Below are 71,276 nucleotides of genomic sequence, written 5' to 3'. Positions count from 1 at the left end.
ATTAGCAATTCATTCAAATCCATCTTTTTTTCACTTTTGGTTCTATTTCATCTTCTCAATTTCATCTGCCTTTGACTCCCTGAAACAATCCAGTTTAACTTGAAGATTTTTTTTTCTTATTACAAATACAATGGCTCATTAGATTAATCTCTGCTTAAAATTCATGTCCTTCTCTCTCAACAATGAGAGACAATCACTGAAAAAAAAAAAGTAAAATAAAAGGCCTCCTCTGATGTGTATGTACTTGCAGCTGAAGATTACATTCTGAAAAATCCATTTCTTTCCCCAATAATTAAAAGATTCAGAATGGATGGATTATCCGGTCCTTCTCGTTTATAGCTTGTTGGTTTAGGTTTGAGGTTTGGGTTTGTTTGGTTTTTTTTAATCAATGGAGATTTAGAAATGCTTGCTGGAGTTCAATGTTTGTTATTCAAATTTTGCATGCCAATGTGTCTTGACAGAGCAATTGTGCTCTGAAAATGGTGACATTTCTACCCCCTGGGCAAGAAAAGGAAACTTCTGTCCAGGGTCCAAAGATCTCTAGTGACTTTAAAAGAGATTTTCATGAAGTGGAAGGCAAACACCATTAAAAGCTGTAATTTTTGCTCTTAAGAAATTTTGCATATTTAACGGGATGTCTTTGAACTTGTGCCACATAAGTAGAAAAACAAACAGCTTTTTTGAGAATTTGAGGATTATTTTACATGAGAATTTAATTTGTTTAAATGGAAATGAATATGGATGAAGATACTTGAATAGGTTCAGCGTGTTCGTCAGTCCCAATTGCCAAGCAGGGACTAATCTTGGTGATTAGTAAGGGTAGTGATAAAAATATGCTTGTACCCAATATGCCTCCTGATTGGCAGTTTATCGTTCTTACACAACCAGATGTCAAAAGCCATACGTTAATATTCAGCACAGAACAATCCTCTGGTTTACACTGTAAAATGCACGATCATCAGCACTGCTGAGCCCTGAAAGATGAGAGCACTTTCAGGCGAAAGGACCATTTGCTGCAGCGGTTGGCAGAGGAGGAGCGGGGGTTCTGGGGCTGCTCCAGGCTCTGCTGCTTCCTCCAGGCATCTTACAACAACAGGCAGGGAAGGGGAGTTGCAGTATTTTACCTAAACTGCGTTTCATACTATTTAGTCTAGGAATTATTTTCTCTTTATACAGCACCTGGCACAGTGCAGTTCCACCTTGCTACTGGAAGTGTAGTTACTAAATCAGAATAATAAAGGTGTGTTATGTGAGAAGTGCATTTAAAAAAAAAAAAAAAGACCTGCAGATATCAATGACTTAAAATGTCTTCTGTTTATATAGGATTTCAATTTGTGATCTTTCTGAGCTGGGGAAGTTTTTATTCTACTGGAATGAGGAGTTTTCAATATTGAATTAACAGTAAAAAATGGGTGCCTTTAAAGGTAGTACAAGCAATAACATGGGGCAGGGGGAAGAGGAGAGGGAAAACTACACCCTTGAACTACTTAACTTATACAGAGGCAAAGCTAAGTTCTGCCTTCAGTTAAGTCTTCCAGCCCCCAAAATCTAAGTGATGCTAGGTTTCACTGAAGGCAGTTTTAGGGTCTGTTTATTGTTGTACCATTTTCCATGCACTGAATATACTAATTATAACAGTTATTTGTAATGCTAGCCATAATGGCAAGGAAATAAGTGCCAAAGCCATCAGCAGTCACTTTGCACCTGATCAGAATGAAGGGGCAGCAATGGGCAGGTTTCTCTCCCTACAAGCCAGGCTGTGGTCATCCAGAGGACTAATGAGATCTTCAGCCACTACTGACAATTCAAAGATCAGTTGGGCTGAACCGCATTCACAGTGACTGTTCTTAAAGGTTGTTATGCTAATTTTACATCTCATTTTTTTGTACAGAGACGAAGATGAGCACAATTTTTTGCCTGCATAATTTCATCTCTAATTGCATCTACAGCCATAGCATAAGCAAGCAGCGTCTCAATTAGTCTCCATTCCAGGCTCTCTTTTGATGCAAGATGAGAGTAGAAGCCTTACACAAAAGATCACACGAGTTCTTTTCTTTAAGGAGAATACTTGGATTTCTGTGTGTCAGAAGAAGACTGAGTTTTAAACTTTTTTTGGGGTTAGTCTGGAGTATATTTAAATTGCAAGAGAAGATAGTCGGTGTTAGTCCTGCTCTTGTATGGGTGTTGTGCATATGGCAGGAGCTTCCCCTTCACACTAGGGCTTTGCAGTACTTTCTGCCTCATTCTGAAGAAAGAACTGACAATGCACTCTGGAGGAAGGAGATATTAATCCAGTTCTTATGCCATCACTCTCCCTCTTTCACTTTTCAAAGCAGCAATATAGTAAGGTCATATGTTTCTCTGTAACATTCTGCTCTGTGGCATTTTATTAAGTTCTTTTCATGAGTTGTGTAATCCCGCACTAATTAAAGAGGGCTTAATAGACCATCACATCTCCATTAGATTCACCTTGTGTTACTCTTGGAGTGTGTGTCACACTCAGGGAGGACTTAACAGGAACCACTCAATGGGGGAAAACAGGCTGAGGAGGCAAAAGATCTTGTGCACCTGTAAGAGACAGAGTGTTCAAGGACTTGGGGGTGTGTGATGTGTGATCACAATCCTTGGTACATAGATTTTGCCTGTCTCATTTTCATTGGTTTTCCCTTTTTGCTTTTAGCTTCATTGGGAGAGGACATTGGCAGAATATGTTGGCAGGCTATGGGCTGCAGAGAATGCCGTTGGAGCAAGAGGCATTGATTGCTGTGGCAGTGCTTTTAGGGTTGTGATGGTTGAGGGGAAAAACAAGGAGGCTTATAATGGGATCTGCAGGAAGTGTGCATACTCCTGCATATAATGATGGGTGCCCCTTTTTACAGTAAGATAAATAAAAGTTGCACACTGTACTATTAGGAAATGATGCACAGAGCAATGCATGGAGTTCTTTTACAGGACTTTGAACCTAGGCTGGTTTGAAGCCTGCCAGCTGGGAAATGCAGGCAGAGTTAGTATGCAAAACTTGTGCCAGACTATTGATGTGCCCTGTAGCACCTTAGCTTTAATGTACTTCTTCAGAGCTTGTTTAATATTTCACTAAAAAGCTGTGATAAGGTGAAACTTCTGTAAGAATGGAAAGACTTGCCTACTGTCTTAGGCTGGTGAGCAGAATGCGCTCTGAACTGGTCCAGTGTGTTTGTAAGTGGTCCTGTGCTGCACAAATTCTCCCAGTGTTAGTTTTGTCTGGTAGCTTTGTTAACTGCTTTTCTAATAGCGTATTATAAATCCATTAATTTATTTGGTTCTGGCCATAATATTGACTTGGTAAGTGCTGTTCCACAGCCCTGGTTTTTAAGGGTAGTAGTTAAAGAGTTGATTGAAAAGGCTAACAAAAGTGCAGTGGTTTGTTTACGGGCAGCCAAACTTTTTAAAGGATTTAGGCTAAGAAGGTTTTTTCATGAAGTAGAACCACTTGTAGTTTCTTCTTTAGTTTTATAATGGAAAAAAAAATCAGGCCAGGTTGAAACTTCATGATGCTTCCTCTGTGGTTTAAGCAAGAAATGCTGAAGCCTTCTCCTGCATGTTACAACTAGTCCCTTAAGAAAATTATTTACAGTTAGGAGAAGATCTATATGGACACAGAGATTTTTACCAGATACTTCAGCAGGGTGATCAGAGTCAATGACTTTAAAGGTCCAGAGCACTGAACCTCAGAAGAGCTTTGTCCCTGAAAGTGGCTTGCAAAGTTGCTTCAATTCTTGCTGTGAATCTGATTAGCCCCTTTTAACACCAAAACATTTCTAAGAATCTAGCTGAAAATCAAGGGACCCCTGAATTATGCTATTATTAGGTTGGAACAATTTTTTTTAACATGTAGGAATACAGCGAACCATAACTGCACACAGAGATAACTATCTCTAGAGATGTTAATTAATTTCTGCCTGCTAAAAATCACTTGACTTTGGAGTTAACAAAGACGAAACTTCCCTTTCATTTGTTACCAACACCATATATTCTGCAGCGTTAGCACTAATATAATAGATATCTTGGTTTTTTTCAGCATATACTCCAGGAGGTCACCTAATTTTTAAGCTTCTGATGATTCCAAATGTAATGATTTTGGGGGAGGAAAAAAAATATATTACTTTTGGGTCACTGAATCTTTCCAAGTAATACAGATGCTACAAGTCACAGCACTGTAAGGCCTTAGTTTGTGATTCTTTTGAAGCATCCCTTTTTATGTCTGAGTCACCCTGCTGGCAAGTACACTTGGCCAAGGGAGGATGGTGCTCTCAGGGGATATTCAGGGTCCGTTAGTTAAGCTGACTTAGAATGACTCCAGTATGGCTGAGACTTTCTACATTTATTTGAAACCCCATTCCATCTCCTGGCTTGACTCCCAGCTAAACACACAGCCTACTTCATGATCATAACAAGGCTGACCTGTGTCATTTTGGGGAGCCCAAAGGATACTATTTGTTGAATGGGAGCTTGGGAAACCCTATTACCTGGAAGGGACTCTGGTTAAGACACCATCTCCAGAGACGTGCTGGGCAGTGCTGAGCTGCCCAGGCTCCTGATTGTGTGATATAGCAGTGAGGGAAGACAAATGACTGTGCAGGGGGATGCTGAGCTTTGCGCACTTTCATAACAAGGCTTTTGCTACTGAAAACGGCATTCTGGTGTCCTGAGGGATAATACCCAGGGTAAAACTGAGAGCACACCTGGATATTGCTTGGCTTGCCTTCTGAATGGGTTGTTCTGAAAAATCAGCATAGGCTGAACAAGATGTGGTCTCACCATTTTCTTGACACCCTGATGTTTTTTTACATTAAAGCCTTATTTCTGGATCCCAGCTTCATTCCTCACAGGGTCTTTTGAGAAGCAGCTGTCACCTTGGCCTGCTTTGTGTCCTCTCCCAGTCACACAGGAGAAGCAGATGGAAGCTTTGGACTGCTTTGCTTTTTAGATACAGTATGTTAAGAAAATAATGGCTTCTGTAGCCAAGGGTGGCTTCTAGCCAGACCAGAGGCCAAAAAGTTTGCTTACACCATATGTGACCCAAGTGCTACTCTTCAAGAAATGGCCAACAGCTCAAAGTACAGGTATAGAAAGAGTTTGTTGTCTGTACTCTATGGGAAAGGTGTGGTGAGATGCTCAGGTGCAGGTAGGAGCTGTGTGTAAGAGGAAGAGTTGGCAAGGTGGCTGCTGTGCTGTGTCTTGGGTGTTTACGTCTCCCTGGTACTCTATAAGGAGCCTTGGCAAACCTGGACAGCACTTCAGCCCTTCTCTTCTTCTATGTATTTATATCCAAATATGTCAGAAACTCAAAACCTTTCCAATCTTCTTATTTGGTTTTACTGAAATTATTAGTTATTCTCATAGTCCATGTATCCTAATAGCAATTTGTACAAACAGAGGAAAAGGGAGACAATTTATCTACTGGCTTATTAGATTTTATTTCCCCAAAGTATTACTGAGGGTGATATTTTCCCAAGCATAGCTCTTCTGTGGCTCAACTGAATTACTTGTGCTAAAACAGTCCTTTCCAGAGCAGGCTGTGGAAATTAGCCCTGCGCTCCTGCAGTGTGCTGCGAATCATTACACTTGCAGCTTTAATTTAGAAGTGCAAGAACTTTTTTCAGCTGTCAAGCTCCACAAACTTGTTTCTGAGCAATTCCTGCACCTTTTGGACAGTCTGAATTGATCCCAGACTCAGAACAGCCTTGAACTCCTTTCCAGGCTCCCTTGCGAGCCTACATCCAGGATGAAAATGAGGAGAAGCGTGATAACTCCTCCCAGCTCAGTCTGTCCATTGAATGAAAATGACCTTTCCCTGTATGTCTGAGCTGAGGACGGTCACCATCAGTGTGCCTGGGCTCCCTGCTCTCCTGGCTCTTCTGCCTCTTGACTGTTGCAGGTGTGCTCACAGGAGAGCTCCCTGCTCCTCTCCCTAAATTCTTCTCCCCTAGTTAGGGAAGAATAAGGAGACAAGTAGACAAAGCATCAAATTTTAGTGCTTACTGGTGACACCGGCTTTCTCTAGCTCCTTTCCAGCATGCCTACACCAGGAAGTGCTTGAAGTTGAAGCACTTACACATTAGGTGGTGCTAAACTCTAATAAATGCAGGCGAAGCGATCGCTGGAGCTGTTACTCATCCTACTTGCAGGCACTTGGCAAGGCTCTGCACTCCTTCATGCTGCGACTACTGCCCTGCAGCACTGGTAGCCAGTTCAGAGGCTTGCCAGTTCATGGTTAATCTTGCCATCAACTAATTCTAGGTAAAAAAGTTTCCCAACTACTTCTTTTTTTTTCTAAAATTACAGCCAGCGTTACCAAAGTCACAAACCTGAATTTAATATTTCAGGACTTGTCTACTCTCAGGGCTGCTCCCAGGGAAAAGTTAAATGAAGTAGGGGATGTTTTGTCCAATCTGTCAGGACCTAACAACTCTCCCTCACCCCCTGCTTCCTAGAGAAGATGGTCCTTCTGGCTACTTCATTTACTAAATGTCACCAGTTGCAACTAGATTCAACCTTGTACTCAGGCCCTGGCCAGACAATACTTTCCCAGCCCAGGTACAGGGTTGAGGGGTCAGTCTTACATATGGCTCCTGTAATTTCCAAAGGAGTATACAATTAGGGACTTCATACACCTACTTTAGTCACTACAAGACTGAAAATGTAGATTCAGTTCCTAATTTAAAGCTTGGAACTGGTGGGAGGGTGAAACCTTATTTAATGAATATGAAGATAATTGAGTTGTTGTTTTAGGGGATCCTAGTGAAAGCTGTCACTGAACAAAATTTACAAGGGTGATTCACAAAGCTACTCTGTGTTGACAGTTTTAATAAATTTATTTAGCTATCAGAATTGATCTATGATTATCCTGGGAACAGGTACCTCTCAGGAGCTGCCTTGTACTTCAAGACACTTCTCTGCTGCTGCTTTCATTAGCATTGAATGGGGTCTGAAGGTAACACTGTCAGGTCCCTCTTTGAACCAAAACCCCATCTCTTCTTGCTTCTCCCAGACACTTGTTGAATAAATCACCATTCTATGTGCAACAGATGGGTAGAAATCTTATACTTGTCTTCCTGCATAAGCGAAGTGGAAATTCCCTCTGGCTCTGAAAGTAGCAAGAAAAAAATCCACCGGTGACATTGCTCTTTTGGGTCAAGTGGGATAATCATAGAGGATTTATTCTAGAGTCTGGGCCAGATGAGGAAGATATTGGAAGAGGTAGGAGGTGCTGTCGTGCATACCTGAGGACTACCTGTTTGAACTCCCACAGCTACGTCTCTGTTGCATTTGAGAGGCAAGATAATGGTGAACATGCAGCTGGGTACCCAGTAGAGCTGGAGACCATTCTGCGGAGCACAAGGTGGGGAAAATATCCATGGTCTCCCTTGCATACAGCTGAGCACACTTTTTTTATGCTCTGAGCACACCTGAACAAGCTGTCTCCAGGCTGCACGAAAGGCAGCGGGACACAGCGAGGGCTGGCACGGAGTATGCTGTACTTGCAGCCACCCATCAGAGTTTGCTGTTGAAACATTTAAGAATCACAGAAAGGCTCCTTTGAGTTCTACTGCATGGATGAAGCTTTGAGTTAGGAGATCAGGACCTTACAGGATAATCATGGACAGCATTAGAAATGAAGGCACATAAAATAGCTGAAGAGATGCTTTGAAACAAGCTGCCAAATAATGAATAATCACAGAGAATTTAAATGAGACCCATAGTACAGCCTTTTGTTTCTTAAGGCAAGCTACCTCTCTTGGACTTCTTTTTTTTTTCCCCTGTGAAAACAAAAAGAAGAATCAATAAGCCAGTCAATGAGACCACTGGAAACCACTTTGAAGTTTGTGATGAAAGAGAATTTCCCTTCCTGTTTGAATTGCAGATTCCTTAGCACAAAACATGGCTGGTTCACTTCCACCTCAGCAAATCAGACTGAGGTGTTTGAGCTCCCATCCCACCCCACTGCCTGAGCCTCCTGAGCACGACTCCACCGAGTTCCGTTTGCTGTGGTCTGTGCTGCAGATATTGCTTTTCAAAACAGGAGCTGAATCTATTGTTTCACTATCCCAGCTCTCATGAAATTTTGCTACAGTCATTTTAAAGGCTTTATATGTCATTTGAGGGGGGTGGAGCAGGGAGTTTTATAAGCAGTCCTAAACTTTTTAGCTTTTAGGTTTTGCTTCAAGTTTGTGTCCAGGGGTCAAGAAAGCTGTAATAGCTGCAATCATTAGTGGTAAAATAAGTTTTAAGTTGCATGAAAATTAGAACTTGACAGCCCCAAACAGTAAATGAATGATTGGTTTGGAGGAAAAAAAAAAAAAAAAACACAAACCAACTTATTTCTAAATATGAACAAGCCCGAGTGCTAGGAACCATATCAATCTGACTTTTAGCGTTTTAGCTATATAACAGGATGAAGCTGGATTTCTTTTGTCTTTCTAGCTCATACCCAGAGGACAGTATTGCTTTGATTCTGGCAGGGAGAGGATGACTGCTCATTCCTTGGCTTCTGCTTTACAGATGCACAGTTTCTCTTCAGCAATTTCAGAACTGTTCAATGGCACAGCACTAACAAAGTGTACAATTATCTAGAGGCAATTACATTTTAGTCTTATAGTGAACAGTGCTTTTCATCTTTTGCTGTCATAAGTTAGAGACCTCACCAGAGCTATGGGTGGTCTTTATTAGTGTAGAGTCATGTAATACAAGACTGCTCTTGACCAAGGTAACTCTCACCCAAATCAGCCAAAACAAGGATGGCTTCTGTGATTTGCATGTTTGCAGCGCCTAGCAGTTTACTTTCTATGTAGGCTCCTTAATACAGTCACTAATTAGTATTTTACCCCATTCAAAGATGAGACCTGAGGCATTAGGATAGCATTAGGATAGCTGGACTAGAAAATAACAGAACAGAATTTAGGTAAGCTTCCTTACCCATAAAAATTACCGTGCTAACATTGGATGGTCTAACCTTTTCTTGTGCTGCATTGCATGGTTGTTAAGCCTTCCACTGGCAAATGGCAGCCTCTCAGCCCACCAGGGCTTGTCTTTTTCTGCAGTGGTTTGTGTTGCTAATCTAGGGGAACTCAGGAGACCTGGCCTTATCCCACCTGAAAATTCCATGTACAAAATTTGAGTCCTTCAACTAATCTCCCTTTTAGAGGGGAAATGCATAATTAAAACCTTGGTGCCTCATCTTACTAACGGTAAGATGGATCCAGGATGGACAGTGTTTCAGAGAAGCCCAAGAGAAGACACCTTCACCTTCCCTCAGCCTGTCCCAAATGCACTACAAAGGATGCAGGTATGCCTCAAGTCTCAGTTGAAGACTTTTAGTGTCCCTGTCACTGCTTCATTGCTCACAGAAATACCTACTGTCCCAGTCATTTCTGAAGGAATTTTGTCCAAAAGAAGTGCTCTGGGTACTGCAAACTGCCTTAAACACTTGGGTTCCTTCTGAGTTAAGGTAAAGCAGCAGGGAGTCATAGAATCATAGAATGTCCTGAGTTGGAAGGGACCCACAAGGATCACTGAGTCCAGCTCCTGAAGTCGTCTTCAGGGGGAGGGTGGGGAAGAAAAGGTTAACTATCAAACTGCAAAACCATTCATTTTAACCAGAGACAGGGAGGCACGCTGCATTTTTTTTTTTATAGCACAGGAGAGGAAAGTGCACAGTATGTGACACTGATGCAGAGTAAATGTTTCATGAGCTGGTGTCCTAACAGGCATCTTCCTGAGAGGAAGGACCTGATGTGGTGACAGCCTGAGCGTCTGCAGGCACAGGCTACGAGACCTCTGGTAGCTAAGGTGGCTTTCTCAGAACCTAAGGTTTTCCCCCTTGGACTTCCATAGATTTTTGTCAAATAAAGGTTTGGCAGTGCATAAAGGGTGCAGTGCATCCAGCAGATGCTTCACTGACAGATGTTGGAGACAGGTGGCATTGGTGACATGTTGGGTGGCAGCTCTGAAGGCTGTGAGCCTGACTGTCCTTTACTTGTGGACATATGAATAATTGAATACCCTGTCAGATCACATTTTTCTTTTTAGTAGCGTTGTTACAAATGCCCTATGTGCTACCTGTGTCATTTGCAACCTAATTTTAACATGGTTAACAGAGTTTGCAAACATAGTAGCCTTGGAAAAACTGTGTAGGAGAAAAACCTTTGGTGTAGTCTAAGACTGCAATTATTCTACCTCTTATCCTATCTCAGATCTATGGTGGCAGGACTGGTTGGAGAAAAGTTCTTGTCACAGCTTGCAGAGAGAAGAGCCAGTGTGACAAAGGAGTGAAAAAACAGGGATAAGAAAATAGGTGATATATATCTCTGTAGGATACTTCAGCCAGGTATTTAAAAAATGTCAGGCATCAGGGTATTGTTTCAGCTTCCTCCTATCTAATACAGATGTCAGATTTTTTTTCAGAGTGACTAAGTAAATTACTCCACATTCTTCTCCCAGAAAATGACTTTGTCTGCTCCAGTTACCAGTGAACAATATGGCACCTTTTCCTTCAAGTGATTCAGAGGCCAAGGTCTTTTCATAGTCCCACCACTAGAAAGTGCTGAAAAATCTTCTCTTTGATAACAGGATAGTGATCCTCACGGCTTAAATGACATGTAAAAGTGAATGCTGTGTCTTATAATGTCACACTGTATAAACTGAAATATTAAGCTGGCCAGAGCAGTGAGGTAGCATGAAGAAATGAGGCTTGGAGCAGGGAAGGATGAGGGTTATGATGCTTACACCGCCAGTAAAGGGGATCAAGTTTTGTCATTTATTCTGTTTTCCAAGCCTGTTATGTTTGCTAGCTCTGCTAACCATGCCATTACAGGTCTTACTGTGCTCGTCTGGAGGTTGCCAGTGCTCCTGCTACTTTTGTGACCATGTTGCTCTTTTGTCTGGCCCCGGGCAGCTCCAGTGACGGCTGCAATGGAGGTATCGCTCCCCAGCCTCCTTCTGAAGAGGAGAGCTACCTTCCACCCAGAGCCACCTGCAAGCTGCCTCGGGCAGGAAGATGTCATTATGTGACTTTCCACTTGGTGTCCTCGCTTGCTTTCGGGATCAGCTGGAAAAGGGGAGGGCTCCTGTTCAGGAAGAACAGAGGCTAAAAAGCAAGAAAACTTGAATATCCGCATTTTTGACATACAGAATTAATCTGCAAAATTAAGTCCTCTCTAGGCTCTGACCTAGGGGTTGGCAGCATCTCTCCTGATGCCTGTTGGCTTTGAATGGCTTCAGGATGAGGCACAGACTTTGTAGACATTGTAATCCGTGTTCAGGGGCTTGGCTTAGCTCCTGTGGAGCATGATAAACTCTAATGTGTGGGGCCTGATACGGAGCTGAAAATCCCTGGGAATCCCCCATGATCCAAAGAGCACAGCTGTCCCATCGTGGATATGTACAAATGGTTTCACACCATCTCCGCTACTGATTTACTGGACAGACTGTATCAGTCTCACTTTGGGTCTTCATGCTGTAAAACATCAGTGTGTAATTCACACTGAAGGCAATCCCACCCCTTTGCATGTTTATTGATAACTAAATGGCCAATTGTGAAACCTCAGCTAGCTGTTTTTACTTCAGACTGAAGAAGAACCACCTGTCTGGTTTTTTTCAGCTTCCCCTTTTAAGATAACAATAGTTTATCTATCTTTAAACTTCACTTAGCTCATTAATAAAATCTTACTGCCTAGATGTCTAAAGCTGGAAAGAATAAGGTCTGTGCGCACCAGCTCCTGAATTACAATTGCTGGCACATCACATGCCATTTAATGCCATCTGGAATTGCAGAGGAATCTCTTCATGTATCCCTCTTGCCCAGTTCCTCAAAACTGAAATGGGTTTCTTTGTAATGGAAATTATTTTAATAAATGTAATCAAGTAATTTATTACTAATTTGATAAATATTGCTCGCCTTAAAGAAACCACTTCATAGCTTTTATAATTTGAAAAAAAAAAAAAAAGGAGATACAAAAGTTTTTACCAGCTTGGGCAGAGAAGGGAATGGACCAGAGCCCCATATTGTGGATCAGCCCTGGGCTTTCACATACTAATTGTCATTAGGAATCTTCCTTTTCTGTCCTTGGAACTGTGGAGTCCTGAAAGCTTTTCTTCTGTAGCTGGTGGAAGAGAAAATCCTATTTCAAAACCAAAACATTTCATGAAGAAACAAGACTGTATTTCAGATGATCCTAATTTTACCAAGTTCCATATTTTAAGCTCAAAAACTGTGGGTTTTTTTTCTCAGATCTTATACAAAGGCATCTTGTCTCCACACAAAAGCATAAATAGGAGAAAATCCAGCCCTCCCATCAGGGATTTGTTCCAATGATAAACACTGACTTTGGTTTTGAATACTTTGCATTATTTCTTTTGTGAAATGTTTCAAGCTTCAGTTTTCAGCTAGTTGTTTAAGTACTGTCGTTCTCTGCTAGGGTAAACTCCAGAGGGATAAAATTTCCTGTTAATGGGGAGTATTTGAACACACCAATTCATGAAATGGACTTTCACCCAGTAATTCCACTAACAATTTAGTAGTGTAATAAGAGATTACCTTCTTCGGTTCCCATTCCCGTTCCCTAAGCTCAATACTCATCAGTCCAAAGTCTTCTAATTATTTTCTAGGACTTCCAACCTTTGTTCAAGTGTGCATTAATTTGTACAATTGTATCTGACAACATTTTAAGTCTATTTAAATCCAGCTTAATCTGATCTTTCTCCTGTGCTATATAATTCTTGATTCCTTTTCTTTGTCCAGCCAAATCTTTGGACACAGGCCTCTAACCTGATCCTTTTTCTTATGGATTGTTAGGATCCAGTTTGTGGCTATTGAGAGCCAGTTGGCAGAGCTGCTTTTGTGTGCAAGGTCAGTACTGGAGCTGAAAAATCAGAAGCATTTGTTTCTCCAGGGTGTAGCAGCTGGAAGGCTTGGGCTGTCACTAGTGTCTTAGGTGTGAAATACCTGCTGGTTTTACCTAGGTGAATCTGTGACAGCAGAGCCTGTTATTGTACCAGCAATAGGATTGCATCAATGGGCCAATTTCCTTTGTAACCGTAAATCACATTTCATTTCTTCATAGAAGAGAAAAATCCACTGAGAGATTTGATTCTATTTGGGTGAGTTGTACTGAAGGAATATTGCTATTTTAGAAATAACCATTATTGAGTTTGATTTTATGTGGAATACAATAAAGCCTAAGTTGAATTATGCAGGGTTACTATAATTATTTTCAAAGCTCAGCATGATAAAATTTGTGACAGCTCATATGTTCACATCAGGGATCATTTCAATTTTACCCTCATGAACAGTTGTTCATTCGTTGCTGATTGCAACAATCTTTTAATCAAGAAAACAGTGTGGATATTTTACTGCAGCTGGCAACAGCGGCCGTGAGAAATGGTGAGGTTAATTTTACAACCTGAATTTGAGAACCAAATTTCTTCAAAGTAATGATACTTGCTAAATAGGAACAAGTGGTTTAAAAGCTGCTTTAAAACGAAAGATGGTGTCAAACCCAGCCTTTAAGCAATGTGTTGCAAGTGTGCTCCAATCCTAGAAGCAGCAATGGGAAGGTCTGTGTCAGAGGCAGCCTACAGAGGCAGCTTTTCCCGATTGCTCCATGTGGCAGCAATGGGCAGGAGCTCTGGTTTGCTTCACCAGCAACAAATTATAAATCACTAAGTGAATGAGCCAGCACACAATAAAACAGCTGGAAGCAAGGATCTCTCCATCCATTCTACTCACTGCTCAAATCAGCTCATGCAGTGCTTGCTTACTCTTGAGTGCCCAAACCCAGCATCTCACTGAGTACCTTAAAGGCTGGTGTTATTTGACAACACAAAGGTGGACAGACACTGCAGCTGGCTTCCCAGGCAGGTAGATGTAGGGAGGGGATAAGATAACAAGTCTTTCCTGTGTTCTCAGAGTCCGGTATCCCTTGCAGGTTACTCACCATCACAGCTATCTGGAAAGCACATTCCGTTATTTTCCCAATCTTAATGTGAAAGAGGGGAAAAAGACAGACAGGAGGATCTCTTTATATGTTGTTGTCAACTTCTGCGAGTTTTTTCCCCTGGAAAATGTTGGAGTTTAAAGTGTTAAGAGATAACCTAGTGAAAGCATGAGAATTCTTGATTAAACCAGTTTTGAGGGTTCCCCCCAAAAAAGCAGATACACACACACTTTTCCACTCAAACTGGTGCTTCTGAAGGAAAGAAACTGTACCTTTCTTACCACCAATCAGCTCCAGGACTATGAGAAGTCCTTCAGATTCTGATTACAGTCTGATGGTGTCTCCCGTCATAATTTTTAAGCAGAGTCCATCCAGATACGAACCACACAAGCAACAGCACTTGCATCACAGAGTTGCCCTGAAGGACCCACTTGGGCATCACCAGTGCCAAGTGAGTGTTTGGCTTCGGGTTCTTACACAGCTCAGCTGCCTGCTCTTACTGTGCTGGCTCTGCTGTTGACCAGTTTGGATCCACGCTTTCTGATGGGGACAATGCTCTGAGAGTAGGATGCTAGTCAAACTTCTCAGATGGCCCATCTGAGGAGACAAGAACAAAGGGAGTTTACCCCACAGACCTTGCAACTGTTTTCAGTGATCAGATTTCGAAATATGTGAATGAGATGCCCAAACTGTGAGAATCTAGCCTCAATTCACGCTACTGCAAATAGGCAGGTATGGAGCAGGGCTAAAGTCCTGCCATGCCATGGAAAAATCCGTTTTGCAATCAGGAGGTATGAATAAGTAGTCTATACTGAAATGGGATGCTTTACTTTTGTAAGAGTTTTTTTGTGTGGTTCTGTTTGTTTTAATCTAGTAAGGAGAGCAAAAGCTGCAACAAATATGTATTTTTTGAACAGTGAAATGACACTGCTAAGTTATGTACAACTTAGGAGCATTTCCATCAAGTATAACATGACATGGCCAAGATGCTTTGTCCTTTTCAGCTGTAAGTGGAGTGACTCCAGATATCAAAGGTGCAACTGAGATGTTTCTCCCTTTCTTGCCCCAGTAAACTCTTGGCTTCATTGGGAGTCTTGCATACTTTCTGAATTCAAGCTGGGGACAGTTCTCATTAATACAAAAAGAAGTAAATGAGAAATCCCTGTTCAGATATGTCATGACTACCTGTTTTCTCAGCTTACTCTCCAGACAAATTGGGTTTCAGGGGTTAGTTTTCCTGTTGTCTCTTCTGGGGACTGGAACCTATTCAAAATCATCTCTTGATATTTCTCATTAATTTCCTTACTGAGATTATTCCATAATTAAAAAAAAAAAAAAAAGTTTAGATTTGTCATACAGAATCAAGCAGCTTTGATATGCCCTACTTCACCCTACACTGTATTTTTCTACATGGGTGGAATATAAATTGACCTCTTTCGTGGTGATATTTTCCTTATCTTTTTAGCGGCATGAAAACTGTCAAGTAAATCTTCTATAGAATTTTCCTGCACAAAAATGAAACTGAAATATTTAATCCCCATGGAAAAAGCTTATCACAGATGGAGGATTTCCCCCAAAATCAGATTGAGAGCTTCCAAGAACACATCTTGGAAATGATGTTATCACATGAAAGCTGAAAAAGCAATGGGAGGAGAGGAGATTTTGGGGAGGAGGGGGAACCCAACTGCTGGTGTTCACCCAGCCTGTGGAGCCTCAACCTCCGAAGTATAATTCCTGTGGATTTAGTGTACATGTGAGCACTTCCACAGATTTTGAGCACTTCAGGCAGAAGTGCCATTGTTAGGTATTTAATCTGAAAGCAAAGAGGATTGTCTTTCTTCCTTTCAAGTCTAAATCCCTTGTTAGCTTAATTTCTTGAGAGGAACAGAATCAGATGGCTTTTTTTCCCCTCAATACAACTGAGAGTCAGGCCTTTTTCTTTCTTCACTCCAAAATACAAGTTACAAAGGAATGCTTATCTTCATATGTCACTTTTTTCTGATCACTGAAGTGCAAGCGATATGTCAGCTCCCTAACTACTTTTATTCTGCATCCGAGTCCGTACTGTTCTATGTATTTCGTTTTCAGTCTGCTGTGTCACTTTCTCCTTCCTCAGTGGTTATTTTAATTGCAACATTTTAAAACTCGACACACATCAAGACCATCTGAAGTCTTAGATTTGCCATTCCTGTTAGTGCCTACTTCTAGGCAACGATGAAATGTGTTCAGTTGCTCATGCCATTCTCCAGCGGCAGAAAAAAGGAAAATCTCTCAGGAATGGCCCAGACCACTTTCCACAACTCAGGGGTGAACTAGGACCCACATCCATGTGACCCAAGATTTATTTTTTTTCCGCAAGCAACCGAATATTTCCTGAAATGTCTTGAGTCATGACACTGGGACTTCTCTTTTCTGTGGTTCTGTGGCTTTTCTGCTGAGAAATGCTGCTCAGGCTCTCAAGTCACTCATGGTCTTTGCACAGCTGAGGAGGAATGGATAGGTCCCAGCTAGTAGCCCATTTCACAGCCTTTTATTTGTAGCCTTGTTCATCTTGATCTTAGCTGAGATCTGGGTAAAAACTGACATTACTTGACATCTGTTTTTAAATGAGCTGGCAGCTTCTTTTTTCTAAAGGGACATGGCTGATATCGGATACTGGAAATTTTGGTGACACACTCTCAACAGAAAATGGTCAGGAATTGAATTAGCATGCAGTCTGAATTACTGGAGCATGCTGAAGCATCTCTTCAGATAAAATTAACTTCTTGTCAGTACAAACAAGACCCATGTGCTCATTCAGGAGACCCTTCGAATTATTCCTTGAAACCCTGACTGTCACAGAATTCAGAAGATTATGTCCTCAGATATTAAGCCCTGTGCAAGCAACATCCTTTATCCAGGAGGGATTCAGAAGAAATCCCCACCTCAGTTGTATTTTGTGACATTGGAAGAGGATTGTTTGACTTCCTGGGGAACAGCAACCAGGGAGAATCTGATTGAATATTGTAATTACTGGTGGCCACTGTAAATACACTCCACAGATCTAGGGGGGTATACTTTCAGATGTGTGGTATAGTAATGCACTACATGTAATATATAACATGTATATTTTAAATCATATATTGCCTATTACATAATGTATATTACACAATACATAATATCACATATTATATTTATACCCTTCAAATTCATTTGTTTTTACCCTTGAAAAGGGTAATCAGGGAAAGAAATCGAAACAGCTGCTGTATAGGGCAGACATGTTCTAAACATTAGCCTGAGAATAAAAGTGATTTAGATCTAATGATTAGCCCTTGCTGAAGGAAGGGAAGGGGGAGTAAACAACTCTAATGGTGGCTTTGATCATGTGGCAGAACGGGTGCAGGTGGCAGAACTGGAACGAAAAGGAACATATTCAGACAGAGAGCAGGAGGTTTTAGTCTGGTGGCAGGAAACAGGTATTTGAGATTATGATAAAGACTCAGGATGCAGACTGGAAAGATATTGACATGATGTTAGAGACGTTGTTCAACAGTACTGAGAGAGAGACGGTTGTGAAAACTGGTAAAAGGTTTGTTGAAGAATAGATATTGATGGAGAATACACAGGGAACATTAGATCAAAATTGTCCCTTGGTCGATCCAGGGTGGGATCCTAATATCCTTATATCAAGGGACAGGCTGAATTGGTATCGACAGTGCATTTTATACAGGATTAGACTCGCTATGCCTAAAGCTATAAATATACCAAAACTTTTTGAGATTAAACGAGATTGTAAGGAATCTCCCACTGAGTTTTTAAACTGTCTTAAACAGACAGCTCAAAAAATTATCGATATAAATCCTGACTTGGAGAACAGAGAAATAAAATTCTTGACCAGGAGCTCATTATTCTGTGTTAAACACTATGCAGGGAAAATTAAGTGATGATTCTCTAACAGGCGCCACAAGAACTGTGAAACACAGCCTTTCTTCAACCCACTCCTTAGAACGTTTATATGTAGACTCTTGTATTTATTGATTTGTATACCATGTGTCTTGTGTACAATGAATGATTGAAAAAAGCTTTAATGGTGTAATGGTTGTGCAATTACATGCTGCTATGGCTATGCAATTATTAAACAAAGACGGGAGAGATGTGGCAGTATTGTGACATCAGGCCTGTGAGAAACTGCAGGAGCTGACAGTCTGATAACAATCATTGGTGGAATAATACAAGAAGCAAGGACTGTATGCTATGTGATACATCAAGGACAGAGGGATTGATACAAGATTGATACATCAAGGACAGAGGGATTGATACAAGATTGATACATCAAGGACAGAGGGACAGCTTATGATGGACAAAAAATGTGTTTATGGTAGTAACTGTGGTGGGAACACAAAATGCATTGCTTATGTAATTACTAACTTGGCTAATAAGTAAATGCTTGAGCAAGCATCATAGCGAGTATAAATGCAAACCTGAGTTTGTAATAAATGTCTCTTCACATCTTAAAGACAGTCTGTGCTTCATTAGCTACACCGCTTTATCTGTTTCCCAAATTATGTTTTAGACTGTATTTACCATTGTAAAAATAAAGCTTCCCCCCTTAATTTTTGTCACGTGTTGTAATGAGAATTAATAGAGCTATTGAAGCCTGCCCTAGCTAAACTGGAAGATAAGGGGTTTTTTTGGTGTAGGTAACGATACGCACACCTTTTTACTATAAAGTGAGTGACCGCGGTTTGTTCTTTTTAATTTCACTCTTAGAAGCTGGAGGCCCCGATCGCCTCGGGGTCCCGGCAGGGCGGCAAGAACGCGTATGATGATGCAGAGCGGGCCAATCAGATCGCACGAGAAAGCCTGGGGGGCGGAGCGCCGGGGAAACGGGGAGGGGCGATAGGCGGAGAGAATGGAAATTGAGGTGCGTAGCCAGCCAATCAGGTTGCCGAGAGAGAACAGAAGGGGCAGGTCGCATGGGCTCGAGGGCTTCCTAATGCGCATGCCCAAATTGCGCAGTCCTCAGTTCGGTCCGCCCCCGAGGTGGGCTAGTGGGGGCGGAGCGCGGGAAGGAGCACCCAATAGGAGGACAGCGCGGTGGGTGGAAAGCAGCCAATCAGAGCGCGTCGACTCAAACCACTTTTAATATCCACATCCTTGGCGAGTGTGTCCGTGGTGTCTCTGGGGGGTACTGGGAATTAACGGGACGGGGGTCAGGGCGAGGGCCGGGAGGCTGCGGAGCACTCGCTGTGGCCAGATCCCGGGGATCTGGAGGCAGCCGACTCAGGGCAGCCCTTCGTGAGGTCCTCGGAGCCGGCAGAAGAGCAGAGGGGAAGGAGGCAGGAGCCGGGAACCTCCCGCTGGGAGGTTCGCTGTGGAGGTCTGCGGGGCGCGGCGGGTGTCAGTGCCCGCGGAGCCCGGCGGGACGGTGGGAGAGGGCGAGAGGGACGGAGCGGCGAAGTAGGCAGCAGGTCAGTGCGGGTGGGGCAAGGGTGACCATGACGTTGAAACAGGGAGAATGGGATGGGCCAGTGCGGTGAGGAGTGTTTAGTTAAGTTTTCCCCTTGCCCTTATGGCTGTGCTCACGAAGCTTGTGAGAGGCACGTAACTCTTAGGGCAGGTGGGCTTAAGGTTTGTGGTCTGGATCCGAGCCTCCACTACAGCGCTTGTTCCCGGTATTGCAGTGTCTCTGGGACCAGTGAATCCCCTTTTGCCAGGGGGATGTTTAAAACCAGAGCTAAGGTGCAGTTGCAGGCTCGGTGATGTGGCGAGCAGGGTGCTGCTTTGGCAGAAGCTCAGGGCGAGGCCCAGTGGGTTCTGTGTCTGTATGTGTGACTGGGTGTGTCCACCCACCCCAGCTCAGGGTCCTTCCCAGCCTGAGCGCCCACCCCATGGAGAGGACCCTCGTGGAACCGTGGCACCCCGCGCTCAGCTTTCCCATTCCAGACAACACAGCACAAGAGAAAGAAAAAGAAAACATGCACACAAAAAGACAGCACAAGAACTCGCGCCCAATACACACATCGCTTCGCGCTTTGGGCAGGAAGGCGATGGGCGGAGAGAATGCCGATTCAGATGCAGAGTGGGCTGATCGCGTGCTTGTTCCCGCAACCAAATTTTAGGAGAGCGCTCTGCGTAGTTTGAATATCGCAGTGTGGGGCAGGGGAAAGGGAGCAGCTCTGGGTCTCCTCTCACCCTTCCTCCTCACGGGAAATAAACATGAGAGCTAAGTGCTTGCTTCTCTGAAGCTATTATTGACAGCCAATGCAAAATGTCCCTTTTCATGACAAGTAGATGACCTGCTAAGTACAAGCTATAAAAATTCAGGTCATGTTTTCTGTTTCATTAATATGCTGCCTGACAAAGCCTTTGCCTGCTGGGCCTCTCTGCTGGGGAATTGGAGTTAGAGAACCCTTAAGGATTTCTCACTGTCATTATGAGAAAGAAAGGCAAACAGGCTTCTAAAGGAAAGAAGGCTCCCAAAAGACAGGCTGCCTTTGTGTCCTGATCTCATGAGCAACCAGAGGAGGAGGGAAGTAATGCCATTTACACACACAGTCCCAGTAGTGTGGGGTTCGAATGCTTTTATGTTTCCCTAATAGACGGGCCTGACTGTCTCAGAAGTCAATAGAAAGATTTTCCTTGATTGCAACAGGCAGTGGACCAAAAATGTCATTCAGCCACAAAAATGTTTGTAAAGTTAGTAAGAAGGAGGAGAAGAGCAATATGAATCAGAAAGTGAGTCCAGGGGAGAGTCCCTCTGAAATGCTTTTCTACAAAAAACATAGAATCAGGTTGGAAAAGGCTTTTAAGATCATTGAGTCAAACCGTTAACCTAACACTGCCAAGTCCATCACTAAACCATGTCCATAAGAGCCTCTTCCATGCATCTTTTAAATGGTAACTCGACCATTTTCCTGGGCAGCCTGTTCCAGTGCCTGACAACCCTTTCGGTGAAGAAATTTTTCCTAATATCCAAAATAAACCTCCATTGGCACAACTTGAGGCCATTTCATCTCGTCCTATCACTTGTTACTTGGGAGAAGGGACTGACCCCCACCTCACTGGAACCTCCTTTCCAGTTCTTGTAAAGACCAATAAGGTCTCACCTCAACCTCCTCTTTTTCCAGGCTAAACAGCCCAATTTCCCTCAGCTGCATCTCATAAGGCTTGTGCTCTAGACCCTTCACCAGCTGTGTTGGCTACTGTAGTCTTTGGACCAGTAGCATCAAGAATTTACTGGAGATGGTTGTTCTTTCTACATAAAACTGTCTTTCAGAAATCAGAGAATTGTCTCCCTGCAGGGGACATCCAAAGTGGGTTCAGAGGGTGCATATTACTTGTAGGTGTAACTACAGGACTTTCCCATAAAGAATGTAGGGAGGATGGACCTTCATTCATATGTTTGGCTAAGGCTGGATTAATCTAAAACCGGATTCTGGATTCAAAGTCTTTTCTCTGTGTAGGGAGGTTTGGGTTTGAAGGAATTTAAAGAACTTTTGCTTTTGGCAATGTTGAGTAGGATGCACACTGCATTCTTAACTGCATTCTCTGGGCTTACAGGGTGTTACTGATGTGCTGGCAGGGAAGCTGTGCTGCCCTGCCCAGGGCTGAGCTTTGGCTTCCCAGTTCCAGATCAGCTCCCATTCCTCTCACCTGTCCTGCTTCCCTGGCTACAAGCTGATGAAGTGAATTTCACATGGAGATCGTGGAGGCTGAGATGCAACAGAGAGATCTGAGATGTAACCTGACGGGTCAGTGCCATTCAGAGGGATATAAATATTTCCTGGAGCCAACAGGTATTTCCAGGTTTGGCATTCAGGTGTCCTGCTGAACCACTTTTTGCCAGAGGTGGGTTTTAGGGACCAGGCTGCTTTGTGCCCTCTGTGTTGTTCACTGCCATGTACCTTGTTCTCTCCATTGCTCTTGCCCAGAATGCCAATGTTTCGGAGCAGCACCATCAGCCTCGTTCCAGGGATACTCAGCCTGTAATGAATACATTGATTCATAGCTTATTTTTAAAGCCAGAAGGAATGGCTATGCTCATCTGCTCTGACCTCGAGCATGCAGTGGGCACAGGAGTATTTATAGCTCTGTTTACAGTATTCTGCTCTGAATACAAGCCAAGAAGGCCAAGCAAAGAGCAGGGTCCCTGCCCCTGTGTAGGTTTGACAGCTGCTACAAGCTCAACTGCTTTATTAAGGTATTGCCCTCAGTAAATGGCAGGGCAGACTAACCCTGACAATTTCAGAGAGTTACCCGTGCATGGGACTTGCTGCGCATACATCTGTGGCCTGTTTGCAGCAGAAGCAGACATAAGTTTCATGTGCAAAGACAGAGAATTGGGAAATCCTGGGTCTAAATATCTCGTAGGGATATGCTGGAAAAAAGCAGGAAAGAGCCACCACCAACTGCAGCTGTTACAGCTCTTGCAGTGTAATATTTCTCAATGTGTGTTCCCTGCTTTGTATTTGGAGTTGCAGGTGAAGGCACAGCAGGCTCCGGAGTGCCATGGTGCTGCGTCTCAGATGTGGTGCTTGAACTGACCTGCCCAAAGCTCAAGCACTCCAAGAAGATAAGCTCTCTTTTTTGTGTGGGACTAAGATCATTAAAACTGAAACAATGCTAAAAGTCACCTTGCTTCACCCTTGCCATGTTCTGTTTTCCATCTTGCAACGTGCAGCCAGTGTCCAGGTCACTTGTCTTTCTCCGGCGCTTGATTCTGTTTCCTTAGCTCTTGACGTGTGGTGAGTGCCCAACCAGAAACCTGAGCATTAACTAGATGAATTAGCTAGGTAGATTAGCTGTTTTTCCTTCCTGTTGGACATCAGTTCTTTGCAGGTTGGTGCCCCGCAACTACTTTTGGACTGTCAATACAACGAAGAAGCCCTTGTCATTCTCTTTCCAGTGAAATGGCAATTACAGTATTTCTTAGAATAAGATTTTCACAGCTAGATTTTGTTAGTATTCTGATTGACATGTGTCCTTTCAGGTTCAAATTCCCCTAAGAGCCTGCCTTTTTCACCAGACTGTATTTGTGAGTGAGCATGTAACTGACTGTAACATTGTGCATCACTCAGATGAAATCCCTAAGAGGGAAAGTAATTGCCTTTTTACATGCAGAAATGGAAAAATCAGCTGGAGCTAATGCTTTGATAGTTAAGAGAATCAGTTATTAATATTTCTGCATGGAGGCAGCACAGCCACTGAGGCCTTTGCAACTGTGAATCTCACAGTCTTGCTCTTGGGCAAAGTATATGCAGTCGTCTGTAATCTGTTTCATCTCTCCACAAGCAGCTCACCCAGCAGTGTGAACAAGTTGCCTGGAAATGTCGTCATTTGGCTTCATCTGGCACTATCTCCCCTTCTGTCTGGGTCATTGATTTCCTCATCTCCTCTGCCTTAAAACTCACATCATACATTAATTTGTGGCTCTCCAGTACTGAGGCAGCTGCACTGTGCCTTCCCTGCTCAATACCAGCAGCTTTCAGCCTCTGAAGTGTCCTTTACTACTGCTCATATGAAGAATTCCCGAATGTGTCTCGAGTGGCCTCCCTGCCTGCTACATAACAGCATGTGCTCTGCCAGCTTTTGTTTCATCACAAGAGAGCTCGGAGCTGTTCTGCTTTCGGAAATTGGGTAAGATTCGGTCTCCTTCCTACAATGACTCAGTGTGCTGGAGAAACGACTCCAGCTTTGTACACGAGCAGCTACTGCAGAGCTCTGAGAGCTGTGCCAGCCTCTGTGAGCCAGCAGCTCCCCACCCGAGAGCCCCTCAGCCAGCAAGGAGCTGGGGCTGCTCCGCGCTCTGGTCTTATGATTGCTAAATATAGACTCCATTGATAAATAACACAAATGCATGAAGGGTGCAAGAGCCAACAGTTGTTGCAGAGTCATCTTTGCTAATACAGTCTTTGCCTCTGTCCTTTTGCCCATGTCCCTGTGGCCTTTCAAACACCATCCTTTGCATTTTGAGTAAATATCTCTGCACACCAAATTCATACTCAGTTCTCATTGCAAGATAGTCCAGGATTGGGCCTTCAATGTGCAATTCAGGCTGGATGAATGATTCTGTAAAAGACAAAGGCTTGTTTGGCTATTTAGTGATGCTGTGGTTGCTCTCTGCTTGCTCTGGTCAGAGTTTATTCCCTGTCCTGGTCTGTTGCTATCATTTAATAGCCAGGTACCACTCCGATACTGTATCAGACTTGTTTGCTGAGCTGAAGCCAACTCACGCAGCTGAGCCACAGGCTTTTGCCTGCTGTAGGTTTGTTTGCACAGCTATTCCCAAGGATCTGGCCAGCAGAAACTCACTTTTCTTGCATTTTAATAATATAATAAAGTCCCATTTTTCCTCAACACATGTAAGCTGAGTGCATCTGACATGGAAATAAGTGCAAGGTGGTGAGGCCTCAAATGGGAAGCCCTTACTTCTAAACTAATAATGGGAATAATTCCATCCAAAGGAAGTGTCAGATAAAATGAGTCTATTTCCTTAGGGAAGTGTGTTCTTATATAAAGCTCTACTGATCCTTGTTTTTATAGAAATCAAATTGGCAGTCTCTTTGTTTCACAGCCAAATTCTTCATTCTAAGCCTGGAATATGTCCGGGAAAATATTTCTAGAGAAACCCTTGTTATAAATAACCTGGAGGGGAGAAGTATTCAATGTATCCTTCATAAAACAAAGAGTGGCAGGCTGCAATAGTGTACGGAAAAAGGCCTCGTCTCTTGCACTGGAAGTGGGGGAAAAAAAATCTTGATCTTGAGGCTGATGTTTGAAGCGTCTGCTCGGGGTGAGTCACATGAAAGGCAAATTGAGATAAGAGCAAAGACTCCTGAAAGAAAACTGGTGATTTTAATCTCTTTATCTCTGCTTTCAGGGTCTTTGCTGTAGAAATAAAAGTGCTGCCCTTCCCTGTAATGTTTCCTTGTTAAAAGGTGCAGCACCACCAACTCCCCTGAGCTTTCTGTCTATGCCCTTGCTGTATGTTTTCGATGTATAAGCCTCTTAGGATTTTTTTTTCTTTGTGACCTGTTTACAGAGGGTGCTGCATGGTCAGCCTGTCTAGTCCTCTTGCAGCTTTTACAGTCACATCAAATCCTGCCTTTAGACATGCTGGCTCTTATGTAGTCACACATGAATTTTTATTCGGTTTATGTAGTTGCATGTGAATATCACTAGATGTCCTCTACTGCTAAGTAGCTTTATCATAGCCTGTGCCAAGCACCATGAAGAAATTCAGTTAAATTAATCTCAGCTGTTCAAGCTGTCTTTTTTAATAGCTTCATTGTTCCTAATCCATAGATGTACAGCAATATTCCTCATCCATAGCATGTAGGAGCAATCACTACCTCTGATTGACCTGACTTACAGTGACAGCAAAGCTACTGTATTGGTGCCATGCAGATTTGGAGACATCTGGCACATCATAGGAACACCTCAACTTTTTCCTTTGCCGCTCGTTTAAGCTGAGCTGGCCGGCAGGGCTCAGGCTTTGGTCTCTTTGTCCAAATTCTTTTATAAATTCAACACCAAAGTTCAAGCCTGTGGGGCTCCACTCTAGTGAGATCTGATCCGGTGCAGGATGGCGCATGCATTTCTGCAGGGTGCAGCCAGGTAGCTCCTTGCTCCAGCACAACCCAGCTGGCCTCCAGGCAGCGATGCCAGCAGCACCTTGGGTAGCTCAAGGGAGGGCCACCATGTGCCCTCAGACCCCATATCCACCTCTGCCTTCTCCACTGCGACCTCTTATCCCCGACTGTGTGTCACCAGCAGGAACCTCTGCAGACATCTCCTGCAGAGAAAACATTACCTTTTTGTGTGTGCAAACCATCCCTGCCTTGCTGCCATGCTGCGCAAGGCCCTGTGCTTGCAGTCATCCGCTGCAGACATCCAGTTGCGTGCAGTGTGCCAGGGACATGCAAGGGATGCGTTCCCAGCCAGCCCAAAAGGCAGCTGCCAGCAAAACAAGCCCAGAGGCTCACTCTGTGTTAACCTGCTCGGCTTTAATATAGGACAATAAACAGCCACATTCATCTAGCCCTAATAGTGAAATATTATGCTATACGAACAATGCGTCCTCTTATTTAGAGACAGTTCACCTGAAGTATAGTCTGACCTGAGCGGTTAAGAGACCGTATGGTCACTTTAATCTAGTAAGTGAAGATGAAACACACTGGAAATGTCGTGTGCTTAAAGCTGTATAGAGGGAAGTGTGGGCTGAAATCTTAAGGCACTTTTTTCTTTCAGCTTCGTATTAAGTTCCACACACAGTTTGAAGCATTGCCCATCCTGCACTCACATCCCCCTGGGGAGGGCTGGTAAAATGGGGGGGCTCTTCATGCCACTGCCTCTGCTGTCAAACTGAACGTGAAGTTTTGTTTAAGGGTTCCTTGGCGTGACTCAGCAGGATACAAAAATGCACTTCAATTGGAGTTGTATTGTGTAAGCACTCAACCACAGTAGCAATTTCCCTTTAGCAATGTTGTTAACTAATACGCACTACAAGAAATTTAATGCTGCTCCAGATACTGGCTGGAATTGAAAGAGGAGTTTCTGGCTTTCCTCCTTACATAATTTTAGTATTTCTTACGGTCAGGAAGGCTACTGAGAACAGAGGAATACCCCAGAGACCCAATGTGCAGGAGCAGGCCACAGGCTTTTTCTCTCAAATGTTACTGACTTTGGTATTAAATGCATCAAAGATTTTCAGGCTTGCATGTCTGAATACTGGCCTTGGTTTGGAACTGCAGCTACCTCCACAGAAGCAGAAACATGCCTGCTCTGATGGGTTATCTGTTTAAGATGCCTAAGTACAAAGCTGGATGTTCACATTTTAAGATCGAAGCCTGAACCCTTTGGTCTACTGGTCCCAGGACTGCTGTGTCCCCAGAATTTAGTGATACCTTTGAGGGTGTAAAAACAACCTGCTGTGTTTTGAGACTCACTAATGGGTACCACTCATCAGCAGCTTTGCCAGTTCTGCTCTCACTTGTGGCAAGAAGTGCTGATAGCAAAAAGACAGATTCCTCATAGCCAGCCACCTCCATCACTGCACTGCGTATGTAGCTGCTGACAAAGTGCCCTCAGCAAACTGAGGAAATTGTTCTGTCCCGAAACATTTGCAGCCAACAGAGGAGACAAGCTTTGTACGTTAATGTGCAAGCCTCTGACTCCAGCTGACAAAAGTGTGTCTTACAAACCCAGATGTTGATTGATATGAACAAAATGCCTCTGTCCTGCTGTTCAGTTGGGAAAGCCTGGAAACCTGGGGGGTTCTCCTTGACATGCCTCCTGTGGCTTGAGGTAGGGCGAGATTAGTGCAGAATAATTCAGGGTGAGCTGGCATAGGCGCTATGGCAATGTGTGCTGTGGCCACCTGCTGTGGGTCTGCTCCCTCTCACCTCCTCCATGCCACTGGACATTAGTCCAGTGATGAGCGGCTTTTGAGGCAGAGACTTGTTTATGATTTTTTTGTAAAAAGGCAGTGTGTTCCTCTCTGCCTCTAACTTATGTGGGAAAGATGGCGTGGAGGCTCCCTCTCTTTTTCGTACAGGCCACAGTACAGTGCCAGACTGCCTCAGGTAGATGTTTTCAGGAAGTACTGGCATGTACATAATGCTGTTTGGCACGGGGGGGGGACCTGGGGCTGTTCACTTGTCTGTGAGAACCAGTTCAAGTCACATCGCCATGGAGCTGGGCCCCAACCCAGCAAGGTAAGTTAGCAGGTGCCTAAATGTAGTCCCCTGAAATGCTCTGGGTGCTTGGCACATGCCTGAGCACCATGCAGAATTGTGCCCAAGATGCTCCCATGGTAGGACACCAGGTAACACCAGGCTGACCAGTCTTTACTGACATGGATTATCCTCTCGTAGCCATTGCCTGCAGCCTGTGTGAAGGCAGGGAGTGTAACTAAATGAATGTATGTGCAGAAGCAGGACTTCTGCACGTCAGCTGAAAAGGGAAGGCACAAGGTGTCTGCAGGTGAGATGTGAAGCACTGCTTTGCTACTGTCTCCCATTGCCAAGGCCACAAAGAAGAGGTAGGAAAAGTAACCACTGTCTCTGTGTTCCCTGGCATCTGTTACTGTGATAAGAGTTGATCAGGCTACCGTGTATTTAGTATGAGCATATGTATGTGTGTAAGTGTGCATTTAGTAGCTGGTTCTTGATGGCACAGTGTGTGCCGCATTAACGTGGCATGAACCCCGTTTGTAGAGTACAATCCCGTGCCCTCGGGTTGCTGCCCTGCTCATCAAGCAGCGCCCGCAGAGACGCGGTTGTTTGCTCTCCTCCTCCTTCGCAGCCGCTCGCACGGAGCCCCGCGGCCCGCAGGCTCGGTCCGCTCCCGCTCAGCCACCACACCCCCGGGGTGCCGGGCGGGGAGAGGCGCGGGACAGGCCACCCCGCCGCTTGGGCGGCTTAAGGTGCCGCCGGCGCGGTCCACCTTAACGCGGCGGCGGCTGCGGCGGCGGACGGGCCCATTGCCGCGCCGGGGGTCAGCGGGCCCGTGGTTCCCCGGGCGCCGCTCCGCCGTCCCGCGCCCGCCGGAGAGCGGCACAAAAATGAGTTAAAAGTGAGAAATACGTCGCCGTCACCGAGCCGCGGGTGATGGCGGGTCTCGGCTGCAGCCGAGAAACCCCGGCCGGCGGCACCCGACCCGGCCCCCGGTGGCGGGGCCGGGCTATTTATAGCAGCCGCCGCGGCGATATAAGGGATGGCCGGGTGCGGGCTCCCCTGCCGTGGCCGCCGGGGCGGGAGCGGGCGGGGTTGGGGCCGGCGGCGGTACCCGGCCGCCTCTCGGCGGGCATGGGCTGGCGCTGAGGGCGCGGCCTCGGCCGCCGGGGTGAGCGGGGCTGCGGGGAGAGGGGTTGGAGGGCTCGAAGCTGGGTGGTGCTTACACCAGGGGAAAAAGCAAAACACAAGCAATAAATCGCAGCTTCTTTCGCTTCTCTCCCCAGGAAGAGAGGGGGTGCGGGATGGCTCCGCGAGGAGTTACGGCGCTCCACGCGTGAAAAGCCCGGGGGAGGGGTGGGATCACTGTGACAGCCCCCAGTAACGGTGGCGGGGCTTTGCCCTCTCTCCTTCTGTCTTCCCCCAGTAATTCTGCTGAAATGCCGTGCCCCGCTCGGGCATGAGGGCACCCCGCCAGCAGGAGCGCTCCCCGGGCACCGCCGCTTTCCCTGCCCGCAGCTCCGTGTCGGGAAGAAAAAAGGGCTGTCGCCGCCGAGCTGCAGCTCTCAACAACGCCAGACGCCGGGCTTGGGACAGGACGGTACGGTGGCTTTGTGGCGCGGGTCTCGGTGGGCTGTCGGTGTCCGGTGGGGGGTCCTGTCCTTGCCTGCCGAACACTTGAAAACGGACCGTGTAAAGCGATGGTTGGACCGCCGTGGATCTCAGGTCTTCATCTGGGGGTGTGGGGGAGAAGAGGGGGTCACTCTGAGTTACATTGTGTAATGAAAGATATTTAGAAGTAGAGGGTTTGTTGGATTTTTGTTGTGTTGGGGGGTTCCCCGCACCGCCCCAGCAGATTCAGAGCCGTGCTAGTCTCTCACTCTCCTACTCCATTCGAGTTCTATTCTGCGTGTCACAAGTTTTGTTATCGTGCATTTAAAGCTGCCCTTGGGCTACTAACTGCTTTGTGAAAGCTTTCAAATTCATGTGTTTGAGTTATTTGCTAGATTTCTAGAAGATATAGATGCTATCTTCAATTCCAAAGAAACAAGGAGAGGTACTTTTTTTTTCTGCTCTTACATTTTCTCTGCTTAAGAAAATGGACTGAACGACAGCTCAAGGGCAAGGAATTTTCAGCTCTTGTGCTTGGGATTGCTGAGGATTAGAAAGAAAATTTGTAACTTTTTTTTTTTTTTCTAAACGGTTCAAAAGCCTTAGAAACAGTGTTTAGAAAACCCTGCTTCCCAGGCAGAGAACAAGAAAAAGCCATGCTGGCTGCAGGTTGAGCAAGTTAAGAGTTAGACTTTGGGTGGACCAGTCTCAGGACCCTATACTTGACTGCTCTAGTAACTTTGCCTGTCAAGCTGATGACTTTTTCCAACAAATTGGGACTTTACACTGTGGCGGTCTGGGATAGAGGCTGGTGTTTTATTAGAAGAGCAAAGTGCGCAGCGGAGTCCTGACACCCATGTGAGGCTTTCCCTCAGCACAGGTAATTGCAGTGCTTATGCACACATCAGCTGGCACTTTTCTACATTAGTTGCCTGATGTTACGGAAGTGTGAAAATCTAAGCCACCAATTCCTTAAGTTATCTAACTTCAGATTTTTGTGACAGGCTTAGAGGGATGGTATTGATTGGAAATGTTCTATTTATGTCTTACCTGGAAGCTGTTGTTTGTACGATAGTTGGTACTAAGAAAAAGCGCACCAACTTTATAGTCATACCTGGATATAGATGTGCTTTCTGAATTTTCGCTATGAGATTACCTAGTTAGCTCAGGCCATTTCTGCACAAGAAAGGTGCATTTCAAAGGCCTAAGGCTGCATGGGTCAGCTCATTATTTTTCTTCATGAAAGGTGCCTGTCTGTTGCTCTGAATCTGTTAGGGTCATTCCAAAAATTTGGTGTATTAATTTAGAAAAAAAATAGGAGAATATAAGATAGAGAACAAGGGTGTGGCAGGGAAATTATGAAGCAATAGCTTGAAAAAAAAAAAAAAAGTTTGATAGTATAGCTTTAGACTGCCTAATAAAGATAAGATTTCTTTCTGTGTACTTGAGCCTGAAAATACAATACTGACAGCATCTCTTCAGAAATAATAGCGTATACAGAAAAATAGGTATTCTTCGTGTTATAGTTCTGCATCAGTTTTTTTTTTACTTTCTTTGATATTACTTCTCCATTTCAGGAGATAACCCACATGATAAGAGTGCATAGCCCAGATTGCAGGGGGCCAAGCACCCCACTTGCGTGACTCCTCAATCAGAGCAGCTGCACCAGGGTCAGAGCTGGCCCAGCATCTGTTTTCAGATATTATTTGAAAGGCAGTTTCAATTTATTGAAGTTTTTGGTGGGTTTTTTCACAAGCTCAAGAGTTTTTGCAGGGGAACTAAGAATTACAGAAACAAAGCTTGCCTTCTTCGTGGGGATTTTTTGGTGTTAGGTTGGGTGGTTTTTTTCTTAAACTGAGAGGCTAACAAAAAGGAGGACTAAAACTCTATAATCTGGCAATTATAAAGTATTTCTTTCCTCTCCCCATACACTTTTTGGGGCTCAGGGATACCTGCTGGCATTTGGGGACTGGAAGGAGGAAGACAAGTCCTGTAAATGGGCTGGTGGTGTAATTGGCAAAGTAGTACATGAGGGCAATGTAAGGACAAGTGAATATAGGACAAATGAATCTGATGAATCATTATTGTTGACATCGTGCTGTGGTTCCTTAGTGCTCCTCTTTAACTGCGGGCAGAAACGGTGTCCTGTGCCCAAACCCGCATGACCCTTTAGCTTCCACTGCATGTTGTTTCATTGTTGAGACCATCAGGGCAGAAACTCTTCTCCTTTCTGCTCTTAATTCTAGAGAGCTCCTTGAGGAAAGCTGTTTGGTTTCGCTCATTTCTGCCCTTTCCATTTAATCTTCCCGCTTCGAGTGTGAAATTTCTTTGTGGCTGGATTCAAGCCAAGACTTTCTACCTACCTGCCCCTGGTTGCTGAACGGGGCATCCCTGCTCACCTGCTGGGTACAGGCGAGTCAATTCACTAGGACGACTCAGTCTGCCCTATGGAAGTTTTAGGCTCCAGACTTCACTGGACCAGTCTGTAGTTGGTTTTTCCTGGTTTGTTTGCTTTGCACTGCTTCTGCGATGCTGTCACTCCTGGTGGCTCCTTGCTCCAACATCGCTAAGCCTCCGAAGCCTGTGCAGGGGCTGTGGGGCGGCGTGATGTCCCTGCACACAGGACCTGCCCTTGCCTCAGCATTGCAACTTCTCCTTGTCTGTGCATCCCTTTACCTCTCTTACCTGCGGGGGTGGGAGGGATTGTACCTCAGCATGGTGCAAGCCTTTGACACAGAGGACACTCCAGGTTCTGGAGATGGAGAATGTTGACATGAAACCACAAGAATGAAGAGGCAGAAGAGACTGGTGTTTGCATAAGTTTTCACTGTCATAAATCAGTAGATCAGGGTTGAGGGGAAAGATTCAATATGGAAAATATGGAATTTATTTTCAGGCTTCCAAGACAGTGCTATAGACAGGGCTGAGGAAGAAGAGTGGTGTTAAAAGATACGCAACTGTGCCTTGAAAGTGACCTTTCAAAGATTAATGATATTTTTCTTGGTGTCTGAAGCACCCAAGTTTAATGAAGCATAAAGCAGAATGGGTTTGGAGGGTTTGATCCAAGTGAAAACAGAATGAGCGTGGGACTGGCAGATGGGAGGAACGTTAGCCCACCCCTTGGTGGAGTTACTGCTTCTTTCTCTGTTGTTGCCTGCAGAGGGACTTGCCAGAAGATAGGCGGTGGGGAGGGCAGTGCAGCCTTCCTGTTCTGCTTGAATGTCACTGGCTCTATTTTTCCTCATGGGGGGAAATGAAGGTCCAGTGCTCCAGTGGGTCACATCCTGGATGTTTGTATCCATTGTAAATCTAGAGCAAGCCTATCAACTTCAGTAACATCTGCAATAAGCCATGACTGTCTGTTTCTGAACAGAGAGGAGAAATGAACAGCTGTGACTTTCAGATGCTGAATTTCTTGGCATACTTATTTTTTTGAGATTTATGACTCTTGTTCTCTGTTTGAGAATGTAGAGGAACAATTGCTGATGCATGCATGCATGGATATGTGAGAAAATGTCAGCAGAGGAGTAATATGTATGGAAATCTTGCATAGAGATATGGCAAACTGGCCACCTGTTCTTAGATAATGAAATAATTATAGAAAAATTTGTCTCCTGAAAGAATGCTTGAGGGAAGAGGTGGGGGCAGGACTGGGGGAGGTTAACAATAGTACTTAAGGTGCTTATGGTACTTATTACTGACTGTCCTGCTAATTTTACAGCCTCAGACAATACTTTTCCAGTAAGTGGAGGTTAGTGCTGCACGGAAATATCGGTTTAATCAGAGAGCAGTCCAGTGGCTGAAGAGGTGGGAAACCTGGCTCCAGGTACCTTCTCTATCACAGGCTGCCTTTGGGAGGGCAGACTAACATCAGTAACTCTTAACCCACAACTGAATCTGCCTCTCATTGAGCCCGCTTTTCTTCTTTCTAAAATGGCATAGTAGAAGTTTCTTCTTTGTTGAGTGTGTTGAGAACATAAATACAGCAAATGCCGAGATACTTCAGAAGGCATCTAGGTATTCGAGATGCTGTGGGATTAGATTCCCCTTCTTGTTGCTTCTCTTCTGACAATTGACCAGCAGAATTGGTCAATGATTCTACAAATGAGGTATTTTTATTCGTTTTTGACTAAATCCTGTTTGCCTCTGAGATTTTGCTGTTGGTGGACTTGAAATTAAAAGCTTGAACTACTTTCTTGTACTTTCTTCTACTACTACTAGAAAGGAAGTTTAAAAAGTGTGCCAACTCCCCTCTGCCTTCTGCCAGGTAACATAATACCTGCTTGCCTGCCAGCTCTTCTCTTTCTAAAGGTCTGCTCTGGAAAGAATATTGCACCAAATATGTAACTTTATGCAGTATGGTAAAATGAGTTATTCTTTCTTTATCCCTCTCAGCCCCCTCCACTGTCTAAGCCTTCTTAACTGCTGCAGATTCTACAGTTTCACACCAAGTCTCTCTTTTGAATGTGTAACAGTTCTCATTCCCATGTTAAGTTGCTAAACCTACCTGCAGCAAACGCTTCATTCCATGGAGGGGAAAATCTATGTATTTTCTCAAGTGCGGAGGAAATGCCCCCAAATGGTTTGCTGATCTCTGCTCTGTGTTTAGTTATTGCTTGGTCTCCCAGACAACTCCCAGCTGCATCTGCCTAGTTCTCAGTCTAGAGATAAGTGTCACTGAGGACTTCCTGGGCACTATTTTATTTCTGAATGGTGACTTGTAATGATCAAACATGGTAGGCCAGACCACACTACTGGTTTATTTAGTGGCTGGTATTAGTTCACAGAAGACCAAAGAGCTACTCCAAGTTTCCATCATCTCCAGTGAAAGTGAGTACAACTGCATCAGCTCACAGCCAGTTTCCGGTAAACCTGCTCCCTGGGCTATGGGTTGACCTCACCGAGTGTCTCCTGGGGTCAGGTCTGTTACTCTTGTTTGTGAAAATAAGTCTTGGTGTGCTTTCTGTTTTACTGGAGTGTAAATAAAGCAAGAAGGTCTTTCACTTACAAGCTCACTCATTGGCATATATTAGTAATGCTCATCAGCTTTTGACTGGAACCTTGATGGCATAATTACTCTAAAAAGGTAACATATTCAAAACTACCTGTGTGACTTTGGGAGTTGGATTCCTAAGAGTCTTAGTCATTATTTTAAACAGGAATCAGCTTTTTAAGCCCCACATACTCCTGGAAGTTTTAAGAAAAGGCTTCTGTTATCATGTCTTTAAAATGACAGTTTCTAGGATGAGAGTGGCAGCTCTGCCACTCATTTCAGATATTTAATAAGGAGGTTGAGAAAAGTATTAGAAAAATACTGTGGAAAATAGATTCTCATCAATAATCTTACTGGAGAGTTCCAAAATGTGAAAATGTCTATTCTTCAGTAACCTGACAGCAGGATGGATGTGAACATGTATTTTCAGCTATGTCTTTAGGACAGAGAGGAGGATGACTGATGTCTCGGCCATCACTGTAGACAGAGCAAAACATACATTTCTCCAGACACCATCTGGTGCACTGAATTCAAACAACTTGTGACTGGAATATTTTGAGTCACCAGGGCAAACATGGTTATCACAAGGAACAGATAAACTAAGAAAGGAGTCTTGCATACCTTAGTATTTATGTTTGTATAGGTAAGACTAATTTGCTATCAATCTTAGGTTTCTTTTTGAGCAGTGATGGATAATTCTTGGTACTCGTACAATTTTTAAAGCATTCCTGTAACACTTGTAATGCAAAATCTGTTTATTTTGTAACATACCTGCAAGATAGGGACCTACTATTTATCTCGCTTGTACAGCTGGGGAACTGGAATATTCAGTAAAGCTAAACAAAGCACACAGGATCACGCAGGGAAGTCTGGAGCAGGACAGGCAGGAGGGTGCTGAAACCAGGTCTCAATTCCTATGAAAACCGTCAAGCTCTGGTGCATGTTCTTCCCATCAGGTTCCTTCTCAGTGCTTCTGAGGGAGCTTAGGGCATTTCTTTGGCTAGACAAGGTGGGATTTGGCCTTTCTAATGAAGAAAGCAAAGTGTGTTGATGGAGAGAGGAAGATGATGTATGTCAGAGGGGAAGATGGAGAATACGAAGCATCCCCCAGCTAGAGATGCCAACACCACTTCTTCAGCAAACTCGTCTTCTCCCATACTGACACAGGCTGCTTCACAGCTACTGAAAATCCACTCCTCTGGCCAAATCCCTGCTTTTCCTGTGCCCAGAGCCAGCTCTGCTCTTTTTTATAAAGTTGATGTAAGTGGCTGGGTTGATGATGAAGCCTTCTGCCCAGCTGCTGGCTCCACATCTGCTGCCACCACGCTGTGTCTCTGTGCTGCCTGGGCTCCCTAGCAGAGTGGAGCTGCCTTCGCTCCATCCCAGCCTCGTGAGGGGCACCAGTCTTTTGGGCTTGGGGGACAAAGCTGTCGCAGAGTTGGCAGGGGGAATTTTTTTTGTTTGGTTGCATAGTAAACAGTAACAATATGAGTTTTATTGCTCAGAATATATCCACATTTATAGGATGCTATATTTAAAAGGGAGAAAAAATGAGTCATGGGGAGCTATGCTAATGTGAAGTATTTATGTCTACCTCTTGTGAGGCTGTAGGCAGCGGGAGCTGACCAACACTCTTGTGAAGTGTCTGGAGGATTTACGGATCAAACTAAAGCCCACTGAAGTCAGCTGTAAGTCATGCTGTGCCTCGTTTGTGGCCTGTATGGTATACCTTTTGCTGGATACAGTGAAATATTCTTCATGAAAAACCTGGAAGTGCTCAATGCTGTCAGCTTCCCTGGGCTTGGTGCAGAGCTGCAACAGGGATCTCACCCTCTCCGCAGTTACTGCTCCACTGCTGGAGAGTCACACCTGGCTGGCAGCTGGGAGGGATGTCCCTGTGCCTCTCAGGCCGTGCCTGCAGCTTCATGTGAGCTGGTACCTGCACCCTGAGTGGGAGCAGATGGAGCCTGGGCACCTCTCAGCCTCTGCCTGCACCTCTACAAGAGCTGGAGTCCCAAAGCTTGATCCTGAGTGTCTCTTCCAACCAAAATGATTCTATTATGATTCGATGAAGAGAAGTAAGTCAGGGTCTGCTGTAGTACAAGCTGCTAGAGCTCTTCTTCAGAGCCTGCTAGGGACATAGGGATGCCAGGGTTTGGATGCTTTCGTCTGTGGCATGTCTTCACAGTAATTCAGTTGGCTTGCACTTGATTATGAAGAGCAAGTGTCAGTTTTTGTTAGAATTTTTTTAATTTAAAGTTTCTTACTGAGATAGCATTCTGTTTAAGAGTACCAGTGAATTCAGCTTTCCAAGTGTCTGCTTGCCACCGTGGCTCAGCTCCAGTCACAGGGAGATGAAGGACAGGGACTGGGATTCACTGCTGGGCGGGTCAAGAACAGAGGATGGAGATAACTCACGGTAAACAAACCCAGACAGTGTGGTGTGCCCAGAAATGCAGATTTGGTAACAACAGATGCTCTGCAGCTCCTCTGTTTTGCTCACTTAGTTGAGAGGAAGAGTTTTCAAAGTGAGCAGAAAATAATTATTAAAGTGAAGCCTTTGGGTTTAGTGGGCTGTTTGTTCTGTTTTGTTGTGGTTTTGGGTTGGTTTGTTTGTTTATTTTTAAGAATTGGTCATATCAGTATGAAAATGAATATGTTTAAGCTTCCTTCAATATATTTTTGAGGGGCGCACTGGAAAAGAGAAAAGGCTGTAATTGGATAAGGTTGGTTCTGGTTTGTGAAAACAAATACATGCTCATCTTGAAAATGTGAGAGGGATTGAAAAGCTTTTGAATGCAGATCTCTTATTTGCATTGCAGGAAGCACAAAGCCTAATGGTGAGTCTGAGATACAATAGCTGCAACAAAGACCCACCCAACCCAATTTAAAAGGATGTTAATGGACACTGGTGCAGTGTGAAGCCCATCCGTTTTTTTCTTGAACTGGTTTTCCCACTTAAAGAGCTACTAAAACATCCACTGTAGCACGTCTCCAGGCACCTGATCATCCAAAAAAGCATTTAGAGGATTTTGTTCTCTTAAGTTTGTGAGCCTGTGTAGAAGCTCTTTACCAGTTGGTTGTTGTGACATAGAAAGACTCCAAAAAGGTATGAAATGACAAAAAGTAACAAGATGCAGGTGGAATTTAATCTTTCAGGCACATCCAGACATTGTTATCGGCTCTGTCATCTGTACTTAACATACCCAAATAGCTCTTGAGTGGTCTGCATAGACAGCTGGCAATTTAGTAGAGATAGTGGTCTTCAGAAAATAGTATGTAGTTGATGTCTTGTGTAATACTTGGCATGGAAGTATTAGTGCCACCACTGTTAAGTACAAGACTTGCTGGGTAGGGGGATATCTATCTATAAAGTAGGAGTCATAGGGAAGAAGTTATTCGGTACCCAGCCCTCAATCCCAGAAACAGTCATCAAGGGCATTCACAGAGCTTGTTTTGTGGGATGTTGAACTGGGAAGAGGAAGATCACTGAAGGAATCCCTTCAGCTCAGGAGTGCTCACTGACAAACTGCAGGCTGGGGGTTGATATGATGGCTGCTGGCATTTGGTGGGGACAAAAGTCCCTAGCTAACCTTGGAGAAGGAGGAGGAGAAGACATGCCCCAGTGTTCTGGCAAAACCCCAAGCTGTTGTGAGTTGTTTTTGTGAAACAACAGTGCAGCATGAAGTGTTGCCTCTGTAGCTCTCAGAGCAGCACGTGATCTTGCTGTTAGGTACCTGCCTAGCCACAGGTCTACATCTGACATAACCATCCTTGGAGAACAACGCAGGTATTGCCTGAGCCCATCCTGTGCATGCCCTTCTTCACTTCTACCTGAAGAGGCCTTGGTAATAGCTGGTGTGGGATTGTAGCACTGGATTAAAAGTCTGAAGGTTACAACAAGCCATACCAAGGAAATGGACTTGAATGAGTACTTGCAGCTCTGCCCTCAGAAAACATTTTGTAGCTCAAGGGTGGAGCACTTGGAGAAAAGACTTCTCTGTTTCCTCCACATGCTGTGGATGCTTTCAAATTAAATCTCCAAACAGGCAAAATAGCAGGCATGAGGAGCTGAGCAGACCATTTGCTTTTCTTGAGGTTTGGTCTGGTCTGAAAACATACTGGATTCTGTGTTAAAATGCTCTGCTGAGCATAATTTCCTCTGTGGATTCTGCAGAATGGCCCCATGTGGCACAGAGATGCTGGTAAGATGCTGCATCACCCCTGTCCTGTGAGCAGCGACTGTTTTGTTACATGAGATTTACCTGTGGAGTGTCAAGTCTGTCTTCAAAAGTTTGACTTGGAGTGAACACCCATGGAACATGAAAAGCCTTACATGATAATCACCAAAGTTAACTAAGGGATTGTATGGTTTCTTATTCTCTTTACCATGTAGCAAGTCTGTTTAATTAAGCATCTGGGATTTGAATTATTAAATAATGGAACAATTTCAATATACTTTTCTGTTGGTAAAGATCTCCAGCAACCTATTTTTAATCCTTGGATTTTTAAATTATGAGCTTCAGAAAGTCTTTGAACCTCAGGAGGATGACTTACTGGATCTGGGAGGGCAGAGAAATACAACTCTTTTTCTAAGGTCTCCTGAGCACAGCAAGTCACTCCCTGTTGTTTACATACCAGCCTCACAAGAATATGGGAATAAATGTTAGGTTGTTGAAGCAAAGCAGAAAAATCCTGTTTTCAGGCTATCCTCCATTAAAGCATCTGTTTGGTTTTTGTGCAGCATAAGAATAAATCCTTTTGCTGCACAAAACACTGGGAGCAATTCTCTGGTTTGGAAGTCAATTTGCCTCATCTCTTTGGGGGGAAGAAAAAAATGTAGAAAAATAAAAGTAGTTGTGATTTGCCTGAGCCTGGGAAGGGTTACAAAGAGGTGGTTGGGTCTGCCTGAGAGGTGGAAGGGACAAAGAGGAGTCATCTGGCTAAAATGGTGAAGAGTTGCTGAACTCAGGCAGCGAGTGGGAGTCTGGCACCTTGGAGGCAGTGAACAAGGAGCTGGGTCAGGAGGTGAGGAGGTGCCTGGTAGCCTCTGTGGTGGGGCAGAGGGTCCTCGCAGGCAAACGGAGGTGAGGGACTTGCTGACGAAGCCTCTTGGCCCTGACAAGCTCCCGAAATGCCTTCCAACCTCATTCTCTGGCTCCCCAAGCCCTCCTGACCCCAGGCAGTGTGTTCTCGCTCCTGTTTGAGACCGGTGCACTTCAAAAGTCTTATCGAGCCGTGGGGTGGGTGGACATGGTGGGTGGAGCTGATGACCCAAAATATCATTTCCCCATCGTGAGGCTGGGCGTATACCAAACTTGTGTCTCTGTGTGGTAAAAGAACATGAACCAAAAGTGCTGAGAGATGCAGTGGTTAAATTGAAACATGCTGTGGCAAGATGAAAGTAATCTTGTCCCTTACCAACCCTTAATGCTTTGGGGCTTTTTTTTTTTATTTCCCAAGTGGCTGCAATCCATTCCGTCTCTATCTGTGCTTTTAATAGAGAGAATTTTGTATGCAGAAACATGTCAAGACACCACCAGGGTAAACCATCCAATGTTGTGTTATAGCTCACAAGGTTAAGATAAAACGTGAGGGTATCTATGGTTGTCTTCAGGTTCAAATTTTATTTTTGCAGTGTTTTTTAATATACTGAAGCATATGAAAAAGACCCCTATGTGGAGCCAATGTCCCTTAAGGAAAACTCAGCCGTTCAAAGAATGGCCAAATCTAAATTTCTTGTCTTTTTGTGAGTCCGATATTTAAAATATGAGAGATGTACCTGAGTTGCCAAGACTAAGGCTAGCATCTCTTTTCGTGGTGTTTAAAAATAATGGCACTATACAGGCATAGGAATGGCATATGAGATGTACCATGAGGTCAGAGCAACACAATGCTGCATCCCACTATTTTTGAGGAAAGACCTTGATGTCTTGACTCTGTTGTGACTTCACAGTAGGATAGCTGTACTTCACAACCATGTGGTGGATGGAAGAAAAAAAACCAGATCTTCCTGGGCTCTAATGGTAAGAGCATAAATATCTTTTTGAACCTACTCAGCCAAGGTGTGTAGGGGATTGAAACTCAGGAGAATCTGAGCAAGGAAACCTGTTCAGACAGGACATCAGAGTAATTGAACCAAAACAATGCTCTGGAAGAACTAATCAAGGACCAGGGTTTTTTCTTTGAAAGCATCTCTTGACTTAACCTCTGGAGTCTAGACTCAGAAACTTTGTCCAGTTACTTTGCTTTGTTCAGTTCAGTTTGTGTGTGTTCTTACCTGTAAAACAACCCTTCCTATTGCCTGGGTGAAGCAGAGGTCCAGAATCCCTGTGGGAGCCAACATTCTGTACTAATGCATGTAGAACCACTCACACTTAAGGAAAAACCTCAATAAATGTTGAGAAATGTGGTAATCTTTGTGTTTAACCAATGTTTTATCCTCTAGATAAACATAAGGACTCATCAGAGGTCCTTATCCTCCCCTCTGCCAATACCACATGGTGTGTTTGTTGTCCACATCATTGCAGGGATGGAGCTCCTGGGTGGGTTGGGTGTAGCCCAGCACATCTCCTCATCCCTGTGGAACAGCATCCCCTCAGGGAATATGACTGCACGGTTTCTAGAAATCTGTTAGTGCCAGCCCAATGATTAAACAGAAGGCATCATGTTTGGCGTGGGTCACTGGGAGGCTGAGTACCTTCAAGGCTGAACTTCTGAAATTATTATAACTGTGTGTGGTGCGTTTCTTCCATGTGAATGCTAGTGCCAGTTTATAGGGCAAAAGCATAAGTTGTTATTGTTTGTTGTGTGTGAAAAATGCTTTGTGGCAGTGGCAGCGGAGGGTCTGCCTCTCCTTTGTCCTTTAACTGGGGAGAGACTCTGATGTTGCTTTTTCTTTTATTTCTTCTTTTTTTTTCTCAAATGGTAGTTGATTTTTGAGGGGGTTTGTCTTTTCCTGAAGTTGTGAGTTTCTGATGTGATGCACAGAGGTGGGTGGTGGTGGTTGGAGCCTTGCTGTTGCCTCGTTCATTGGAGGTGCTTCACGAGAGTACAAAACGCTTTTGAGGTATGATTTGCCATAGCATGCTAATGCAGCAAAGTGCTGTAGACTCACTTGCTGGCACTGTTTAAATCCATAATGCAGCACCACCTGCCAAACCACGGGGCATAATGGAAGTGTTAATGAATGTACATATATACCCTCCCACGCTGCTGCAAGTTGAATGAGTTAAAAGCTGAGGCATAGGGTGTAGGCTGAGCATAGAAGGAAGAGGCCTAGAATATCCTGATGCAGGTCTGTGCCGAAACTGGAGGGTGAGGGGTGGCCACAGGCATCTGAAGTTGGGTCAACTAACCCACAGGGTGTTTTCAAAGATGTGTTGATTTTTGGCTGCTGCTCTCTGATATATGGAAACATCTACTCATGACATCTGAGAAGAAACTTGAGCATCCAAAAGCAAAGCCACAGGTACTAAGCAGCACCAGCTGGGACCCCAGTAAATCTTTTCCAAATGAGTGTCCTCGTGGGATGCCTCTCTCCAGTGCTGACAGGGTGAATGCACTCCATGGAGGGAGGACTTGAGTCATGCTTGGGTAAACTCTGTTCCTGAAGGGCGGTTTGGCCAGTGTCCCGCTGGTTTGAGTGTCAAGGTGTGTGTTTGCCATCGGGAAGGCTTGCCCAGGCTGGCAGGGAGAAGGAGGAGAGCAGCAGGGAGGGAGCAGGCAGCCACACAGCTTACCAAAGTGAAGGGCTGAGAAGAGGTGTCGGGGCTGCCCTGGCACGTGGCTGGGATACTGGTGGTGTACGTGTACCCTGTCCTCAGATGGGATCGTGGGGATGCTGTGGTCTCATGAAGATGTGGGTTACCGTGACTGGGGCGGAGCAGGGGCCATGCAGCCCCCTTCCTTCTCCTCATTCCAGTACCTGGCCCCAAGCTCTCCCCACACTCCTCTTTCAGACAAGCCCATTGGATTTGCCAAGTACGGAGTCACCTCCCCAGCATGTTGTACGTAAATAAGAGGCACGTGCTCTTGGCAGACACTCTAACAAGCCTGGAAAAAATGACTGTTAGGGGTCCTGGGCCAGTGATGAGATCTTGGAGTCTTCCAAGTTGCAGAGTAATGACACAGGCCTGGGAAATGCCTGGAAAATAGCCTCCCACATCATTCTGGGATGTAGAGTCTACCTAAAATTTGCCAGGTGCCTGTCTGAGTAAACTTGGAAGATGGTATTTGTGTAAGCCTGGAAGATGGCTGTTCCTTCATCTTCTGAAGTCCATGCTAGCAAAGCTCTACTAGAGCTCCAGCATTACAGACTAGAACTCTCTGCACTGTTCTTTGCCTGTAGGTGAGTACTACATGAGCTGTGGGGAACCAGGAGGACTGTCCTCAACCCATCAACCTGGGAAAATTGGCAGAGTCCTACAAGCCTGCCCGGTGACCTGGGATGTAGAAGTGTTGTAGAAACATCTGTGCTGCTCCGTAGCTCACAGATAATTCCAAGGAGTGGTGATGCAGAGAGGGAATGAGCAATCTGTCTGTTCTTCCATAGGATATGGACAGCAATAGTCTTTTTGCCTACAGAGGACATAGTCATGAGGCAAGTTTTGGAGAAGATTTGCAGTAGAGCACAGATTTTGGAAACAGCCTGAAGATCCCCACTCTTCTCACCCTCCTCCATCTGCCCCAAGAGAGGGAGCATCAGCCTGAGACTTGATGGGATTCACCCGTCTCTGCATGGAAATGCTGTTACCAGGGACTTTCACAGGCTTCAGCTCTTTACAGCTACCTGGAGATGCAAAGTGTGTTTGCCAGCAGGGAAGGGAGTCTTTAAAAAGCCATTTACATCCTGAAAGACATCCAGTAGCAACACTGGATATGTAAAAAGCATTAAATACCGAATTGAGCCTGACTGGAAGACAAACTTGGAGCGAAATGCGTTGATTGATTCGCGGGAGGGTGACTGGAATGAGATGGCCCTGTACTCTTTCTATCCATAAACCATCTCCAAAGCATCCATAGGTACCATGAAGTCTGTGAGCTAGCTCAGCCATGCTTGCTCTGTGCATGGCACAATGTCCATAAGACCATAGCGCAATGAGCCATCAAGGAGCTGGGTGGCCCGTAGGTGCACAGTATGGTCAGGGTACTATTGAGCACGCCTTGTTTTGGCAGGGGGATGTGGGGCCCTGCTGTGGAAGGCAGGGTGGAGCCATGAGGATAGTCCATGCTGGGCAGTTCTTGGTGTTGCTCAGGATATGCCCCCCCAGCTCCAGACTGTGATGCACGAATTTGGCACCTGGACCTCTCTGCTAGCCCAGGGTGATGCTAGCGAAGTCCAGGAGGGCTGTGCCACGCACACCTGGCTGTGCCATGAACACCTGGCTGTGCCATGTACATCTGGCTGCATTGCCAGCAGTAAGGCCACGTGCAGGCAGCAGAGCATCTGGCTGCGAACAGGCCTGCCGCAGCTCTGGGCTATTGCTTTGGAAAGCTCGCTGAGCAGTGTAAGAGCAGCAAAACCACCCAGGGCAGTGGATTTGGGGTCTTTTCATTGGTGTGTCAGCAGGCTGGGATGTGGAAGAGGGAAGCTGCCCATTTCCAGGGATTGTACGAGCAGGAAGGGCAGCTATTGGAATTCAAAGCTGTTTCCTCCACTGTAAATTTGTTCTTGTGTTATCTCTGGCTGGGCAGGGCTGAGGAACATCTTGGCTATCTGATTGTTTGCTGGAGTATGTTTAGGTCAGCTTCATCAGTTCCATGATAACATAGGAGAGGCATTCCTGGCCTCACTAGCAAAGAATTTTTAAGAGTGATACAGGAATCTGTCTTGCCGCGATGTCTCCCGAGAGCTTTGAAAATAAATGAGTAAGGAAAGGGATGGTGGATTTAAACACACAAGAAGTGATGGAAGAAAAAGTAGTTGAGCCATCCTCTTCCTCAGCCTCCAGTCTAATGTGCAGAGATGCTCTCATTTAACACCTTGGCAAAAGGCTTGGATCAACCCTCAGTGGACACCCCTAAACTGGAAACCATACAGTTTGAATTGAGACCTGAGAAATATAGGTATGATCTCACGTAGCTGCTTTCTGGTTGCATATCTGGATTCTCCTACAAAACTGGTAGCAGCAGTGCTGTAGCTCTGCAGATGACCTAAATCTGACTTATTTGTTGTTTTTAATTAAAAAAATAATAATAATAATAATCTGGCTTTTGCATCTGAGTGTTGGCTTGTCAGAGTGACAGGAATCTTCTTACGTATTTTGAAAAGGGCACTACATCAGCAAGAGGAACAGGCTGAAGATTAATGGAGTTGTGGGAGGTGGAGGAGGAGTTGGGAGAGGGAAGCAGAGTTCGTTTTGGATGATATTTGTCAATATGATTGACTCATGCTGTGCTACATTTACACACAGATCAGGACATACGAAAAGCACATGCTTCCAAGTAAATATGAATGAGCCCCCAAGGCCGGCCTGGCCATGGGAAAGCTGCTGCTCAGTGCTACAGCACTGTCTCCTTCTTATCGCTTAAAGATTCACAACGGGGAGAGACAGGGGGCCGCCTACCATCCAAGCAATTTCCAGTGACGTGGTTTTTTATTATTATTATTTGTTCACACTATAATTCCATGTTTCCAGAAATAACTACCAAGTATTCATCAAGCAGCTACTGCCTTTAGCTGCCTTTTGTGTGAATCTCAAGTGTTTCATTACTCCCCCGGTGCGTTTTCTTTCTCTTACAGTAAATCTGAGCAGCATCTGTGCGATGAGGGAGGTGATATGATCTTGGCTTAAAAAGGAGAAAAGCTCTGGCTGGCACAGGAAGCCAGTGAGGAGTTCAGGGAGTGCAGCCTGAGGGGTACAAGCATCTTTCTGCACTGGAGGAGAATTCATGAGGCCACTTCCAGGACCTGCAGCTACATCACCCAAATTCAAAATCTAACCAGTTGCAACTCTTTATTGCTGAGCTGAGGATTTTATTTTTAAACAACAGTTGATTTATGACTTTTTTTTTTTCTCTTCTTTAGTAACAATCTGATAGTGCCTTGATCACTGCTTCAGAAGGAAATGCCTGTAATCTCCAGGGCAGGTCTTGCCAGGTGCTGGGTTCCATCAGATCTTCTGGAAGCTGATGGGAATTACAGGCATTCTCACCTGGCAGGATCCTCCTTATTAGAAAACCTCAGAGAGTTGAAATTTTGCTTTGTCTTCTAACATGACAGATCTCTTCTATGCTGACTTCCCACTGAAGACTTCCACGTGGCTCTGGTTTTGCTCATTGTATCCTTTTTCAGGCATTGACCAGCCAGGAAATCTGACAGACTGGATGAAACCTGCTAAGAGTTAATCAGCTTTATTAAATAAACAGTTGGCTGTGGTTGTTTATACATTTACAGGTCCTTTGGCTTTTAAAGGTTTGGGACATGGTTTTGCCTGTTTGAGGGAGAAATTCCTGAAGTTCATTTGGTCCTGTTCAGTGTGACTCAAGGGAGGACACTGCCTCCTAAAAGGGCATGTCCCATGTTTCAGGGGTTCTCAGTAGGTCCCGGTCTAAGGAATTGCCTGGATCACATAAGGTTGAACTATTTTGGTACCTGGTGAGCGTCTCTGGGTGTGTCTTGGCAGTTGTGTGGCTGCAGCCAGCAGTCTGCAAAGAGGAAGAGAGAGGGAAGTGTTCAGATCTTGCAGAGTTTCAGCCCTGGAGGCATTGCATGGAGCTGCTAATGCTTGCAAAGTGGCCCAGTAAAAGGGTGTAATTGAGTGAGCTGTGGCTAGAGGAAAAATTATTAATTGCAACTGTAGGAGTAGTTGGCAGCCTTAGTGGCTGATAGTCTTCTTTGGCCTTAGGTGAGGTTGGTGTCTTCAGCTACATAGAGCTCTGGCAGCACTTACGGGAAGAGCTATCTATGGACCAAAGCAAGCTGATGATAGACAAATTCCTTTGGCCATGGGCTGATGGAATTGATCAGCATACATTCATATTCCTACATATATGCTAAATCTCAGCCTATTGTTATAGCAGCCGCAGGCTCCCTGAAGTTGTCAGTTTTGGAGAGCAGCGGCAGAAGAGGACGGAGCTAGCTGGTGGTTCCCACGCAGACCCTGCTACAGCTTTTTCTTGAGGCTTCATAACAGAATTAAGCAATTTGTGTCGTGTTGCCATGGAAACTGTAAATCACTGTCATGCTGGACTTCTCTGTCAGGGAGCCAGTTCCTTTTAATTGCACCAACTTCCCCTGCAAATCCAGGGCTCGATTCTGAGCTCGTTTACCTGCTGTAATGGCTTTGCCATGGGAACTGTGCATCCAGGAGAGCAGAGCTGGAACCTGGGACAGGAGCACTTGCACATCAAATATCAAATAGCTGGGGTCGATTTTATTATTATGGTATGTGACCACACCTCTTCTCAGGTGAATAGAAATTATAATGATTTACACAAGCCAAGATCTGTCCCACTTGCATTCAGGGCAAGTTTTGCAACGAGGGTGGAGATTAGGTACACTGCCTATATGTTGTGGGGTTTGGTGGTCCAGTCACACAAACTAAGCTGAATTTCCCTGTCTTTGGTGTTTTTATATTACTTGGCTACTCCAAGGGGATGGCTCAGCTCTTCCACTCCACCCCCATGTCCAGACAAGTAAATATGGTTTTGGATAGTTTATTCTGCCTCCCTAAGAAATCCGTTTTCCAGGGGAGGCTCAGCCTCAGTGATACTCTTGGGTCAGCATTTCTCTTTTTTCCTTGCCATCTACCCAGAAGAACCACATTTCTGACTGTCTCAGCATTACTGTCTTATGCTGTCAGGACACAGATCTTACTGGTGTGGATGAAGATGGGGATGTAAATCAGCCTCCTTCCTGTGACTTAACCAGAACCCTGGCGGCATTTATCAGCATAGTGTATGGATCCTTCTCTTGGCTTCTTCAAAATAAACAACTATAAAAATTGTAAGATGGTTATCATCAGAGCTTATTAGCATATTACCACATACTGCTTTGTATTCAGACAATAGATAAAAATGTCTGTGCTTCGTTTTTCTCAGTCAGATCTCCAGAAAACACGCTTATTCTTGCTCCCATCTGAGGAGGACTGTGCCAGTACTCTTCCCAAAAACACATGAAAATAAGCCCAAGTCTTGTGCACTTGCCCATGGCGATGTACCCAGCCAGCGCAGATGCTCTGCACGCCTTTGGGAGAGTTTAATGTTTTCCATGAGATAACATATGTTGTTTTTAAGGTTTGATTTATTGTCTGGTTTAGATGATAATCTCATCAAGGCATGAGCTGTCTTCTTGTTTTGCTTATCAGGACAGGTGGAGGTGTAGAGGGATTGATGTACTTGGCTTTTGGAGGGTTTGCATCATGTACTTGCATGTTGGGAGCCTGGGACCTGCCATCTCGGTAGGAGGAGTGTTTCTGTGAGCATTACTGCTGTCTGGAGAAAATGTGTAGCTGTCTGGCTTAAGGCATGTGTGTCTTTCAGTTTCACAGTGCACAAGGACGCTGTGTAGCAAATACTTGCGCAATTAGGGCAGTTTGGTGGCAGTTGTCACTGCAGGGGACCTTTGGCAGTATACTGAGGACAGTACCGAGCAGGCTTTTGCCCGGCCAGGCCGCATGTCCTGGGACAGTGCTGTGCCAGCAGCTGCTGCAGAAACGTCTGAACTCTCTCCTTTTTAACATTCAGTAGAAGTTTTCGTCTGTTCATGCTAACATCACTTAAAATATGGGGTCTTGTACTCAACAACCAGCCTACAGTGCCTGACTTGTTTGGTTATTTTTTGTTTTTTCCAGTTCTTGCTGTTTTTACCCAGGCTACATCATACTCGGTCTGGTAGCACAGACATACAGTATGACCAAATTTCTGGAAATGAAGGGAAGCAAATGCCCTGATTCAACTCATAAGCGTGTTGGGCAGAGTCACAGTTTGTACAATGGGCTAAATATTATCCTAGTACTTTGGGGAGCATTTCATGCAAGATAAGCTTGAAGCTTCTTAGAAGTGAGTTAGTGGGGCTGGTACTAAATGTCAATGAAAATGTAACACTTGTCTGCTGAGCAATAGCTTGTGGTTTTGCGATGAGGTCAAAAATCGTGCACAAACGGAGTACAGTTTTCACATCCGTGGCCTGTCCCCCATCATGCCAGTGACAATTGGCCTTTCATACTGCTCAGCCAGAGCAGCTCTGCTGTGTAAAGAAGGATGGGGTGAAATCTTGGCCACGAGCAAAGCAAAAAGAATCGTCATCAAATGTGTTTGAGGGGACAAAGTTTTAGCCATTACTTGAAATTCATAGCTTTCTATGCAGCCAAGCATTCTGCTTGTTGATTTGTGGTCTTGTAAATATGAGAAAGTTGCTTACTCTCTCAAACATGGGGGTAAGAAACTTTTGCTTGAGATTATGATGAGGACCTGCAATAAGACTGGTTGAGAGCTCAGCTAGTGCTTGGTCTCCTTCTCCTCATCCAGCAGCTGTTGCTTGAAGTAGATATTCTTGCTGTTCTCAAGAATGTCTCCAAAGATAGCTTAGAAACAAGTATATTTGATCATGTTTCTTCTTGCTCTGAAAATTTTGGCTTGTCTCAACCTGGACAAGAGGCCTTTGCAGTTATTAGAAGCCTCAGTGATCCCACCTCTGTGATCACCCTTTCTCTCCCTCTTACAGGTTTTGTTGTTTGTTTTTTTTCTAGAGAAACTAAGACCGTTCCAACAAATTTGATTCATGGAAAAATAGCCAGTGTGTGACCTTAATTAGAGGTCAAGGCATTTAAGCAGCACAACATGTAGATGATGCACGTGGGAAGATATTCCTGTGTTTACAGAAGTTCTTCAAATGCAAGCTGTATTTTATCATGCACAACATGGTGCTGGGGAGGATGGAGGAGAGGACATTCTCTCATTTAGAAAATCAAAGGTTTTTCTCTTTTGACATTGAGCCATGACTATAAGTAGGAATGTAACTCCAAGAGTTGTGTTCTGCTGGCACTAGTTGGGTTATGATATGGTGATCAGAGGCAAGAAGTAGCCAGGAAGCCTTGTTCTCATTACTTATAATACCTTGTGAACAGAAAAAGCACACAGTGAATCACTCAGGTTTCATCATCTTAAAACTGTCTTTGACCATTGCTATGGTTTGAATGGTGTGCTTACTGCATGCCTCAGGTGACCTGCTGACACTGAATGGGGGTTATATTTTAGATTATGGCTCAAATTCCACAGGCTGCTTTGGCCTGAGGATTTTTTTTCCATAAGTAAAACTCAAATGAGAATGTTCACAATGGGTTTTCTTTTGTTTCCTTTCATGCACTTGCCTGCATGCATGGGAAGGTGAGTGTGTAGTGTGGGGAAAAGCCCTTTCTCAAAGGATGAGGTCTCCAGTATACAGTAAGGAACATGGGACCTCCAAGAAAGCGCCTTTATAGTTCAATAATTTGGATTAAACCGAAATAGTGATTTAGGAGAAAGGGACTAGAGAAACTAGAAAATTAACTTGAAAGTCTGGTGTCTCTTCTTCAAAATGAAATCAAACCATCAGAGGGTTATGCTTTTGTCTGTCTGAAAAATGGTCCGACTTGGCTTTTGGGCCTCTTTGGAAATGAAGAGTCAAAATGTTCTGTTTCAAAAATATTAAAATGAAAGAATTTCTGGGGAAAAAATATACTATACTATAGGCTGAAATAAAATACTATTTGGTGGCTTAACTTGTACTATGCACACAGCAGCTCTGCAGTTTCAGCTCCTAAGCACCACCCTGGCCAGCTGCAGCACACAACCTTGCTCATGGTCTCCGAGAACAAGAGAATTAAAAGTTGTCTTCTTAATGAAGAAAAGTCCCTACAGTTATTGGGAAGGCCTCCAAAATCTCATGTGGGGAAGTGGGGATACAGAGCAGGATGTGTACAGTTTATGGAGGCTTCCCCAGAGCAGGTGGTCCAGGACAGTGCTGGTCCCTCCTCAGCTCTGACCCCAGCCAGCACCTGCAGCCTGAAGGGCCCAAGCAACACCAAAATGGATGGGAGCAGGTGCCTGCAGAAAGTGTCACCACAGCTGCTCCCACACTGCATGGCTTGTGTCAAGAAAACTGATGCCAAGGAGATCAACTGCCTTCTCTTAAGCCTCATCATTAGGATGGATTTTTTTTAATTTTATTTCTTTACAGTCTGAAAACCTCCCTGAAAATGCAGTGACCCTTCAAATTTGAGAGGTGGCCACTCATTGCCCATGTGATTGGAGTGAGCATCGCGGTAGCCCATGTGCAGCAGGCGGGTGGAGGGCACTCCCTTCTGCAGCATATGTACGGAACTGCTCGCCTGGCTTCTTCTGAAATAAGCCGTCACTGCTGTTCAGTGTTGAGATGGGCTGTTCAGCACTGGCTCTCTCTTCTCCTTTCTCCACACACATGTGCCCTTTCTCAGGTGCAATCAGTGAATTTTTGCCTCTTTCCTTGAAAAGGCAGTTCCTCCAGAGCTCACCCGAGATGAGGGCAGCGATGTGACTGCACTGCAGGGGAAGCTGTTCTCTGGGCTCTGCAGGCTGCATCACAGCCACAGAAACCAGCCTTCCTGCCATGGCAGGGTTGGGGGTTTTTCTAAAAAGAAAAAAAAAAAAAAACAAAACAGAACAGAACAAAAACCACCTGTCATTGCTGGCCTGCTGCCTTCTTGATTTTATTTCGCAAATTTGCAAACAAGGGAGAAGAAAGCAGCTATGGGCATTTTAGTCTGCCAGCAAAGCCAGGACTGGAACTTTAACTCCAGTTTCATCCATCACCACTGGTTCTGCCAGCAGATCTGGCCCCTGCTCGTAACACGCCGTTTAATGTTTGCTGCACCCCAGGTTAAGCAGTGAAGAGCAGTAAGACTCTGGCTTCTCAATTCAGTCACTGGCAACTGGTAATTACCTGGAGCTTGAGAGCTGTGCTGAACCAGAGTGATTTTTGGCATGGCCCCAGCCCCTGTAGGAAAAGTATTCTCACATTTGGTGTGAATGCAGATGCATTTGGTGGCAGTTAGTGATCCTTGTGAAAGAGGCAGGAGTAAACAAGCCACAGCGGTGGGGTTGTCTGCACATGTAAGTGATGGGTGTGGGTTGTAGTAGAGCTGCTGGGGAGGGTAGGTGCTGTTGCTCCTGTTCAAAAGGAATTTGGATGTCAATACTGCCTTCATCTTCACTTCTTAGGCAGCAGGTAAAAGCTGCCTTGTGCATGTTGCCCGCTTTTCATTGCTAACATGTGATCAGAGACAATCTCTTTCTCCAGCAGGTTTAGCACACTGGAAGCATGGCTACAAGTGCCGTTCCCAGCGAAAACCTCCCCACGTACAAGCTAGTGGTGGTTGGAGATGGTGGCGTGGGGAAGAGTGCTCTCACCATTCAGTTTTTCCAGAAGATTTTTGTGCCGGACTATGACCCAACTATTGAAGACTCCTACCTGAAGCACACAGAAATAGATGGGCAATGGGCAATTCTTGATGGTAAGCAAGCTACTTTTGTGCCATCCGCATTCCCTTCTAGCTGAGCATAAGTGCAAACAGACCTCAGTGCCTCCCATGGCATTGTGCCCTTGTGGCCTTCTGACTCTGCTGTGGGCTGCCAGGAATTTGAGTGCATGCCCATGAGCTGCAGCTGAGCTCCTGCAAAGCTTCTGCTTCCAGTTGCATGGGTTCCAGTTCTGCACAGAAATGTTTCTTGCAGGAGCATAAAAACCTATAGATCACCATAGACAATTGGGCTAGACTTCTGTGAAAGGTGAATTATAACACTGTGAGGTGGCCATTGGTAATGATACTTCATTGTGATTAGGCTCATCCCCTGGGAAATAACAGTGAGTGGGTAACTGAATGAGGGTTATAACCAGAAAGAACATTTAATCAAAACCGTCATCCAGTGACAGTGAAGAATTGTAACACCTCTTAACTCCCATCAGTCGGGCATGATGTTTTCATATCTAGTTACCTGTTTCATTTAAATATGGGTAGGGTACCAGCCTGGAGAGCTATTGTAACCAAGATCTTTGAGTTATTTGAAGAAAAATCACTTAAAAAAAAAACACACACACAAAAACACACAAACAAACGAACAAAACCCAAACCAGCCAAACCCCAAAAAAACAAACCCAAAAAATCTTGCAGGTGAAGAAAAAGCCCCGTATTACCTAAAGCTGTAATTTATTAGTTTATGCTGCAAGAAACTGACAGACCACAGCCATAAAGAGAATCTTGCTGTTAAATGTTAGAAGTTTTCTTTGGCTTTATACAGTAATTAGGTAGTATGTAAAAGCAAGCAAATATTTTGTGCCTTAATTACCCAAGTGAATGTATGTGGCCACTGACACAACTTAACTACACTTAATGTCACTTGAGGCATGTTCCTACCTCCATCCTCATGTCATGAAGGCACTCAAGATCTTTGGTGTTTCTGCGTATGTGTCATTGATGTGTGGGGACAGAAAACTGGGTGATTGGCATGAGTGCTGGAATGTGAAGGGTGGTGGGGTTTTGCTGCAAAGACCGTAAGCTTGGTCTAGAAACTGGAGATCTTAGATGTGCTCTTAAAGATTTATCAGATACAATTTACTGAGTACAGATGGCCCCAAGGTCCTTAAAGAACAGCCTGTCTTCAGTATTTAATCAACTTAACTTTGCCAATATTTGTTCATTTAAACATATTGGTAGTTGATCACTGATATGAGGGAATATTTGTAAAATCCGTGCCCAAATATGTCTCTTGTTGTCACCTGCCTCAGAGATACCTGCTCTCAATTAACCAGAACATAATGTACCTGTGCACCTTTAGTTTTTAAATTCCAGTGTTGTATAAAAGAAAAATCCAGTCCTGCTGTAAATGAAATCCATTCTTTCTTTTTAATCCAGAAGACAGCCCTCAACCTTTACCTTCACTGGTATGTCCCATGTTCTGATATATCAGTACCAGTTGCTATACACATTGGCTTTGGCTGAAACAACCTGGTTTTTTATAAATTATTTGGAAGTAGAGAAGACATCTTTCACGGAATATTTGAAATTTTTGTTCAGCCAAAAAAACAAGAAACAACCCTGACCTGGGTGGGAGCAGGGAAAGAGATGATTTTCCAACAAGCAGAAACTTAACCCTTTGTTTTAATGAAAAAGCGTTTTCTTTGGCTCAGATGGAGTTTAGTGGCTGCACTCAGGCTGAACTGAATACAGCTGTGGCCTTGAATGGCATGTTGGGAATCCCTGACTTTCAGATTTCGTGTGCCCACAGATGCCTTGTAGCCACAGAACTGAAACTGTAGCTGCTTATTCTCTTTCCTACCATTTGAGATTTTGAACAATGAGAATTTTGGAAGAAAGGCAATATTTTTGCTTGGAAAAGCATGTGAGCCTTTACCATCTGCCTGGTAGAAACAGGGCATAAAGACTGACTGCCACGTGTGTCTTCTGCCACAGCTTTCTGTCGTAGGCTTTGGACCTAGGCCATTCTTGGAGGTCGCCATATACTTGGACGGCTGCTCTTGTTACGGTTACACATGGTTGCATGAATTACTTATGGTATAAAATTAGATACAAGCATGATAGGAAGGGTAAAGATACCTCATGATAAATTCTAGGGTTTTCAGTTGTCCTTTATCATGAAATGCTTTAAAGGCTAATGTTTCATGTGGGAGGAGAAAGCTGCCCACCCCCAAAATAGGGGCTAGTTATAGAAGATCAGACTACCGAGTGAGGATATAGTGTGAGGGGCTCCATAAGTTTCTAAGTTTGCAGAAATAGTTATTAAAAAAAGATACATTGGCATCCAACAACTTGATTAAAAAACAAAACAAAACAGAACACAGCCCACCCTGTTCCTGGCTGTTGCCTGAGCAGTTTTGTACAAAGCATCTCTAGCATTTGGTATCTGCACCAGCATTATGTTGTAAAAAAACCTCTTGTGCTAGCCAGCTTGCATAAAGCATATGGCTTCCCTCCATGAAGACCTCCACCCACATTTATTCAGTAGTACTAACTGGCAGCATGATGAAATGTTTGACTTGCATTTTTTGCTTTGCTGAAATCTCTCACTGAAAGTAGACTTAAATGGAATGGGCTTTTATTTCAGCTTTTACACCTCAGAGCCAACCTGTGTTCAAACTCTTTTTTTTACATATTTTCTCTTTGGCTCGGGCATGTCACTGTGTCTATTTTCTCACCAAGCACAGTCTATGATAGTTCCTTGCCTCCCAGAAGATTGTGGAACCTGTGGTTGGTGTGTTCAAGTCCAACACTACACAAAGATACTTCATTGTTGGCATTACACCAGCTTTATAAGACCTTCAATGCAGTATTTGGATAAGTGGTGTAGAGTAGAACAGGGCACTTACTTAACCTGAATAAGGGATGCACAGGCAACTTGTGGCTAGTGAATTTTTTTGCTTGCTGCCACCCCAACGAGGCTCTAATATCAGCCTCCAGTTTTCTCTGCATATGTTATCTTCATTTATTCCCTGCTGTTCATGCTGAAATCACCATGGTGATGTGTTTGGTTAAATGCATTCACACACAGGTGCTGTGTAGACACGTCAGGTCAGAATTAAGTGGGCGCCGGAGTTAATCTGCTTTGATTAACTGTTGCTTCAATTGAGTTGCTATCTTTAATTTTGTACACTCCTTTCTGTGTGCAGGTTAACTGAGCAATTATAATAGCAGAAGATTTATTTTGGTGTGGCTGCAAAATGCCAGACTGGAAGTATTAATCTGGGCATGAAGCCAAAGGTGGAATACCTTAATATGTGAGAAGGTTCCCAGTGGTTCAAGATTCCTTATGGTTCATAAGCCACACAGAGATTAAAAGGTGGAGAGGAAGAGGAGAGGAAGGGATGGTCACAACCACATGGCTTGGGCATGTCGATGAATTGTACGAATTTCTTAGCTGTCAGTAGGGCTGTGCCAGTTGGTACCAGCAAAGCAAGGAATTGTGCCTGTGATCTCCCTCCTGTGATCTCCCTCCTCTTTCCTTTCCTTTTCTTCCCCTGGTATGATTTAAGTGAAACTCTTACTGCCTAGAAGCTGTCTTCCTACTCCTGTCATGTTATTTCTCTTCTTCCCAAGCCCTTTTCTCAATCCCTGGGTGCCCTTGCATTGGGCTAGACTTGCACGGCCCTGGTGTGCACCCCCATGGAATAACACCCAAGCCCCATTCCCTCCCCCAGGCTCCCTCTCTGCCCTTTCCACCCGTGTCTCCCATACATCCCTTTTTTCCGAGGGTTTTTGCTCCTAGTCAACCCAGGACAGGCTCTCTGCCTTTCCGCTTTTATCCTCAGGAAGCTTGAGAACAATTCAGCCAGGAGGCCAGGGGGAGATAAGAGGTCACTTCAGACTTGCAGGCAGAAGGGTTGGTTTGCGGCTCAATTTTTTTTTTTTTAATTTATAATTCAGGTAGTGTCACTGAAAGAATTAAAATTAAAATTAAGTTTGTACTTTCATTCTTTTATTTGTGTGTGCAGTATTTTCCCTCCCTTAATTGCTGGGATATTGTAGCCTTGAAAGAGGATTTTTCCTTGGGTTGTGGGGATTTTTTTGTTGCCAGGAAAATTTTGATGTTGCAACATGGAAAACACAAGGCTTTGAATACTTGCTCTTTGTTAGAGAAAGAGCCTCTTTAAGGGCTGACATCTTTATTCTGTTTATTGATGTGGAAGCCTTTCTTCTGAAGGCCCTTCTTTTCTTTTTCCTTAAAGAAAGGGCAAGAATTCGAGTACTCGGGTTTTCCATGTTATAACATCTGTGTATTTAGTTAGGGCACAGAGAAGGGCTCATAAAAGCCCCAGTGTTTCCCTGTCACTTGTTTTTGCCTGAGGAAAACTCTCATGCCAGGGGCAGTGTGGCTGTATCTGGGAAGGAGCAGAAGCATCAGGGTGACCAAGTGATGCATCTACCTTGCCTTGTTCACAGTATGGGCATCTTATACCTCTTCAGGGTGACTTTGGGTGTGGGAATACAGAACATAAGCTGTGGCCTCTGCGTCCCATCTGCTCAGCACCCAGAATATCAGTTCTTCAGCTGAGACCATTGCTGATGGGGCCTGCCCTCACCCACCATGCTGCTGATGGAAGGAAGATGAAGACAGTGGGGATTGCTTTTCTCAGCCTGAGATTCTTTGGTTTGACTTGTCAGTTCAAGTTTCCCCTTGAGCTTAGCAATCAGCAGGGCAGCTGGGTATGGGATTTCTGGCCTCAACTCTTGAAGAAGAGCTGCAGTGCCAAGAAAAAAGCAAGACTCAGAGAGAGAAGCACCAAGAGGAGTCTGGCACTGTAGCCTGTGATAGCGGTGCTCCCCTGACAGTGCTACGTTTCCAGTTCTGCTCTGTGCTCCAGGGACTTTTCCTGTATTTCACATTAGGAAGTTGTTGTTGAAGAAGAAAATGCCTGTGATCAGGCTGCTTTGTGCTTCTCCCCTCCTTGACGCTGTGAACCCAAGTTCCTATCTGCCTGCCGACCTATCCAGCCGCTTAAAGGTTTGCATGTGTGATGGATGTATGTAGGCAAGGGGATTTCACTGGAGACTGCTTGCAAAAATCAGGTCATACACATTGTGCTGACTTTTCTAAGCACAAGATTGAGGTAGGCACAAACAACTGTGTCCTGTCCCTGAGCTTCATGACATGCAGCCACTCCTCTGGATGCTGGAAGGCAAGAGCTGTGTTGAGCTCTGTTCAGGGCTGGCTGCAGCAACATGCAGTTGCTGCTTGGTACAGGCCACTGGTGTCTGATTTGGGCAGTGAAATCCAAGGGCTGAAGGATAGAAAATGGTTTTATTCTGCCCGTCTGATCATCTTTGGCCCCTTAGGTGCCATGGACAGTGGAGAAACTCTCCTGAGCTGATCTACACACATAGCCGCCCAGCAGTGTAAAGATAAAGCGATAGGGAATTTTGCCTGGGTATGAAAAGAAAAAATCACCTGCACAACCAGATCTGAGCTCCCCAAAGGCTGTTAAGACAGTGTTTGAATCTGAACTGAATCCAGCCTAGGTTCTAGAAAAAACAATGCCATGACTTAGATTTCATATTATATCTCTGCCCTTGGCTTAGATTTACGTGTCTGTGTCTCTGGATGGGCACTCGGAGTGCTGCCAGTTGCAGAGACATTGCCACATAAAATACCTGGAAGTACCAAGTGCTTCTTTTTTGGGCCATAATTTCATGTGTATTCCTGGGCTCCTGTGTCTGCTCAGAAGTGCTCTCTAAGCAACTGCACTTTTGTCTAACCCATCAGGATTCACAGGAAAATGGTGTGTAAAGCTCTAAGGGGGAATGGGATTCAGTTAGCAAGGAGTTAATCACAACAGTTGGGGTCACATCCACTGGAAAGTGGAAAAGGGCATCTCTTTGCTGAGCAACCTCTTACCTGTGAAGCAAGACACCTCCCTGCTGAGTTCTCACAGCCTAATTGCTCTTAGTTTAGTCTCCAGGTGATTGTGTGATAGCTCTCTAAAGTGGCTTTGCCCTCTTAGGAAGTCTGTTCCCACATTAGACATATTCCTTGGCTTCTCTCTCTCTTCACCAAACGCTTTTGTTAATGCTCTTTCTTGCTGCCTCTTCAGTCAAGGTTTGTGGGAACTTCACCAAGCTTGCTGTTGCAAGTCCCTGACCATACGCTCTGCAGCCTGTGAATTTGATTTCAGTTCTTGGAAGAATGAGGTAGGGGAAACCCGCTGTGCCTTGTTTCCACATTGACTTTAATGTGCTGCCAGTGAGGCAACTGCCAGTAAGAGGCAACTGTGGGTGTACAAGTGTACCAGAGGAGGAGAGATCTCACAGTTCTTCTCTGCTTGTGATTATTTCTATGTCTTCTGGCATCCTGTCTACAGAAATGGGGATTTTAAAAGAAGATGAATGCTGGCTAACATCCTTAATCTCCTCACCATTTTAGGAAGCCAGTCAAATCACCCTTCCAGTTTCCCCTTTCCAAGGTTTCTCCTTGCTACTTTCCCATTTCTGTAGATAACACTTGTGTTGAAGCCTTTATGGCACAAGATTACGGCAGGAGGACAGCTGCTTGCATCTGGCCCTTTTTCAGTGCTGATGCTTTCCAGTACGTGGTCCTGTCCTGCCTATGAGGGATCCAGATTGCACCCTCTTCTCTGACTATTTACAATTCATGTAGCACAGAAGTGTTAGGATGGGGGGGTTGTCTTTCTGAAGAGCACATTTAAATTTAAAACAAGGGCTTTCTCTGCTCATCTACATGATGCTGGACTTTGCATGAATAACCCATCTGAGATTAACCTTCACTGCTGTCTGTCTTTCACTTGTATTTCCAAAGTACCATTTTACATGCTGGCTGGACTTGCTCGCCTTTCTACAAATGCTGCAAGTGAACTCCCTTTAAATAGCAACCGCTGACACAGCAGCTCAGCCTGTGTTTAGTGTGATGCCATGGCCAAGATCTGGGTGAGGCAGCAGTGGCAGGACCACAGCCTGTGCTGTTCCTCGAGTGTCCTCACAGCCCCCCTACGCTCGTCCCCTATCCTCTTACAGGGGATGGAAAGGTTTGCAGAGGCAGCAGCTGGGGATGGGTTCGTGGGTACAAGAGCGGAGCTGGATGCTCCTCATGTGTTTCATGGGAGGTTTGCAAATGTGCCAGAGCAGAGGGAAGTCCCTAAGCAAATTACCATGAAGGATACAGCACATCCATCTCCACCTTCCTGGCCATGGATTGTGCTCAGGCACCTGCCCTGTCTCAGGGTGGAGGGAGGGCAGGAGAGCCCGGACCCCTGTGAGAAACCGTCTCACGCCACCACAAGTTGGGAAAGTGTGTTGGAGAGGGAAAGGGAGTGTTTATGTGTGTGTGTTGGTTGTCAGCGCTCAGCCCTGCCCTGCCATCACATTCCTCTGGTGCAGGAGTCAGATGAGGGCAGCCCAGCCTCTCCTTACAGGTTGGGTGGGTAGAAAGGATTAATTTCCTTTTCCATCCTAGCCACGTGGTTCTGGACTTATTCCATGGTAGTAATTCTGCCCCGGGCATAGAAATTCACCAGTACATGCAGTGTCTTTGGGTTGTTTTTCTGTTTTCATTTTTCTCTTTTTTGTACAGTCCTTAAGAACAGCCTGGATGTCTTTGAGCTGAGACTCTTGTTTCCTAGATTTTAGAGGGGAGAAGCAGGATAAAAGGCTACGAAGAGACACGTTTGACTTTCCAGCAAACTATTTGGCAAACAAGCCTAAATCTCAGGATCTCTGCAGGAGGCTAGAAGCTCTTTTCACTGTAAGGGCTCATGGAAACAGACACTCAAGACCAGCTAAGGCAGGTGAACAAAGGAGGCTGAAGGCTTTAAAGGGCCTGTCATCACCAAGTAATGTCTCCAGCTCTTCCAGCATAGCTGCCTTTCTTCCAGACATATAGTAAAGGTACATGGGCTGGCACTGTAATGTGTACCATGTCTGCTTATGGCCACTCGGGCTGACTGAGCCAGTAACACTGGCAGCAAAATGGATTTTATCCTGACTCCATCTGGAAACTGGGGCAGCCTGGCTGCTTACCACTATAGAGAACATTTTGCTGGGACTGTGGGCATACTCAGACTAGAAAAACCCATATCAAGCCCTGCTGCTCTGTCAGCAGAATGCTCCTGCCACAGTCTCCATCCACCAGTGTCCTGGGCTTTCCCCATCACTTGTGGGCAGCAGCTGCTTACACTGTGGCTGTACAGCAGAGGCGGAAACTGTTTCCCCACCCAGCCCAGCTGACTGGGATATGAAAACATTCCCAGTCGTCATGAAGGTCCCACGTTTGCCTCTAGGACACAACAGTGTGTTAAGACTATTACTTCTGAGTGGCTGATGCTCTTTGAGCTCACACATTTGCAGTGGCATAGCCTAAACTGATGTTGTACCCTCCTCTGTCAGTATACAAACTGAGGCCCAAGAATTGGCATTGTTGTGTATGTGAATCAGTATGTGGTGTCTACCCAGAAGGCTGGTGTAACTTGCTCCACATGTGGTCCATGATGTAGCTGATGGGACCCTCTGTGAGGCAGAGTGATGCAGAACCAGGGCGTTATGGTCAAATTAGAGAGGAGGTTAATCTAGTGGGGAGCAGCATCTGGGTTGCTGCCATAACTGGCGTGGTTTAGGGGATTTGAACATGGTTTTGGGCATTTTCACAGAATCACAGAAACACAATCACTGTGTAGGGTATGCCAGTCACTTAAAGCTTTTCCACCTGTTTTAATTAGCTTCTCAATATCAGCACATAACTTGGGACTAAATATTTAAGGGAAGTTCCTCAAGGCTGTACCATCTTGCTCTGAAAGCACATAAATGTGTAGAAATAATATTCAGGTATTGAGAAAATGAAAATGTTTGTAGCTATTACTCTGGGTTGTCCACCAGCTCTGCTTTACCATGCAGTTTGTAGATTGTCCCTGACATTTAAACTGGCATTTACTGACTCTTCGGTCTTGTTTTGTTCCATGTGGGGAACAGAGAGCTGCAGAGGGAAGGATGGAGGGCTATGAAATACTTTGAGCTGTATCTTGTAAGAGGAGCAGCTCCCCAAGTTCAGTGGTCACTATTTGGTACTGGAAAAGGAAAGTAAAATCTAAATAGTCTTCTTCCCTCCATCCACTCCCAGTGTAGGCACACAGTGATGAGTGGGGTCTGGAGTGTTTTTTGGTTTGTAACAAGAAACTACTTTGTCCATCCAACTTGCTTTCATCAAATCTTGCAGGTTTTGAGAGGACCAAGCCCAGCGGAGGCAGAAAGGCCATGTAGGACACATAGCAGTCACAGCAGCTGCAGGTCCTCACAGTAACTAAAAACCTTTATTTCTTCTGTCCTAGTTCTGGATACTGCAGGCCAAGAAGAGTTCAGCGCAATGCGGGAGCAGTACATGAGGACTGGAGATGGTTTTCTTATAGTCTACTCAGTGACGGACAAGGCTAGCTTCGAGCACGTGGACCGGTTCCACCAGCTGATCCTCAGAGTCAAGGACAGGTGGGTGCTGTGGAGCCAAGTGCTGCCTGACCCCACTCCTGTGCTGTAGGGGGGTTGCACATCTCACCCTGCTCTTCACCCCTTGGGTGTCCAGGGCAAATCCTTGTGTGGGGCCTTGCAGACATACATGTGAGGAACAAGAAGTGTTTTACCTCTTCTGGTAAACATGGAGTGCTTTCAATGTGGAAAAGTTTAGTAGCGTTATGACGGAATGAAAGTGGGTCTGGAAGGGAGAAGCTCTTGCTGAAATGGTCTTGCAGAGGACTGTAAGAAAGGCAGATCCAACACCTTTGAAGGTAATCAGTTTGGCTTTGAAGAGGGGGGAAGGATGCTCTGTGCACAGTGCAGGCACTTTGGGAATGCCAGCAGGGAGTCAGCAAGCATTTGGCCCTAATAATTTTGTGTGTCCTGGCAGCATCCTCCTTCAATGGCTTCAGTTTGTGCCAAACAAACTTTAGAAGGTCCTGCATGATTAGGAGCTGTGAACAAGTGTCTTGAAGGGGGAAGCATCTCACTGTATTTCTTACAAGGGGTGTAATGCAGTTGATGCATTGTGCTCTGCAGCAACCATTTTCAATGAATAAAATACCTGTGCGTGACTGGGGAGAAAGCAAGAGAGGTCACCCGCTGCCCTCCTTGTGCGTGCATGGGAGAAGGCAGCGCCGAGAGTTTAATCGTGGTAAGCAAATGCGTCCTGACAGCGTGGGGGGAAGCTGCCAGGGATTTATCTCCGAGATAACTCCCTCTTCCCATCCCGGTTCAAGAGGCAATGAATCCATCCTCACTGGGTGGGGTGTGAATTAAGCCCTTATATGTCCACAGCTTTGAAACACTTAGTTTTTCCATTCATAATGGCTTTTAATTATGGAAGTCATCAAGAAAAGCCACCAGAGGGTTTGGGCCTCGTTGCTGGCTTCCTTTCACAGCTCTGAATAACTTCCCCACAGGAAGGGTGGACTCGTATCATGTGAGGTTCACAGCTGATAGCTCTTCCCGTAAAGCAGCCAAACCAGAGACCACAAGAGTGAAAAGTAAAGGAAAAACCACCCTTTGATTGCATCTAAATGAAGAAAAATGTCAGTCACTCAGTCTGCCTCCCCAGTCAGGACAGTCTGTCCTTCGCTGCCAGCTCAGCTCAGGGCAAATTAAATCTGTTTCTGAAAGCTGAAGAAGACAGGACAGTGTTTCCTGTAACCTGCCCCAAACTGATGTCAGTTTTTTATCTAATTCAACTTTGTGAAAATACAGTGCGGTGTTCATTGTTTTGCTCTGGACTGAAACTTTCACTCCTCCGCGGGCTGCACAAACGAGGTGGCCGGCGTGTGAGAAGCAGGAAGTGAAACGGGCGGCTGAGGCTGTTTGTGTTTCCCTGTTCAACGCCACCCAAACGCAGAGCACGGGGAGATTAATGCTTCATCCAAAACCTGAGCTTGTTCAGCAAACGGCAGCAGTAGGAGCAAGCATGAGTAAAGAAAATGTCCCGCTGGACCGGCACATAGCTGGGAGCAGCATCGCCTCTATTTTCAAGCTAGCAGTCTGTTCTGGCAACTTAAAATCCGAAGGAGTTGCAGGCTGCTGCATTAGCAGAGCTGTTCAAAGCTTTCCTCCTGTTTCTTTCCATAACCTTCATTAACAGTAAAACTTAGAACTGTAGTAGCTTTGTCCAGCTAGCAATCATATGGCTTAAAACAGGGAACAAAGTCCCCATAGAGGTTTATGCTTGATGTAAACAAGGCAAATGAGATACCGTGCAAATGTAATCCCTTTCTTATCAATCTGCTGCAAGCCAAAAAGGAATCAAATAATCCCGACAAGGAAGTGTTTTGCTCCAGAATGATCAAAATCAAGATACATCAATGCTCAGGTATTAAAATTAAATCAAAGCCACATTATCAGAACAAGTAACTGTAAGACTCATTTAAAATGCGGAGTGCAGTACGGTATTTTTCCAGCCAGACTAATGGGGCAATGTGCCAGAGAGAAGATGGAGCACTTATTGTCTCGATGAAAAATGACACAGAAACACTCTTTGGAACTCCAGAGTTACTCAGGGAAGTGTTTTATGCAGAAATGAATACAGCCAACTGCTCCCTACCCCAATAAAATCAGCTGTTACAGCAGAGAACACCGGAATCATTTTAGGAGGATTTAAAGTTGAATATAAGGAAATAATCCTGCAATAACTGTCAGTTATCACAAGGGACCTCCTCCATGCTAGCAGTGGTGAAGGCCCTGCAACACAACTTTGCTCTGTGTGTCCTGCAGCTGGAGGAGCAGCTCTGCTGTGGCAGCTGGGGTGGGTGGGCAGCAGCTGCACTGCCAGGACTGCCAGTGGTGCAAGCCAGCTCAGTTCAGTTTAGTCACCAGAGCTATGGGGATTTCTGCCAGGGAAGCGCCTTACCCACACACCTTGTCAGGAGAACCTTGCATGGGATGTGCTGTGGATAGATGGGTCGCTTCTCAGGTGGTATCCAAAGACTGTCACTTACATGCCCCATAAAGTTAAAGAAATACTGAGTATTGTTACAGAGGTAGATGGTTTTGGTACAAATGGCATTTTTGCACCAGGTTTTTGCTCTGGATTGGAAGCAGGTAATAGCATCTGGAAACTTAGGAACCTGAGTCTTTGGTTCCCTTCAGCATCCTTCCAGCTACCACTGCCAATCTTTCAATTTGTCTTGAGGTGACAACTGCTGGGGATCTTTCTCCCAGTCATTTTCTTCCCTGTGAGGTGCTCCCCAAAGTGCCAGCTTTCCCAGAGTCCATCTTTTCTTACTCCATGGTTGCTCTCAGTGGATGACTCTTTACCAGGACATGAACTGAAACCAGTTCCTCCAGCAGAGCTCATTACCTTGCAATGATTAGCAGCTGCCAAGATATGTGGTTACTGCAATGCCCTAACTGTTAGAAAAGAGGCCTATTCTCCTGTTCAAGATCTGTCTCTGTATCTCAGTTAATTTTCTGGCTAATTTTGTAGTTCTTCATCTAGCTGGATCTTCAGTCTTAGCTATTACCAGTCATTGCACAAACGGTGACACTAAGTCCCTGAAGTGTCTGCAAATAAGAATGAACGTGTGCATGCATGCAACTTGTAAAGTAAATTTTTACAATATCCACATGTGTGTAGCAGAGTCTGGGGCCTGATGTGTGTTCATCTGGTCTTTCTTTATATTTCTTTACTCGAATGTGGTATGTCTGTAACTGAAAATGTTAGATGATGTCAGTATCAAAAAGTGAAACTTATGCTCAGCATTTTTTATTGTAGTTTGCTAATAACTGGATGGTGGTTTTGATTTTTTCCAGAGAGTCCTTTCCAATGATTTTGGTGGCGAACAAAGTTGATCTAATGCATTTACGGAAAATTACAAGAGAACAGGGAAGAGAAATGGCAACAAAACATAATGTAAGTTTGCAGTGTTGTTTAATAGGTTGTTGCAAGTCCCATTACAGGCATTCAGAATTGAACTCCCTTCTCATTTAGAGCTGTATTAAAGCGTTTCTCTTAAAATCAAATATTTGCAGTTACATTTTCGGCTGCTACAGAGCAGTAGCTATACACTTTCTTTCCACTAGGGCCAATTCATTGTTGAAACTAGAGCCTCTGCGCTACACCAGGCTGTAGCAAAGCTGTGGCTGTTATGAAGCCACTTGTACAAGGTGTCTGCAAGAGGTGTGAAACAGAACGTTCAAAATGAGAGAAGCAAAAAGACAGAGTTGGGCATTAGGAACTATACCCAGGTGTCCGTAGGAAGTGAGTTTGTTAACAATAATGAAGTTACAGAGTTGTTAAGCTTATATAAATCTGTTCTACCATCTTAGCTCTGCATTGTTCATGCCATAGTTCAGCCTGAGAAATGGGTCTTGGATGTGTGTAGATGACATGATACTCCACTTAATCACCTCTAAATGCCAGCAGCCGTGAATACCCAGTGGGGGGCAACAACTCCTGTAGAAGGAACCAAATGGAAAGGTAAAGGCAAACAAGCCTGAGACCTCTTGGCAGCTTGCTGTACCTGAACAGCAAACTGTGGTGTTTCTAAATAAGCCATGATGGGAGTTTGGCAGGGCAGATTCCCTCCCTCCCCAAGGAAGCTGGTTTCTGTAGGAACCAGGACACCTAAACTGCAACACGCTGAACCCATCTGTACACACATACTTTGGAAAGGGCCCTGTACAAAAATACATTATCAGAGGCAGTTTTATAAATCTGCCAATGTGCTGGACAAGCAATCTAGGAGGCCCCATCTGGCTGTCAGACTTTGAAGGAGAAGATCATTTTACACTGAAGGGGAATTGTAATCATGAAATATTCATGCAGTAGTCCTAATAAAATGTGGCAAGCAAGAATTTTTGGCAAGTGCTCATCTTTCAACAACCTTCGGCTGTTTTCATGTCTGCTAGCACAGCTGAGAGGGAGAGAACATCTGACAACATGAAGTCAGTGATTATTCTTCCCCAAAACTGGAGTTCTGATTGCAGCTGGTTTGTCTGGTGCTTCTTCCAGACCTTTTGTAAGTGCTTGCTGACCTTGCTGTGAGCATGAAGGTGTTGATAAGCAGTGTTATGACAACACTTTGTTTCCCTGTATTTTCCTGGTCTCTTAGGCACCCAATTTCTCCAGCCTTTAGGGTTTTTAATTTTGAAACTGGTTTGCTACCAACATGTGGGCTGTAACTAGTGTCTTTCATGATACGCTTCTGTCCTCCAGATTCCATATATAGAAACTAGTGCCAAGGACCCACCGCTCAACGTTGACAAGGCTTTCCATGATCTCGTGAGGGTTATAAGGTAAGCTGCAAACCCTTTGCTTGCTCGCTGCCTGTGGACAGGACATGCAAGAGTGAGGAGGAGCCAGGTGGTTTGGTGTGGGAGATTTCTGGGGTTTATTAAACTTTCTTGTCCTGTATCTGCATAGGGATGTTACTAAGACTTCGTTACACTTCTAGGACGTCATTGCTAGGCAGGTTGAGAACTAGCTGTGGCCATGATGAAAAGCTATTATTCAATTAACACTGCAAAGCCTACTCTAATGATCAGCTTCGAAAGGCTGGTGTTAAAAGCTCTGGACCAGTAATATGGGTTTTCATAGCTTTTTTTCTCTCAGGGTCTCACATTGCCAAAGATTAAAAAGGACTGGCAAAAAATTTGACAAAATTTTAATGTTATAGGCGACTTCTCACATTTTCTGCTCACTAAATGGAAAAAATTAAGCTGTTTTATATGAGAAACAGCATGACCTAATGGCTAAGCCACAGGTTTCCTCCTCAAACTGCAGAGGTTCGTTCCCAGTTTTGCATGAGCTGCTTTTCCTCGCTTTGACAAATGCTGGGCAAAGCCCTGCTCCGGCTGCCAGCGGGGAGGGACTGCCTTCCAAAATCCCAGCTGCCCTGCAGGAAAAGAGCTGCACGTACTTCTCAGCATCTCAGCTGATAACCTCAAATCTCTCTGAGAAGATTTGTTTTTCTGGCACCAGTTGTCTGCCAGATTTTTCTGAGCCCTCATTTTTCATGTTTTGGGAGGGTACTGAGCTGAAATCACGCTTCTCCGCACTGTGCAGTCAAAGTATCTTGCTTGGCAATTAAACCATGAGGCATTTATTCACTGTGTATCTGTACTTGTGAATATCTCGGTGCAGCCTCGAGTCAGCCTTCATCAAAAGCAGATGGTACTGCCCACTCTTCCCACATGTCTCAAAAGCAGGGGGCAGAAAGTCTTTGGAGAACTACAGAGCTGAGTTGGAAATGTCCCAAGCTGTTTTCCAACTGTTTTGTAACTTGGTATTAGCCAGCTAGATATTCTGTGTTACAGCGAGCTCTTGCCATCATGTATTCTACTCTGGGTGGGGGGGAAAACATAGCCAAAGTAAGATGGTGAGGCTCTGTGTGCTTTCTTTACATAATATGGCTCTAGACAGGCTGGAAGGAGTGTTGTAAAGAGACATCACTAAATTCAAGCCCTGAAAGTGCACTTCATAACCTCAAAAATAAGTGATGCACCTCACTTCCCTGAGTACTCACTGTGAAAGTCAAGAGCACCAGAGATGTTCACAAAAGCTGGAACTCGGGTTAAGTCAGAGAGCAGAGAGATGCTGTGATCCAGCTGGTTATTTGCCACAAAGCAGCTTCGTTTGGTCTTTGGACATTGCAAACTGTCCACAGTCATAGGATGGCATCACCCACCAAGTATTGCTTTTCTTTTCTTACATGAGCTTTTCCAAATAAATTGTAAATTCACAGCTCTCTGATAGCTGTGCCATTCCTGGAGTGCTTTACAAATGTAGAGGCTCCTTGAAGCCCGTGTGAGTTTGCAGGGTGAGGACACTCATTCAGGGTTGGCACTGTTTGTGCTCATTGAACTTGGCCAATTCCCAGTTTATTTAACATTATGCAAAAAACTGTTGTCTGGAAGTAATCCAGAAATGAGTCGGGTGATTGAGTCTGCCCGATCTTTTAAATTTCCTGATACCCCTTTTATGCTGCAGCAGTGCATATACAAGGACCGTCACAGTAGAAATCTGAGCGGGCATGGGACATGGTTTTCTGCATCTCTGAAAGTTCCAGAACACTGTGAACAGCTTGCAGCCACTTAGTGTTTATTCAAATTAACTTTAAAGTAAAAGCTTTCTAGTTTTGAGCTTTAAAGTTTTATGTTTTCCATTGCCTCCAGCCTTCATACTTACTGAAAAAAATCTTATTAGTCAAAGCTGAGTTTTTCAGGTGGTTGCAAGCATTTCGGAGCTGAGGCTGTAAGAAAAACACGAACTAAAGCCATAATGATTTGTCCCCCAGCTATGTCTCATCCTCGTCCGGAAAACGTGGTCTAAACGCTCAGTTTAGTGCCTGGCATATTACATGGCAAAGAGGCTGGTTTTGAGCTATTCAGACTCTCAGTTTGGTTATTTAGACACTTGTTTGAATCTACGGAAGCTGCCAGTGTTTGTATGGCTTATCTTGCAATAAAATCTAAGTCTATGGGCTGCCTGTTGGGTGTTTGAACTACAAAACCACCTTGTGTTGAATTTGCACCGCTGGGCTGAGTGGCTGCTGCAAACAGGTACAGTTGCAAACAAGCATTCGGGCAATGCCTTGTCTTAATGAAAAGGGAGAAGCCCTCAACATAACATTTTGGAGGTTGTTCGCAACCCACCTGGCAGGGGCTGCGGGAGGGCTCTCAGCTGCCTGTTTCTGGTGGCTGTGACTTCAGACAGCCAGGGCCATCGTTCTGAGGTCAGCTCACTCTCTGTGCTCTGGTGCTCTTCCCAGCTTCCAAGGGAGTCCAGAGCCCCACCAGCAGCAGATTCTGTTTTTTCATTATTATTTCTTAGCCTCCCTCCATAACTAAGTCCACAGCAGTGCAGCTGGCTCAGGGCAATGCTGACTGAAAGCAAATCTTTGCAGGAGGGCTTATTTCTCTGTGCACTCTGTATCTCTTTCATCCTCTTCCCTCATGAGCGTTAGCAGCAGTGTGATGGATGACGTTTCGTTGCTTAGAGCATCCCTGTTCCCCAGAGCGGCCCCTGGCAGGGGAGGAGGCAGCAGTTCACCCAGGGCAACCAGAGGCATAGTGCTCTGGCAGGACATGCGTACATCCCTGCCCTTAGCCTTAATGTTTGCTCATGGCTTATTTCCTCCTTCCTTAAAAATACAGGCAGTTGTCTTGTTAACTGTGTGGCACGAAAAGCCACATGGTGGTGGAGGGATATATGGAGCTACATATGCGAATACATATATGCACACCAAGATGCTGTTCTGCCGGCTGCCCAGGCCTCTGGATGCTGATGTCCGACCCAGCCTTGTGTCTCACCTGCTTGTTTTCCTCTCTGTCTCCCAAAATAGGCAACAGATCCCAGAGAAAAGCCAGAAGAAGAAGAAGAAGACCAAATGGCGAGGGGACAGAGCCACAGGTTCCCACAAACTCCAGTGCGTGATTTTGTGACAGGACCACCTGGGAGTGCCTTGGACGCCTCTCTCCTTCCCCCTTGACCCACCACTAGCCCAGGCGACAAACAGCAGCACGATCCCGCCGCCCCCCTGGGCTCCCCAGGGTGTCTCGGGCTCAGAGGGGGCAGCTTAATGGGGTCCGGACCCCCCCAGAGGGGAGCTGCACGTCGGGGGCAGCGTAGGAGCCACATGAATGGGAGGTGAAAGGGATCAGCAGGACCTTGACTCTCAAACATCCCAGCGCCTTCCAGGGGCCTCCATGATGTTTATTTAAAAAAAAAAAAAGAAAAAAAAAAAGAAAAAAAAGTGTTGGTTTTATCTGCAAACATTTCTCCTTGTGACCCATTTCTGAGCAGCTATGAATAGCCCCCCTGTTTGGTACAGTCGTCTGTGTATGTGTGGGGGAAGGGAAAGGGCTTTTATTTTCTTGCTCTACTTTTTTTTTTGTCCTCTTCTCCTTTTTCGTTGTTTGCTCAGCAAACGCTGGGTTGCAAAGAAACACGGCCGGGGTTAGATTTTTTGCACTGAACTCTCTCTTAGGCAGCAGTGCCAAAACACAACTTCATATGAAAGTGCATAGATTTGGAGGAAGAAAATGAATTCCAGCTGCTCTGGGTGCTCCAGACATTGTGTCAGACTCTGGAGGGCAGCCAGCTCATAGACCATAAACTCTGGTTTAGGAAAGGAGGTTTGGGCTTGGATTATTTTCTTTTCTTACCCTTTGTCAAGAGGTTTTGTTTCTGTTTTGTAATTTGGAGCACGTCAAAGTTAAGACGTTTTGTTAACCTGGAATTATTTAAATTAAAGTAATTTACAAATGGAAGGGTATGTCATCTTTAAGGGCTGGGGGGAGGGACAGAGGAAGTAAAGCCCGAACTGAATTTGTTATCTGGGTGTTGAATTTCTCCCTCATAAATGTGTGTAAAGTGATGTGATCTAAATCCCGCTTTATTACTCCTTAACCTTTCCCTGCAAAGCCGTTTTTGGGTAGATGAGTTGTTTTGCTTTTCCCAGGCTCAACTCACACACACACAAAAGATCTGTTTATGGGCTTTGGCTAAGTGTTTCTTCATTTTTGCTTCTCCCTTCTTTGCTGAGAGTTGGTGACTTGAAAGGAAGAGGTGTTTAGAAAATGACTCAAGTGGGATGTGTCTCTTCATAAGCTTAGTATATCTAAAATGTCTCCCTGAAAACAGTGGAGACTAAGTATCTTTATGCCTTATGAAAACGCAAGGCAAAAAACCTGCAGCCATTCAAGCTGCCATCTGTGGCACCAGAAATACGGTTGTGCAGATCCTGGAGGGGACACATTTTCTCTCACACCTTTGCTGGCACTAAGAACTGCAGTGGCAATTTTTTTCTTTAATTTAATGGATTGTCATCTGCTGGACTGAAGCCATTTGTTCCATTCACAGGGTCACCAAACTCCTTTAAAAGTAACAACTTACTTTTCATCAGCTTGAATCCTATTCAAATATGCTTTATGGGCATGACTTAAAATATTGGCAGAGTATGAATGCCTGAGATTTGTGTGTCTGAGCACAGAAAATCCTGCTATCGGTTATTGAAGATCCCTTCAGGATGGTGGGTCATCACAGACTCAGTTGTTTATGTTTGTCTTTACAATCCATTTGCCACCGGATTTCGTTTCTTGACTCATTGCCAGGCCACTTTGTAAAACAGGAATTGGCTGATGATTATTTTTCAGGTGAGTGTGGCTAATTAAAACATTTTCCTAATTTGTCCAGTCTTCGTCACAGACAGAAGATGGCAAATGTATGTGGCAGGCTCAGCAAGCTCCTCACCGTAACGCTGGCTCCACGGCCTCCATCCCCTTTTGTCTGATGACAGATGCTGGGGTTGGATTAAGGAGGTGGATATTGGGAAGAAATATTTTTCATGGCCTCTTGTGTTGGATGTGGGCCACACGCTTCAGTAAAGTTGCAACGCCCCATGTCAACTGAAATCTGGCTCCAGACCATCGCAGCATTTTCTCCCACTATATCGCTTCCTTGTTGGCTGAACTGTGGTGACCGAGACCATGTGAGTCAAATCCTGGCTCTTGAGAATTGCCACTGTCTTCTGGCGGGGGAAGAGCTCCCTGGAGGCACCTCATTTGTTCTGCCTTGAAAACCTCGAGTAAATCA

General features: G+C 44.8%; 1 protein-coding gene across 4 annotated transcripts; it reads left to right on the top strand.

The window, feature by feature from the left end:
• Nucleotides 1-28,511: 28,511 nt before the first annotated feature.
• MRAS (muscle RAS oncogene homolog) lies at nt 28,512-69,952 on the top strand. 4 transcript variants are annotated; one of them, XM_065841338.2, is made up of 7 exons: nt 28,512-28,529; nt 29,055-29,228; nt 51,496-51,706; nt 61,036-61,189; nt 64,493-64,592; nt 65,898-65,977; nt 69,025-69,952. In XM_065841338.2, exons 3-7 carry the CDS (start codon nt 51,514-51,516, stop codon nt 69,122-69,124), a joined length of 627 nt encoding a protein of 208 aa, XP_065697410.1. In that variant the 5' UTR covers nt 28,512-28,529; nt 29,055-29,228; nt 51,496-51,513; the 3' UTR covers nt 69,125-69,952. The 4 variants fall into 4 exon arrangements, with proteins under 4 accessions (XP_065697410.1, XP_065697406.1, XP_065697409.1 ...); XM_065841334.2 differs by lacking the exon at nt 28,512-28,529 and adding an exon at nt 28,659-28,799; XM_065841337.2 differs by lacking the exon at nt 28,512-28,529 and adding an exon at nt 28,659-28,799 and having other exon boundaries at nt 51,493-51,706.
• The last annotated feature ends 1,324 nt before the right edge of the window (nt 69,953-71,276 follow it).

This window comes from Patagioenas fasciata, chromosome 7 (assembly GCF_037038585.1).
Source record: "Patagioenas fasciata isolate bPatFas1 chromosome 7, bPatFas1.hap1, whole genome shotgun sequence".
Lineage (NCBI taxonomy): Eukaryota > Metazoa > Chordata > Aves > Columbiformes > Columbidae > Patagioenas > Patagioenas fasciata.
This window is presented reverse-complemented; position numbering and strand designations above follow the sequence as displayed.

Coding starts and splice junctions, on each gene's coding strand:
- MRAS (XM_065841338.2), top strand. CDS start 51,514: ATGGCTACAAGTGCCGTTCCCAGCGAAAACCTCCCCACGTACAAGCTA. Junction 61,190..64,492: donor ATCCTCAGAGTCAAGGACAG/GTGGGTGCTGTG, acceptor GATTTTTTCCAG/AGAGTCCTTTCCAATGATTT. Junction 64,593..65,897: donor AAATGGCAACAAAACATAAT/GTAAGTTTGCAG, acceptor TCTGTCCTCCAG/ATTCCATATATAGAAACTAG.